This window comes from Prionailurus bengalensis, chromosome C2 (genome assembly GCF_016509475.1).
Source record: "Prionailurus bengalensis isolate Pbe53 chromosome C2, Fcat_Pben_1.1_paternal_pri, whole genome shotgun sequence".
Classification (NCBI taxonomy): Eukaryota; Metazoa; Chordata; class Mammalia; order Carnivora; family Felidae; genus Prionailurus; species Prionailurus bengalensis.
The window spans coordinates 152,675,990-152,745,872 of NC_057350.1; the positions used below are offsets into that span (position 1 = coordinate 152,675,990).

Consider the following 69,883-nt stretch of genomic DNA (forward strand, 5'->3'; position numbering starts at 1 on the left):
TTTAAAGAGTTTTGCCTTTTTTTTTTTTTACTAAAGATTTCTGTGGAGAGGACCACCTATGAGTCTTAAACCAATTTTGGAAAGACTTGTCTTGGCAAGCAATAAAAAAAAAAGAGTTTTGCCTTTTACATGTAAGTCGTTAATTCATTTTGATTTAATTTCTGTGCATGGTGCAAGGTAGAGGGTCTGGCTTCATTCCTTGACATGTGGCTATCCAGTTGTCCCAATACCGTACCGTTTCTGGAAAAGACTATTCCTTCCTCGTTGAATGATCTTGGCATCCTTAATCAATGAACCTTTGATTCATGGATTTATTTCTGAACTCCCACTTCTCTTCTATATAGATCCTTCTGTCAGTCCCACATTGTCTTGATTAATGTTCCTTTGTCATTAGTTTTGAAATGGGAAAGTGAGGGGCGCCTGGGTGGCGCAGTCGGTTAAGCGTCCGACTTCAGCCAGGTCACGATCTCGCGATCCGTGAGTTCGAGCCCCGCGTCAGGCTCTGGACTGATGGCTCGGAGCCTGGAGCCTGTTTCTGATTCTGTGTCTCCCTCTCTCTCTGCCCCTCCCCCGTTCATGCTCTGTCTCTCTCTGTCCCAAAAATAAATTAAAAAAAAAATTGAAAAAAAAAAAAAAAGAAATGGGAAAGTGAGAGTCCTCCAACTTTTTCTTTTTCAAGATTGTTTTAGTTATTCTAGGTCTCTTGAATTTGCACATGAACTTTAGGATCAATTGTCAATTTACGCAAAGAAGCCAGTTGGGATTTTGACAGGGGTTGCACTAAATCTATAGATGAATTTGGAGCATATTATGATCTCAATAATATTCAGTCTTCTGAGTTATGAACATGGGATGTTTTCCACTTATGTTGATCTTCTGTATTTCTTTCAACTATGTTTTGTAGTTTTTCAGATTATAAATTTTGCATTTCCTCTGTTAAATTTATTCCTAAGTGTTTACTTCTTGTTCATGCTACTATAACTGAAATTATTTTCTTAATTTCATCCTTGGATTGTTCACTACAAGTGCATAGAAATGCAATTGATTTTTTTTTTAATTTTTTTTTTCAACGTTTATTTATTTTTGGGACAGAGAGAGACAGAGCATGAATGGGGGAGGGGCAGAGAGAGAGGGAGACACAGAATCGGAAACTGGCTCCAGGCTCTGAGCCATCAACCCAGAGCCTGACGCGGGGCTCGAACTCCCGGACTGCGAGATCATGACCTGGCTGAAGTCGGACGCTTAACCGACTGCGCCACCCAGGCGCCCCAGAAATGCAATTGATTTTATAGCTGATCTAATTTTGGTGAACTCATTAATTAGTTCTCATAGTTTTTTAGTGGATTTCTCAGGATTTTCTAAATATAAGATCATGTCATTTGCAAATAGAGATTGTTTCATTTCCTTTTCGATCTGAATGCCTTGTATTTCATCTCCTTGTCTGATTTATATTTTAACAAATCACTCCAGCTGCCCTGTTGGGAATACGCCACTTTAGGATGAGAGAAGAGAGAAGTCCAGGCGGGAAAAGATTGTGCGTGGGACCAGGTGGGAGCAGAAGGGTCACAAAGTGGTTCGGGGCATTTCTCTTTTGTTCCTCTCTCTCTTATTTCTTCCTTGTCTTACGGACCATCTTGGTGATTTTTTTTGTCTCAACCAACAACAAAGCCAGCACTAACTTTCTTAAAATCCTCCAGTGGTAAGACCCTTAGTAAGCAGTTCTGCATGAAGGAAGCAGACACCAGACAGGAGACAAGAGAAACCATAACTCAACAGGTTCCATTTTTGCAAGAACAGAGTCTACAAGACTGGTTGGACTGAAAGCCTATTTTTATGAAAGAGGGAACAGAGAAGCATCCATCACCAGGTCTCAGAAATACTGCAACCCTCAGCAACCTGCTAAAGATAGCCCAGGCCAGGAACTCTGTACCCAGATCTGGGGGGCCCTCCATACTCTGAGTACAGAGGATAATTCAGGCTTCTTCAGTGAGCGGCCATCCAAACGATCAGATTCTTCATGTTGGGGAAACCAGTTTGACCTGTCTTCCTCAGGAACTTCTCCTTGGAGGTAGCAATGCAGGAAAAGTCTCCATAAGTCCCCCTCACTGAAACCCTTCAAACCAGATATGCTTGATCTGTCCCTCCTGGTAAGCAGGACCCTAAGAGTATTAATCAGGGCTAGGCCTAGGGTGAGGCCAGGAGGCACCTGGGGCCCTGGCATGACTCTGAGAGTGAGGACCTCCTTAAATTGCACATCCTGGGTGTTTTGCTTGCCCTACTCCAGTGCCAACCCTGGTTCACTGACAGGCCACGTGGACCAGGACAAATCCCTTGACCTCTCTGGGCCTCAGTTTACTCATCTAAGGAGCTGAAATGCTGAACTGAAATCAGTGTTTCTCAAAAATGATCCACGAACCCAAATTGATCCTTAATTTTCAGATTCACAAGACCTTTACCAAATGTCCTCACTTCTTAAAATCTGTAAATTGATTTTAAAACACACACACACAAGCCTTCCTTATGAGAACTTAATGTATGACTACGCTCAGGGTCCTCCATATGACTAATCCTTCTTAAAGAAACTGCTTCATATTATCTACAGCCCTGTAGGGGTGTCCCCGGGAAACTAGTCTAACAATATGAGCATTGTAGAGACCCTATAGTCAATAATGGTGTGCAGTCCAGTGGCCAATTCAGACAGATTGAGGCTGGTGGCCATAGGGCACATGTACTAGAAGAAGAAGCTGCTTATAAGGAGGAGGAGACAGAGAGAAGCAATGATGAGTAAGTCCTGTGGCCCGTGAAAGATGACAAACTACTTGGCTCTTGAAAGATAGAGAGGCTCCTCAGTTCCTGACTTTCCAGTTCTGGTGCCAACATGATTCATGAGCTGTCCTTGAATTCTCGAGTCAGGTCCTTACACAAACCGCAGCCAGAGGAATTGTGATTAAAGCAGAGGAAAGGACACACTCTTCAACAATGTGATTGATTGCTCTGTTTTGGAAAAGATTCCTGCCTCATACCGTAAAGAAAAAATTCCAGAAGAATTAAAAAATAATGTTAAAAAAGAGAATTTTAAAAAAGCATGTTCTCAAACAAGCCCATCTATATGCTGCGTACAAGAGATTCATTTTAGCCCCAAAGGCACAGGCAGAGTTGAAAGTAAGGGGGAGAAATACTTATACAAATGGATGTCAAAAAAAAAAAAAAAAAAGCCAGAGTGGGGGCACGTGGGGGGCTCAGTTGGTTAAGCGTCCGACTTCGGCTCAGGTCATGACCTCACAGCTCGTGAGTTCAAGTCCCATGTCGGGCTCTGTGCTGACAGCTCAGAGCCTGGAGCCTGCTTCGGATTCTGTGTCTCCCTCTCTCTGCCCCTCCCCTGCTCACATTCTGTCTCTCTCTTTGTCTGTCTCTATCTCTCAAAAATAAACAGTAAAAAAAAATTTTTTTTTTACAAAGCCAGAGTAACAATACTTGTGTCAGACAAACTTGACTTTAAACCAAAGACTGTAACATGAGAAGAAGGGCACTATATCATAATAATGAGCACAATCCAATAAGATCTACCAACTGTAAATATTTATGCATGCCTCCCCCAAAAGTTGATGTACCCAACATGAAAGCATCCAAATATATAAAACAATTAATAACAAACATAAAGGAACTCATTATTAATAATATAAAAATAGTAGGGGACTTTAACACCCCACTCACAACAATGGACAAATCATCTAACAGAAAATCAACAAGGAAACAATGGCTTTGAATGACACACTGGACCAGATGGACTTAACAGATATATTCAGAATATCCTAAAGCAGCAAAATTCGCATTCTTTTCAGACACACATGAACATTCTCCAAAATAGATCATGTACTGGGTCACAAATCAAGCCTCAACAAATACAAAAAGGGTGAGATCATACCCTGCATGTTTTCTGGCCACAACGCTATGAAACTAGAAGTCAACCACAAAAACAAAATTTGGAAAGGCCACAAATGCATGGATGCTAAACAACATGCTACTAAAAAATAAATGGCTCAATCAGGTAATCAAAAAAATTAAAAAATACATAGAAACAAATGAAAATGAAAACCCAGTGGTCCAAAACCTTTGGGATGTAGCAAAAGCAGTTTAAGAGGGAAGTTTGTAGCAATATAGGTCTACCTCAAGAAGCAAGAAAAATTGCAAATAAACAGCTTAGCTTTACATGGAAAGGAGTTAGAAAAAGAAAAACAATTGGAGCCTGAAGCCAGAAGAAGGAAGGAAATAATGAAGATTAGAGCAGAAATAAATGATATAGAAACTAAAAAATCAGTAGAACACATCAATGAAACCAGGAGCTGGTTCTTTAAAAAAATTAATAAAATTGACAACCCCCTAGCCAGACTTATCAAAAAGAAAAAAGAAAGGACCCAAATAAATAGAATGACAAATGAGAGAGGAGAAAGAACAACCAACCCTACAGAAATGCAAACAACCTGGAAGAAATGGATGAATTCCTAGAAACATATAAACTACCAAAACCGAAAAAGGAAAATAGAAAACTTGAACAGACTGATACCCAGCAAAGAAATTGAATCAGTAATCAAAAATCTCCTAAGAGAGGCATCTGTGTGCCTCAGTCAGTTGAGTGTCTGACTCTTGACTTTGGCTCAGGCAGGTCATGATCCCAGGATCATGGGATCAAGCGCTGAGCCCACACACAAGGCATAACCTGCTTAAGATTCTCTCGCTCTCTCTCCCTCTCTCTCCCCTGCCTCTCTCCCCAACTCATGCTCTCTCTCACTCTCTCTAAAATAAAATTTTTTAAAAATCTCCCAAAAAACGAAAATTCACAGGTGAATTCTACCAAACATTTAAAGAAGAGCAAATACCTATTCTTCTCAAACTTTCAAAAAATAGAAATGGGAAGAAAACTCCCAAATTCATTCTCTGAGGCCAGCATTACCTTGATAACAAAACTAGACAAAGACTCCAATAAAAAAGGGAACTATAGGCCAATATCCCGGATAAACATGGATGCAAGAATTGTCAATAAAATACTAGCAAATCAAACCCAGCAGGATATCAAAAGAATCACCCACCAAAGTCAAGTGGGATTTATTCCCGGGTTGCCAGGGTGGTTCAATATTTGCAAATCAATCAACACAATACACCACATTAGTAAAAGAAAGGATAAGAACCATATGATCCTTTCAATAGATGCAGAAAAAGCTTTTGACAAAGTACAACATCCAATCGTGATGAAAACCCTCAGCCAAGTAAGGTTAGAGGGAACATACCTCAACATCATAAAAAAGGCCATTTATGAAAAAACCCGCAGCTAATATCATCTTCAGTGGGGAAATGATGAGGAGCAAAACAGGGGATGGCCACCCTCACCACGGTTATTTAGCACAGAATTGGAAGTCCTAGCCTCAGCAGACAACAAAAAGAAATAAAAGGCATCCAAGTTGGCAAGAAAGAAGTCAAACTTTCATTATTTTTGGACGACACAATACCCTATGTAGAAAACTTGAAAGGCCCCACCAAAAAATTGCTAGAATTGAGACACGGAGTTGCAGGGTACGAAATCAATGTACAGAACTCTGTTGCATTTCTATACACCAATAATGAAGCAGCAGAAAGAGAAATCAAGAAATCGATCCCATTTACAATGACACCGAAACCCATAAGATACCTAGGAATAAACCTAACCGAAGAGGTAAAAGGTCTGTACTCTGAAAACTTTAAAACATCGATGAAAGAAATTGAAGATGATGCAAAGAAATGGAAAACCATTCCATGCTCATGGATTGGGGGAACATATACTGTCGAATTGTCCATACTCCCCAAAGCAATCTACACATTTAATGCAATCCCTATCGAAACACCGCCAACATTTTTCACAGAGCTAGAACAAACAATCCTAAAAATGTATATTCCTTCCTTTCCTCCTTTCTATATAATTTAGTCTTCTCTTCCCTTCCCTTCCTTCTCCTTCTGTTGAGGTGATATTGGCCACAGAGGTAGCAGCAGAGGGGCTTGGGAGCCAAGGAGGTGACCAACGTGGTAGAGATATTACTTACAAAGAGACTAAGTATATAAATAACCACATTGAAGAAAGTGAGAGACAGCTTCCTTGCTGATAGAGAAAAGATTTACAGATAAGGAAAGGAGAAAGGCTAAAAATGATCTTGAGGTATTAGATTAGAATTGGAGATACCAGTGCAAACTCATGGGCCTTTAAGATGATAGATAGATAGATAGATAGATGTAGAAATACTTATAGTGGTGTGTAAGGTACACACACAGGTATGTGTATATGCCTATATGTTCCCACTCTGTACACTGAGAAGGCCTATAATTGACGATCTCCTAGAATCATAAGCATCCAAGTATCCGGATTTCAGTTTCCAAATACTCTTCACTCCAGGACTTCTTGGAGAAACAGTGGATTCCAAGTCTTAGGTGGGGAATTCATAAGATGAGCTTGGAAAACTTGCTTGTGAGAAAGCAAAGAGTAACTAAAAAAAAAAAAATTATGGATACATATCCAAAGGACATAGAAGCTGATTCTGACGAGGCTCCCTTGCCGTCCAAATCTGGAATGATTTGATATAAAAATAATGATACTGATGAACTAAATCCATTGAATAAAATAAGAATCCACGATCCTACACTGATATAAATAAGCGAAGGAAAAGGGAAATCTCTTCCTTATAGTAGAATTGACAACTGATAAATGCAGTAGAAATGATGGTAACAGAAAATGGCCACTTGACAACCACCGACCACATGGGTGATTAATTCAGGCAAGAACCATCAATGGGTATCAATCAAATGAATGGAGGTTTAGTGAGATGAGGATATTGGCATAGTTTGAGAGTATCTTTTCACAAAGTACTTCTCAATCACAAAGAGGGAAACGATGATGCAATGTGGAGAAACCTAGCAGACACCAAACTGACCAGGGGATCAAGATTAATGTCGCCAGCGGTAGAACAGGTCAATGTCAGGAGCCTCCTGATGTGATGCAGCGGGAAGGGAACGGCATCACTTCTGTATATTCCTCCCAAGAATGCATGTCTGAGTCCTGTCCTGAGGAGACCAGGTCGACCTACATTTAAAAAAAAAAAAAAAAAAGAAGAAGAAAAAGAAGAAGAAGAAGTTAATGAAGAGTGTAGATAAGAGTTCAAGGACTTAGCCCTGCAGATTCCAATATTAAGAGAGGATAAACCAGCAACAGAGAGAGAGGAGGTTCTGCCAGTGAGGTCGGAGGTCAACTGGGAGAATGTGGAGTGCTGGAAGCCAAGTGAAGACAGTGTTCAAAGGAGTGATTGCCTGAGCCCAACGTCAGATGGGACCTGAAGATCAACCAATGGATTTAGCTATAAGGACGCCATTGTTGGGGCACCTGGGTGGCTCAGTTGGTTAAACATCTGACTCTTGGTTTCAGCTCAGGACATGATCTTGCAGTTTGTGAGTTGGAGCCCCGCGTCAAGCTTCCAGCTGACAGTGCAGAGCCTGCTTGGGATTCTCTCTCTCTCTGTCTCTCTCCCTCTCTCTCTCTGCCCTTCCCCTTCTCATGTCCCCCCCCCCCCCTTCTCAAAATAAGTAAATAAACTTTAAAAATAAGTGTAAGGACACCATTGTTGATCTCAACAAGATTTATTTTGGTAGAATGATGGGGGCAAAATCTTTGATTAAAGAGAGAATGGGAGATAAGGAATCAGAGGCAACTAGTTTAGACAAGTTTTTCGAGTTTCCCTGCAAAGGGAGGATGAAAGAAAGGCAGTAGCTGGACGGGGATGTGGAGGATCGTTTGTTGTGTTTTAATATGTGGAAACACCCGCATGTTTGCATGCTGATGGGAATGATACTGTAGAGAGAGAGAAACGAGGAGGCAGGAGAGAGGGAGACAGTGGTGAATCTACGTCCCTACAATGGAGAGAAGGGATGGGATCTAGGGCATGGGGAAGCAGCTGGGCTCAACTGAGAGCAGGGCAATTACTCCATAGTAAGAGAAAGACAGAGGGCAGGCACTGGACCAGGTATTTGGGTAGATGCGGTGTTGGGAGTTCATGGGAATTCTCTCCTGACTCTTCTAATTCTTAGGGAAATCAAGGTAATCATTTGCGGATGAGGATTTGGGAGGCCACACTGGAGGTCTGAAAAGAGAGGTAAAGTTATAAAATCATTGTCTAGAGGAAGAAAGTGAATAGAATAAGGAAAAGGACAGTTACTGAATCGCACACTGGGCCACTTGAGCTTTGGGTAGTCATGAACTTAGGGAGCAGACAGCAGTTTAAAATTTCTGGTTCCCCGAATTATATCTGTTTTTTTGTTTTTGTTTTTGTTTTTCTGTTTTGTTCGTCTTGGTCCTTCCTCAGTTTGTTGATTTTACACAGATGTCTGGCAGCTGGTGGTTACCCACTCATGGCTGGAATGAAGGGCTAGGTTCATTCCTGTAGGTAGCTGGAGATACAGTCTTCATCAGCTGGAAAGACCCTCCAAGTGCTGAATGGAAGACCCACAACCAGACACAAATGGTCAGGTTTCAGAACTAGGAATGCAGACGCAATCTAAAAAGCTTCTGGAATGAAACTATATATTGTAACAGCAGTAAATGTCACCTGCAAAGGAGTATCAGACTCATCAGTAACCTTGGGGCCTAGAAGCCAAACCCCAAGCCTTCAAAATTCTAGAATTCTAGACCCAGCTCAACTACCAACACAACGTGAGGGTAGCATAAACACACCCGTCATAGTACTTGGGATGTATGCCAACAAAATAAGGGAATAAACGAAGGAAGAAAAGGGCAAGAAATAATGAGTCCATCTCAGGAGAGAGATGAAAGGAAATTCTAGGAGAGAGGTTTACTTTTTTTTTTTTTTTAATTTTTTTTTCAACGTTTTATTTTATTTTTGGGACAGAGAGAGACAGAGCATGAACGGGGGAGGGGCAGAGAGAGAGGGAGACACAGAATCGGAAACAGGCTCCAGGCTCCGAGCCATCGGCCCAGAGCCTGACGCGGGGCTCGAACTCACGGACCGCGAGATCGTGACCTGGTTGAAGTCGGACACTTAACCGACTGCGCCACCCAGGCGCCCCAGAGGTTTACTTTCAATTACCCCTGGTTGAATTCTTTACCTTAGATTTGAACATCTGCCTTGTACATTGATCATTCTTACAACTGTTAAAAAGCAGAAGAAATAATAGACCCAAAGGTAGAGTTATTTGCCCTCAGGACAACAAACCAAGACTTAATTGTAGTTTCAACCTCTCCCAGCAGTGGAATTTTAAACCAATCAGTCTGGCATTTCCTGGTTAGCATTAGTGAGGTCATCTGCCCGGTAAGACCTCTGCCTTCCCCTAAGGGAGGGTAACCCTGCCTGAAATAATCCCTTTTTTCTTTTTCTTTCGCTAATAACCTCCTTGTCTTGCCCTCCTTCCTATAAAAGCCTTGCACTTTGTACAGCTCCTCGGAGAGCTTATTTATCAGGTGGGATACTGCTGTATTCATGGACTGTTGGATAAAGCTGATGAGGTCTCAGGGTTACTCAGTTGAATTTTTTTTTTTTCAGGGGAGAAAGTGATTTAATACCCACCAAACCCCCACCCTCAAGTAATCACATTCTGTGCTTTCACTGTTCCTTCTGATTCTGAATCCTTCGGGTTTTTTTCCTCTTATGAGAGGAATGTTAAAGTGGACTTCAGGTCATTAAACATGAAAAACAAAAAAAAAAAAGTTGGCCAAGGGCTCATTACTTGTTTGCCTTACTTTTTTATGTGTTTTATTTTGAGAGAGAGAGAGAACATTGAGCGTGAGCTCAAGGCAGAGCTCGAACCCATGATCCGTGAGATCACGATCTGAGCCAAAGTCAGACACATAACCGACTGAGCCCCCCAGGCGCTGTGTTACATTTTCTACTGCCACAAAACTGTCCATATTTCCATACGCCCCTTAAAACATATACTCAAAAAAATAAATAAATAAATAAAACATATACTCACTGCCACTTAGAAAGTGAAGGATATAAACACCTGATGCAGTGAACAGATTCTGTGAAGTGCCTTCTGTTTTCCGGCTTGAAGTTTATCACATTTGGACCTCTGACATTCCCCTCTCCTAGATTATAGCAAAGGTCTGCTTATGTAGTTTATTTTTAAATTGTGCCATTGCCTGTACATTCACAAGACTTTTAAAAACAAAACCGTAGAAAACATTTAATGCATCGGGGCCTCTGGGGGACACGGGATGTACCACTGGCGTATTCCAACTGAACCATTAATTGCCTCATCAGCCTGAACTGGTTTGTGTTCGTGACCAGCATGAACTGGTTTGTGTTTGTGAGGAATCAGCTGTTGAGAAATGAGTTCCTTTCGTGTATCTACAAAAGCTTTCTTCGCTCCCTTAACTTTTTCATCGTTCACAGTGTTTATCTTCTCAAGATGTCTGGTAACTGGCTTGGCTTTGCTTTTAGTCTTAAAGGGTTTTTCGTCTGCCTCTATGAAACGCATCCTTCACTTCTGCCCTCTTGGCTTGTTCTCGGCCATTGTCTTCCATACCCTCAAGCAGCAATTCAAGCTCCGGGTGACCCTGAATTTTTGTTCTTTGACAGATCTGATAACAGTGACAAGATCTGAGGGGGACTGCCGGCAGAGTTTGGGGGTCACTGAGAAACGCAGACATGGGCCCCCTCGAGGCCTTTGAGTTCGCCATCTTTCTCGCCATTTCTGAGGGTCGTGGTGGGTAAGCTCCTCTCAGTTCTGAGCTCTGCCATCTACGTCAAGGTCCCGATGGAACTGGCTTTCCCTTGTGGGGCACATTGAGCTGGCAGAGGGTTCTTCCCGGTGCCAAGGGAGTGGGCACACAGCTCCGCCCAGAACCAAGCTCCTAGCCTTTCAGATCTCAATCCCCAGGTTTCTGAGTGGAAAATTCCAGCGCTCGCCAATTAAGAATGGTTTGAGGTTCTGGTGGGAGTTAGTCTGGGTCCAACTGAAGAGCTGGACTGGGTCCAGCAGGAGACCTCAGGTGAATAAAACTTGTTTAAGCGGGGTTCCTTATATCTGAAGACTTAAGCGTGCGTGCCACCCTCTGACACTTGGGCTTACTTTGTGTTCGGGAACTACAGTCCCGGAAGCTGCAGTTATCTGGCAAAATGGCAAAATTTTACTGAAAGTGATGTAGTGTTGCGGCGGCCATGATGGGCTACATTCCAGTTAAACACGATCGCTCATTGAAGAAACGCACAAGGTGATCCCACGTTGAATAAACCCAATGGGATAGCTACTTTAACTGGTCGGCAGAAACTTGGCTTGAAGATCCCAAAATAGCTTCACTAAAAGACTCATTACAGAAGGCTAATGGAAAGTTGCAAGAGGTATCTAAAACGCAAGGTGCTGGGACTGGCCTGGTTCCTACTGCCCCCCAGGCCCTCCCTGAGTGCTCACATATTGTACTAATTCTCTGTCTGAACCGCCTTCCTCCGCCCCTCCCGTTACCTTTTCAAGAGATTAGACCGTTACCTTTTCAAGTAGAATTGCCCAACATCGCTGACAAACCCGCCCAGGTATCATCATCCTTCTTTGGTCAAAGACTGAACTCCAGGGCCAAGGTTACAGAATTTGCTCTACCTACAGAGGAAACTCAAAAGATTTTGCTCCCGGGGCGCCTGGGTGGCTCAGTCGGTTAAGCGACCGACTCTCGATTTCCGCTCAGGTCGCGATCTCACAGTTCATGGGTTCAAGCCCCTCATCGGGGTCTGTGCTAACAGTGTGGAGCCTGCTTGGGATTCTCTCTCCCTCTCTCTCTCTCTCTCTGTCCCTCCCTTGCTTTTGCTCCCCCCCCCAAATAAATAAGTAAATATTTTTTTTAAAAAAGTTTTTTGAAAAGTTTAGAGTCGTTACCCAGTCCTGTGGCCCCAGGCGGCCAGATCTTTGTCAGCTTGTACACTTGGTGGCAGGAGCTGGGGAAGCCCAGATGGGTCCAGGAAGCAGATGGCAAAACCCCAGGAGTGATTAATGAGAGATCCTCAACCGGAAAGGGCCGGCCAAATAGAAACTGGAGTTTTACAAGCCATTCCTAGAGGCTTTCCTGCTCACCCCGATTGGTCTATTACACAAACATGCAGACAAAATAAAGATAACTCTGTGGCAGATTTTAAAGCACGTTCGGAAGGCCTTTTTCTACGGCGTTTGGGGCTCCGTGCAATCAATAAACTCACCCGGCCTGCCCTAGCCGCTCTTCCCGTAAATGGATTATCTCCTGAAATCAGTGCTTGCAAATAAGGTGGGAAACCACTGCCTGACTGAGTTCATGACCACCACAGCTGAGCGTTTTGAAAGGACCCTGGGCAAGATCACAAGCAAAAATCCACCAGTAGCTACAACGGCATCAAGGCCAAAATCTCAAAATAATACCCGGGGCCTCCCCTGTTGCCTCTACCCCACCCCCCACCCCACCCTGCTCCCCTGCCAGCCAGGGGTCCATCATCAGAAAAAAATGCTGGTCCAAAGAATAATGCCTGTTACAAAACAATGACTGTGATTCTGGAAAAGAGACTGTCCTCGAAGGTCCTCTGTAAATTCTTCTCAAATGTCCTCACGTCTACCTTCAAAGGAAGGACCCCGTATGTGCTTCACCCACAGGTGACCGGCTCTGAGGGGATCCCCGGGAAACTATTACCAATGACTCCCCTAAACAGCCGCAGGGAAACTAAAATTAAAATTAATGGGCTGCCTTGTCAAATTCTTTTTTTTTTTTTTAACGTTTATTTATTTTTGAGACAGAGAGACAGAGCATGAACGGGGGAGGGGCAGAGAGAGGCAGACACAGAATCTGAAACAGGCTCCAGGCTCTGAGCCGTCAGCACAGAGCCCGACTCGGGGCTCGAACTCACGGACCGCGAGATCACGACCTGAGCCGAGGTCGGCCGCTTAAGCGACTGAGCCACCCAGGCGCCCCTGCCTTGTCAAATTCTACTGAGCTATGCTTTCTAATTTAAACCCCACCCTTATAAAACAACAAATCCCTCAGAGTGAAAAGGAAGTTTCCATGGTGGGAGTATCTCACAAAGTTCAGAGAGATTTTGTATCACAACCAGTACAAATGGCTCTGGGACCCTTCACTCCACTGCAGTGCAGTCCTGGTCCCCAGGCAGAGATCTTCTGTCTAAATTAAAAGGGCTAATATGTTTTGCCTCCAATGGAGACCTCGCCTTATAATTCCTGACCAATTTGAACCCGATCTTTTATGTTGCTCACGGTCTGTCCTTGACACAGAAGAGGAAGAATTCCAACAAAACTCCCCTAGTTTAATTGAGGTGCCCAAAAATCTGTGACCTATCTCTTCTTCTTCTTTTTTTTTTGTTGTTGTTGTTTACATGTTTATTTATTTTTGAGAGACAGAGAGAGAGAGACAGAGTGTAAGCAGGGGAGGGGCAGACAGAGAGGGAGACACAGAATCCGAAGCAGGCTCCAGGCTCTGAGCGGTTAGCACAGAGCCCAACGCGGGCCTCGAACCCACAGACCGTGAGATCATGGCCTGAGCCAGAGTCGGACGCTTAACCGACTGAGCCACCCAGGCGCCCCCCAGAATTACATTTTCATGAGACAGATGAACAAGAGAAAAAAAGCCCAGAGTTTTATCATACGCCCATGGAGGCCCAGTAATGAATTTGAGACCCAAAGAAATAACTAAGGCAGACAGTTTTCACACATTTTAGACAAAGAGACAATAAACTTGTGAGGAATTGACAGGATAAAGAAAACAGGTGTTTGGCTGTTAGTTAGTAGGGAATTCCAAGCAGAAGTTAGGCTGAGGTTAAGGAAAAAAAGTAACAAGATTTGTTTCTACAGTTTTCTTAGCTTTCAAGCTCCCGTCTCTGAGGATAAGGATGCCTTTTTACTTCTTAGCACAGGGAGGGTAATTTTTACATAAGAGACTTGTTTCCTGCTTTTCAGAGGACAGAGGAGGGTCTGAGTGTTCTTGCACTGGCTGTTTCTTAAGTAACTTTTATTTTAAATAATCCATATGCCAGGGGCGCCTGGGCGGCTCAGTCGGTTGAGCGTCTGACTTCGGCTCAGGTCATGATCTCACACTTCGTGGGTTCAAGACCTGCATTGGGCTCTCTGCTGTCAGCACAGAGCCCCCTTTGGATCCTCTGTCCCCCTCTCTCTCTCTCTGCCCCTCCACTACTGGCTCTCTCTCTCTCTCTCTCTCTTTCTCAAAACAAATAATACAGAAACTTTAAAAAAGAAATTAAAATTATCCATGTGCCAAAGTGGCACATTTTAGGACAGCCTGCTCTAGACCCCTACAAGTTCAAGATTTAAGTACTCCTGTTCCTGGGAGAGCCACCCTTTCACAATATGTGGACACTCCCTCTCGCTGTGGTCAGTTACCAAAGAGGCATCCATAAAAGATTCCATGTATTTGCTGCAACCGTTAGTTGAAAAAGGACTTAACGTCTCTAGGGAAAAATTACAATTATTTCTAGACATGGCTCGTTACCTGGGTCATAGTCTAAGCCAGCTGTCTTTAAAAAGTATCAAAGTAATCCAGGAATTTTCTAGACCGACCACAAAGTCAGAGCTTTGTAGATTCCTAGGCCTGGCTGGATACTGTAGACTGTGGGGTTCTGTTTTTTCTATCAACTGCTGTACTCTATGAACTTACTAAAACTTCCATCCCTGAACCCCTTCCTTGTGAAGATAAACATGAGCAGGCTTTAAAAAAAATTTTTTTTAATCTTTATTTATTTTTGAGAGAGAGAGAGACAGAGTACAAGCAGGGGAGAAACACACAGAGAGAGAGACACAGAATTCAAAGCAGGTTCCAGGCTCCGAGCTGTCAGCACAGAGCCCGACGCGGGGCTCGAACTCATGAAACTGTGAGCAGAAATTGGACACTTAACCGACTGAGCCACCCAGGTGCCCCCATGAGCAGGCTTTTAAAAGGCTAAAACAAGCAGTGTCTGGGTGGTGTAGTCGGTTGAGTGTCCAGCTCTGGATCTCAGCCCGGGTCGTGATCTCAGAGTTCGTGAGTTCGAGCCCCGCATCAGGTTCTGTACTGATGGTGTGGAGCCTGTGTGGGATTCTGTTTCTCCTTCTCTCTGCCCCTCCCCAACTTGTGCGGGTGCGTGCTCCCTCTCAATAAATAAATAAACTTTTTAAAAAGCAAATAAAATAAAATAAAATAAAATAAAATAAAATAAAATGAAAGCACCACCTGCTTTCGAGCTACCGGAGGGTTCAAAACCTTTTCCGTTCCTTTTGTGCACGAAAGGGACAGTCACGCCCTGAACCTTAGCCAACGACATGTATTTGCAAACTTCACACACGGTCTGAAGTCTTCAGAGTTAAGAAGGGGGCCACAAGGACACCATCTTCTCGCTCCTGTTCTCTGACGTTCTGAAGCTGCTGTCCTCACAATTGAGGCTCATCTAGGAGGACGAAACCTGAGCACCGGGAAAACCCCCCGGGCTGACTTCTCTGCAAAAGCACGAGCTGCACACTCTGTAATGCTTGTGGCACAGGTGCAGGAAGTCCATTCTGCCTCCGCAGAAACACGCCCCCTCTTTCCCAGACTCTTGCCACCCCGATGTCCTTGTAACACGGCAACAGTCCTCTCCGGAACCAGAAAAGGTAAGTTAGGGAAACAGCAGCCGCACGTTAGATGAACGGTCGGGGCTTCGGGAGACCCAAGGTGGCTGCGTGGTTCTTCCCGGCTCCCTGGGAAGACCCCATTTTTTGGTTTTTGCATTTATTCGCCCCCTGTAGTGCATTTAAGATGACTCAACTTAGGCGCAGGCATCGGTGGGGACACTTCTACGCAATGGCAGCCATGGTCTATCGGCAATGTCTGGCCTGTCAGGTCCATGATTCCGGAAAAACGGTTTTTTGTCTCCAGGGGCCACAGACCTTTTCCCACTGAACCCCTGCAGCCAGACCCCACTCACTCGCCACTCAGAGTGGGTTATCGATACGTTCTCGTTACTGTCTGTGGTTTTCCCGACGGCTTGAAGACTTCCCCTGCCCTCACGCTGGCAGAAAAGCCGTTGGAGGATGAGGTTCCCGCTTGGGGTGTACCTTTGCCAACCTGACAGCAAAGAGCCACCGTCAGAGGCAAATGAGTGCTTCTTTGGGATCAAAGAACTGAAGTTCAAGAAGCACAGATTCCGGCAAATATCAGAAAAGTGTGCCATCTGCGGGATAAAAGCAACCGGTCAGCAAGGGTCTGACTCTTGCTTTCGGCCCGGGTGGTGATCTTACGGTTCATGCGTGAGTCCGAGCTTTTCATCGGGCTCCTCACTGACAGCGTGGAGCCTGCTTGGGATTCTCTCTCCCTCTTTCTCTCTGCCCCTCCCCCGCCCACTCATGTACTCTCTCTCTCTCATTCTCTCTCTCAAGAATAAGTAAATAAACTTAAAAAAAAAAAGAGAGAGAGAGAGAGAGCCAGCTGCAGCGAATTCTTATTCAACATGTCTCTGAAAGCAAGGGAAATAAAAGCAAAAATGAACTATTGGGACCTCATCAAGATAAAAAGCTTCTGCACCGCCAAGGAAACAATCAGCAGAACTAAAAGGCAACCGACGGAATGGGAAAAGATACTCACAAACGACATCTCAGATAAAGAGTTAGTATCCCAAATCTATAAAGAACTTTCCAAACTCAACACCTGAAAAGCAAATAATCCAGTGAAGAAATGGGCAGAAGACATGGATAGAAACTTCCAGAGACATCCAGATGGCCAACAGACACATGAAAAGATGCTCAACATGGCTCATCATCAGGGAAATACAAATCCAAACCACAATGAGATACCACCTCACACCGGCCAGAATGGCTAAAATTAACGACTCAGATGACAGCAGATGCTGGAGGATGTGGAGACACGGGAACCCTCTTGCACTGTTGGTGGGAATGCAAACTGGTGCAGCCGCTCTGGAAAACAGTGTAGAGGTTCTTCAAAAAGTTAAAAATAGAATTACTCTACGACCCAGCAATAGCACTGCTAGGAATTTACTCAAGAGATACAGGAGTGCTGAGGCATAGGGACACATGTCCCCTATGTTTATAGCAGCACTTTCAACAACAGCCAAATGATGGAAAGAGCCTAAATGTCCATCAACCGACGAATGGATAAAGAAGATATGGCTTATATATACAATGGAATACTACTTGGCAATGAGAAAGAACGGAATCCTGCCATTTGCAACAACCTGGATGGAACTGGAGGGTACTATGCTAAGTGAAATAAATCAGTCAGAGAAAGACAGAGATCGTATGTTTTCACTCATATGTGGAATTTGAGAAACTTAACAGAAGACCATGGGGGAAGGGAAGAGGAAAAATGCAGTTTCAAACACAGAGGGAGGCAAACCACAAGAGATTCTTAAGTACAGAGAACAAACTGAGGGTTGATTGGGGGGTGGGGGTGGAGAGGGGAAAGTGGGTGATGGGCATTGAGGAGGGCACCTGTGGGGATGAGCACTGGGTGTTGTATGGAAGCGATGAACCATGGGAATCTACTCCTGAAGCCAAGAGCACACTGTATCCACTGTATGTTAGCCAACTTGACAATAAGCAATTAAAACAATTAAAAAGTAAAGATATTATTTTAGCTTTAAAAAAATAAAATAAGATAAAATAAAATAACATAACATGACATAACATGAAATAGAGAGAAAATGCAATTGTCAGTTGGTACTAACACATCGATGGGCTGTTAATTAGTACTTGTTAATCAGTATTAACAAATGAAAACATTCTCAGCCTGCATTAGCTAGTGAGTCTGCGCTCAGAAAGTCCAAACCCAGGTTTCATGATCGGGATGCCCCTTGCCCTGTTGACTTCTCAAACAATTGCTTGTAGAAGAGTTGCCGCTCTGCCCTGTCCAAAGATTTTGGCCCAGTTTAAACAGACAGGAAAGGCGGTCTCTCCGTAATGGTCCGTCTGGCTCTGTTCTAAAATGGTTCTGGTCACGCCCATTTTTCACACCTTCCACCATCTCCAGTAACCAAGACGCCCATTCACAAGGCAAATCACACGAGCCTTAAGCACAGCTTTGCAAACGTCTTGGAATTATCACCGTCCCTGTCACCCTCAGTCATCAGGCCACGTCAAGGGAACTAATAGGGTCCTTGCACTCAAAATTTCTAAACTCACCGAAGCTGCTGAATGCCTCTGGCCTAAGATACTGCCTTTGTGCTTGCTGATCATTTCAGGCACGTTTACTTGTGATAGGAATCAATGCCCGCAAGAGACCACTTCACTTCCGTAAGTCCAAATGTCTGTCTAAAACCCCCCTCAGGTTTGATAATTTGCTAGAAGAATTCACTGAACGGTGTTATGGTTATGGTTTATTACAGGGAAAGTCAGCCTAGAGAAGGGATGCACGGGGCAGAGGCCACGCATGAAGCTTCTGGTTGTCCTCTCCTGTGGAGCCACAGGCAATGGCCTTCTCTCTTACCAGCCACAGACCGTGACAATAGGCATAGGCTAATGCCATCCAGGGAAGTCACCCTAGCCTTTGGTGTCCAGAGTACTTATTGGAGCTTGGTCCCACACCACACAGGTTGCTGGCCTTCCGTCCCCAGCCCTTTCCAGATGTCAGCTAATACTGTAGACTCCAGTTCCTCTGGAGGTCGGAGCTGACAGCATGGCCCAAAGCCACCACCATAAGTCATATTGTCAGAATGTTCCTTGTCCAAAGCTCCCTGGCAAACAAAGACATTTCTACAGCCAAGACATCCTGGGGGACTGGAGATCCCTCCTAGGAGCTGAGGCAAAGGCCAGACCTCTCTTTGGGTGAGGTTACTGCTTCACTACACACCTTACAGAGACCAGTGAGTGACTTTTCAGTGTGACCTTCCCTGTGACAACGTCTGCCCCAACACCCACACCATCAGGCGTAAACTCTATTTTATCTGTTATGTTCATCTGCTGATTTTATCTGGTTGCTTATGGTTTCTACTCTCCATTAGGAATGTGAGCCTAATTCTCTCTGCTTTATTCACCCCTGTGTCATCTGCACCATCCAACACCAGAAGCACCAGAATAGTGGCTCGCCCACAGTGAGCCGTGCAATGAACATGAAATACACACTGAATTTTCAAGTCTTCATATTACAAAGAATGTAACATACCTCACTGGTAATTTGTCATATTGGTTATATGTTGAAATGGTATTTGGGACATATCGGGTTGTATAAAATGTATCATTGCGGGGCGCCTGGGTGGCTCAGTTGGTTAAGCGTCCGACTTCGGCTCAGGTCATGATCTCACCGTCCGTGGGTTCAGGCCCCGCATCGGGCTCTGTGCCGACTGCTCGGAGCCTGGAGCCTGCTTCCGATTCTGTGTCTCCCTCTCTCTCTGCCCCTCCCCTGCTCATGCTCTGTCTCTCTCTGTCTCAAAAATAAATAAACGTTTAAAAAAATTTTTTTTAAATGTATCATTGAAATTTATTTTGCCTGTTCCTTTTTTACAAACTCATTTAATGTGGCTACTAGAAAATTTAACATTACATATGTGGCTCAAATTTGAGGCTTGCAATGTATATCAGCACTGAACTCGAAGAGATGTGAGCAAACTTTTTCTGTAAACGATCAAATAGTAGTTTAGGCTTTGTGGACCAGATGGTCTCTGTTCACCCCTGCTGTTGTAGCATGAAAGCAGCCATAGACAATACTGAAACAAATAGGTATGGCTGTGTTCCAATAAAACTTTATTTATAAAAACAAACAGCGTCACAATCTGGCCTACGGGCACAGTTTGTGAACCCCTGACCTAGAGCACTGTTTAGTCCAGAGTAAATGTTCAGTAAATATTGAGCAAATGAATAGAAAGGAGGCTAATATGACAGAGCCTCGTGAGCCAAAGGGAGCCTGGTAAGCTCATGAGGAAGGTAATTAGTGGCCAGAGAATGTAGGGCCTGCTGCACATGAATTTCATTGTATGTCACTGGAGGGTTTTAAAAAGGATAGTGATAAAATCTGATAGGTCACTGAGGGGCACCTGGGGGCTCAGTCAGTTAAGCGTCCGACTTCGGCTCAGGTCATTGTCTCACGGATCTCGGGTTCGAGCCCCACATCAGGCTCTGTGCTAACTTTGTGTAGCCTGCTCAGGATACTCTCTTTCCCTCTCTCTCTGCCCCTCCCTCACTTGCACACATGCTATCTCTCTCTCTCAAAATAAATAAATACACTTAAAATAATAACAATAAAAGGTCACTGGGATAGACGGCATCCGGACCTGCCCCTTCACCCCTGCCAGAACTCATTCACCCAGCTGCTGAGAAGGTTGACCTGAGCTGAGCTGAAAGCCCTCAGAGGACTCTCTCTTTCCAAGGATTGCCTGGGGCTGGGAAAAACTACCTTGCCCAAGGCTGCACCCCCTTCCTGGAGCCAAAGTACAGGCAACACCACCGATGAAAGAACGTGAAAAGCTGGGCCCCTGCGCAGACAACACGGAAGGGCTACCCCAGCTTCACACCTCTGCAGGATTGACAGCTGTGAGCCTTGTGCTGGCTGCATTGCAATTCGGCGGTCTCCCCCCACTCCCCAAGGAGTCTATCTCTTCCCATCCTTTCCCCACACCTCTTGGGCTCGGGGCGCTCTCCAGAAGGCTTCCTGTATGCAAATCTGCATCTCAGAGTCTGATTCCCGGGGGGAACCTGACCTGCAACAGATCATGCTGGGAGCAGCCTGAGAAAGCAAACCTGAAATGGGACTTTGGCACTGATTACCTTGCTGGTTGTAGGTACAGATGGCCCCTGAGGAGCTGTGGTAGTGCAATTGTCTGAACGTTCCCGGGGGCTGAGCTGGTGGATGGTGGATGGAGGGAGGGGATCTCCTGATGGGTGTGGAGTGTTAGGCCTTTAGAGGTCCGGAGTAGTAACTCTAGCAACTGTAATGCGATGGAAATTGATCCTGGCGGGAGCCTCTAAAGCATGCCAAGGGTGAAAGCCAGAAGGTCTCCTTGGCAGACCTTGGTCCCTCATCTCCCGCATCCAGAGGGCAGAAAAGGCTCTAGAACAGTTTCCTATTGCTGGCTTAGAACAACGCAAATTTACTCTTCTCCAGTTCTGAAGCTCAGAAGTCTGAAGAGAGTCTTTGGGGCTAGAATCAAGGTACCGTTGGGGCTGGTTCCTTCCACAGGCTCCGGAGGGGAGAATCCATTCCCTTGCCTTGTCTGCTTCTCAAGGTCACTGTGTGTTCTTTGGCTTATGGCCCCACCCCTCCCGCCTTCAGAGCCCATCAGTCCAGCTTCTGCTTCTGTGCCCACATCTCCTTTTTCTGACTTGCAGCCTCTTGCCTTTCTTGTGATTAGATCGGGCCCATTGAAGTAATCCAGGATAGGGACGCCTGGGTGGCTCAGTCGGTTAAGCGTCTGACTTGGGTTCAGGTAATGGTCTTGCGGTTGATGAGTTCAAGTCCTGCATCGGACTCTCTGCTGTGAGCACAGAGCCCGCTCAGGATCCTTTGTCTCCCTCTCTCTCTTCTTCTCCCCCGCTTGCATTCTCTCTCTCTCTCTCTCTCTCTCTCAAAAGTAAAGAAGCTTTTAAATAAATAAATAATCCAGGATAATCTCCCCATCTCAGAATCCTTAATATACTCACATCTACAATGTCCCCCTTGCCACATAAGGTAACACATTCACAGGTTCCAGAGATTAGGAGGTGGGCCATTATTCAGCCCACCACAAGGTTGGACGAGGGGGTACAAGCAAAGAAAGGGTCAAGAATGATCTCAAGGTTTTGGAGTCTGAGCAACTGGAAGGATGGGTGGCTATGACCAGAGACGGAGAAGACAAGGAGCTGAGAGATTCAGCCAGACCTTCTCTGGAAGTGGAATCTTGCCACTTCTCCCGAAGGCTTCCCTGTGTTCAAAGATAATTTCGCGGGGGAGGGCGCCCGGGTGGCTCAGTCGGTTAAGTGTCCAACTTCAGTTCGGGTCATGGTCTCACAGTTTGTGAGTTCGGGCCCCACATCGGGCTTTGTCCGAGCCCTTAGATCCTCTGTCCCCTCCCCCCCCCCCCCCCCCCACTCGTGCACGCACTCTCTCAAAAATAAATAAGCATTTTTATAAAAAGATAATTTTCAGGACACGGTTAGGTCTCATGACTCATGCAGCTGTAACAAATGAACACGTGTTGAAGGATGTGTTTTATTCGTATCAAGTGACGGAACCAAGCAGACGGTATGACTGATTCAAAGGAAAACTCCAAAGGGCACAAATTTACCGGGAGTGAAGGAACTCCGACATGAATTACAAAAGGAACGAAAGGCGGGGAGGAAGTCGATTAAAATCACTACCAGCCAGGGCAGCAGTTATGTATCAGTAACTCACCTGTTAGGAAGGGTTTCAAGGTCACTCCAACACAATGAACAGGGCTAGAATCTAGTGGCCCAGAAAGGCGTGTGGTTGGTGGTGCATAATTGTCTGTGAGATACATTCCCCCCTCCACATCTGATCCCTCTCTCAGAACTCAACAGGCAATTCCCAGGGAGGGCCGGTTAAGGTTCCGGCAGGAGGGGAATGGAGAGGTAGGCTTGAGGTCAGCGGGCAAAGATCTAACAAAGAAGGGAGCAAAGAAACACAACAGTGACACATTGTAACACAAACCTTTTGTGCTGTATTTCTTACGAACTTCTTAACTGGCTGCTCTTTGTTTATAGAGAAACTTCAGGGACTGAATATCTGCGTCCCCGCCCCAAATTCCTATGCGAAAGCCCCACCCTCCCAGCCTGATGGTGTTTGGAGAGTAATTAGGGTTGGATGAGGTCATGAGAGTGGGGCCCCCCCGTTGACAGGATTAGTGTCCTTTTAAGAAGAGGAAGAGGGGCGCCTGGGTGGCGCCATCGGTTAAGCGTCCGACTTCAGCCAGGTCACGATCTCGCGGTCCGTGAGTTCGAGCCCCGCGTCAGGCTCTGGGCTGATGGCTCAGAGCCTGGAGCCTGTTTCCGATTCTGTGTCTCCCTCTCTCTCTGCCTCTCCCCCCTTCATGCTCTGTCTCTCTCTGTCCCAAAAATAAATAAACGTTGAAAAAAAAAATTTTTAAAAAAAAAAAAAAAGAAGAGGAAGAGAGATTAGGACTCTCCTTACACCGCCCCCCCCTCCACTGCCATGTGGGGACCCAGCAAGCTAGTAAGAGGTCCTCACCAAAGAACCAAATCTGCAGGCACCTTGATTTTGGACGTCTCAGCCTCCAGAACTGTGAGGAAAAAAAAAAACAGTCCTGTCCTCTAAGCCATCCATCCAGCCCATGGCATTTTGTCATGCCTGACTAATATAGAAGCTATTGCTTTTTTTTTTTTTTTTGGTCCAGTCACTTTGTAATCAGCCACCTGGTAACATTCTACATTCCACACAAGTGCAATTAGACCAGACTGAACAAAAACAAACTTAATGCATCCACTCTCCTGGCCATGATCGCTTTGGAACCAAGGGCGCATTCCTTTTTCGCAGCTGCTCCCGGGCAGCCCGACAGCCCTTCCTTGGCTGTGGCTAAAGTGGAGGGAGGTACCATGGTTTCTATAAATAAGTACTAAATTTACCAGAATAATCTCTCATATGCTCTCTTTTCCTTCGTCTCTTCTTCTAAGCCAGTTACCACGCATGATCGGGAGACAATGAGTGAACTCTGCTGTGCAGGAACTTCGGCAGAACAGAAGATACAACCCAGCACCGGACAGAAAATCTTAGACGCCCATCCCTACATTTGCTGTCAAGAGTAGAATGTATCGGGACAAAAACAATTTTCTTCTGCTGGCCGAGGGTCAGTGCTGGGGCCTGTGCATTAACTAACAACAAGCAGATTAAGAGGAGAGAAGACATGGGGGCGTCTGGATGGCTCAGAAGGTTCAACGTCTGACTTCGGCTCAGGTCACGGTCTCGCGGTTCGTGAGTTCGAGCCCCGCGTCGGGCTCTGTGCTGACAGCTCGGAGCCTGGAGCCTGCTTCGGATTCCGTGTCTCCCTCTCTCTCTCTGCCCCTCTCCCACAAGTACTCTGTCTCTCTGTCTCTCAAAAATAAATAAATGTTTAAAAAAAAGTTTTTTAAATCATCTTGATGCCATGGAGGTGCATTTTGAATGCCTCCAGATGCAAAACCGTTCATGGAACAAGACTTTTTCAAAGGGCATTTCCTAGCTCAGAGATTTTAGTCAGAGCTCCATAGGTAAGAAAAACGCAGCCAAGACCCCCCTCCCTCCCCCATCCCCAGTCTGGAATGAAGTCTGAGACTTACAGAAAGTTGGCGACCAAATTGGCTTTTCACCTTTAGCCCAACACGTGCCACCAGCCAGAAGCTTGGGACTGGAAGTTAAACTGGAAAGAGGGTTTCTTGAAGCAAGACTTGTCCCTCCTCCTACCCTGGGTCCGATAGGGGGCCTTCAAGAGGGCGGCCGGGAGAGCCCGGTCCCTGGGCTGCGTGCAAGCCCACTCAGGAGGACGTGCGTGCAGACGCGAAGAAGGGGTAAGCACTTGTCTTGAGGTCACGTCGCCCTGTTGAGGGAATGACCCACCCATGGGTGGTGTCTCCAGTGCACCCACAGGGCAGTCCGCAAGAGGAAGGGCCAGCATTTGGGCATCCGACGCTCCCAGGGGGAGCTTTTCTTCTTCTCCCTCCGTCTCCTTCCCGCACCGGGAGCCTGGAGTGACAGTGGTTGGCTAAAGGGCAAAGACGACTGAGTCCGGAGAAGAAAGAGAAATAACTCGCTACCGATCCCTCCCTGACTTCCCCACCTGAGTTTCTAAGCGGAGTCGGGACAGCCTTCCATGGTGCCGCCTTGCTCACCTCCCTGCCGCCCCCCACATCTGCCCAGTTTGCCCTTGGTGTTCTGACCCCTCCAGAGGCCAAGTTCAAGGGAAAAGGGCAGGAGAGAGATTGCTGTTCTGGTACTTTCCTAAAGCATTGATTCCTGAGCTTGGCAGATGTTCAAGGCCGGCTCTTTCTATCACGGGGTGTTTTGAAGGTTCTTTGGGGACTCCCCGAAACTCCATACCTCCTGCAGTTACTGACACGTGGATGTACTTCTCAGCTTGCTCCAGATAATTCCCATTTAGCCACTGGACCTAGAAGTTTACCCCACAAATATTCTCTCTTTGGGGTTCCCACTGGGCTCCTGGCAGCCCCCTTGGGTCAGCCATTCAAAGAGGTCTTTCTCCATCTCAAGGTACCCGGGACCCTGCTATTCTCAATCATCCCAGCCTCTTTTCTAGGTCCATCCGCCTGAGAGCAGACTTTTCTGCCGGGGCTCATATGGCGAGGCCTGGGGAGTGGCCGTGGAGAGGGGAGTTTATGGAGGCCATGTGGGCCTGCAGTCTGGGGTGTCCTCACACAGCCACAGTCCCCTCGTGGTGCAGGACAGAACAGGGACAGGAGGCGAAGAAGGGTGAGGCCAGGGTCCGTTTATCTTGCTCCTGAGGCAAATGTTAGGGGAGGCGAAGGAGTGGAGGAGGCAGCAGGCAGAACCGTCAGGCCCTACCAGCCGGAATGGGAGAGAGCTTTGTGCGTCCTGAGGGCAGGCAAGGGAGGGAGGGAGAGAGCGCTGTGGGGCGGGGCTGGGGACACCGGTGGGGCTGCTTCACTCAGAGCCTTGGGAGGCTGGCCGGCTTCCGTCTCATCCCAGACGCAGAGGGAAGCCTTGCGGCGGTCTGAACACGGGGCAGACCCCTCTCTTGCCGCTCTGTGACTGGGGGTGAGGGCACCGGAAGCAGGCACTCGAGGGAGAGTCGAGAGGCTAGTGTGGGAACGAACGGTGGGAAGTGGTGGCCTGGGCTGGAGCGAGGTCACCCCGGGACCGCCCTGGACCTGCCCCAGCTTCCTGCTTGTTCTCAACAGCCACTCTGTCCCCGGAGAGTTGCAATAACTCTGAGGAAAGGGAGGTTAGCCCTACACATTCTATACTTGGAGATGAGGTCAAAAGGTGCGGTGCCTGGAGCCAGATAACCTCGTCCTGCCTTCAAGTTTTTAGCCAGTGGATTCTAGAGCTTTGATGTGGTCTATTTGCCTGGCTGGACAGGAACTGTCACCACAGCACAGATCACTCCTGTCCTGTTCACCCTATGTCCCCCACCCCGCCCCTTCCCTCCGCTCACACTTCTCCTCTCTCTCTCCTCTCTCTCTCAAAAATGAATAAACATTTTGGCAAAAGGAAAGAAAACTCATAGAGTGTCCTTCCGCTAGCCTGGATGCAAGAGGATGGCGTGTAACTCCTTTCTAGTAGTCGGAGAAGAGTCAAAGTCTGATAAGGGAGATGTGGTGGGGCTGGGAGATATTAGAGTAGCCGTCTTTGGAAAATGTGCTCAATGTGTCCCACGCACAAGCAAGGGACTTTTGGTACCTTTTGTTCAAGGAGGAAGGGATATACGTCACACTCTAGAAAGGTTACCCTGTAACTTGGAGAAGATAAAGCTTTGAAGTTTTTTGAGGGTTGAGATAAGGCTTTGAAGTTAGAAGGTGAATTGACAGTTACGATGATAAATCACTTGTGTGTTTTATCTGCCTCATGTAGGCTCCATGAGGGGAGAGAGAGATAAAATCTCCATTGCTTGGCCAAGAGCTCAGCACCTAGCAGCAGGGCAAAGCATTCTTGCAGAATAAATCAATGAGATGATAAAAATGCAGTCTTCCGAGAGAGACGATGTGTCACTTGATGAGGTGCTGCCACCCTCTGGGCACTGGAGGCATTGCCGGCCATTTCCAAAGCTCCGGTTGTCCACCTGCCTTTGGAACTCTGCGCCTCTCTTGCCAGAGGTGTTTTCCTGACTCCGATTTGGTTTTTAACGACAGCCCTGACTCCTATATTGGCCCCTACTTGACCAGCGAGAATTGTGAGGACCAGAGGACTTAGGGACCAGAAGCGTTTCTCCCGGGTGCTTCCACGTGGCTTGGCTCGCGGCGGCTTCCGGCCAACGTCCTCAAGGGCATCCTTGGCGAATCCGGCAGCCCCTTCCGGCTCCTTTCCTTACTCCTGGGAGCACCGAACACCGTTGCTCTCTTCCTTCCTTGAAATGCGTTTCTCCCTCAGCATCTTCCAAGACCAACTCCTCTCCTGGTTCCTGTCCTGCCTCCCTGGCTGCTGCCTCACTCTGCAGCATCTCCCAGGTCTGTCCCCGAGCCTGCTGCTCTTCGCAGAGCCCTGGGGGGGTACTCCTGCATCCCCTCTGCACACAAATGGCTGCCAGGTCTCCTGTCACCAGCCCAGAGGTCCGGATCCCACTACCTGGCCCCTGAAGACCGGCTCTGCCCTCATCTTGTCCGAAGTCAGCCGGTCCCCTCCGTCTCCCTTTCACCCTGGCCTCCCCCTGATTCCCATCGCCTCCCCGCTGCCCCAGGCGGGACAGCTGTTGACCGCCCCTGAGGACCCTTCTCCTCACGGCCAAGTACACCGAACGGTTGTCACTTTGCCTAGACAGCACACCTTTTAGCACACTCAGGCACCTTTTAGCTCATTCGCATTTCGTCTGTTTTACTTCCTGAGCACCACGCTGACGCAGCCCCTTTGTCCCCTCTTCTCTGCCACCAGCAAAATCTCCGTCACTTGGAACTTGGGCTGCTGGGACCAGCTCTCATCACCCGCCTCCTGTGATCCAAATTGTCCCTGACATAGACCCTTCGCAATGGGGCCCAACCTCCTTGGCTGACACTCACCCCTTGGCCCCCGCCCACCCCCCAAGACCACTCTCCATTCCGCCATCCACCCTGCCCTCAACTCACACGGCACATGTCACGCCCATCCACACCTGTGTCTGTGCCCACTCTCTTCCCTCTGCCCGGAAGCCCTTCCCTCACCAGCCCATCCCCACTGTACAGACAGGAAAACTGAGGCTCAGAGAGCTGATATGACCTGTCCAAGGCTCTAGAGCTGGCAAGTGTGGAGCTGGGGTTCCAGAGGTGGGCTTTCTGAACCCACTCCTTCACTGCTCCGCGGACCCCCGGCTCTCCCGCAAGCCTCCAGCTCCCCACGTGTGATTTGGGGGGTGATGAAAGACTGGGCTCTTCCTGCTGTGACTTCCCCTAACCGGGATTTCTGGAGGCTGAGATGCTCTGAGGCTCCCTGCTGACCTGGGCCATACTGAGCACAGCTTCCTAGGACGCCCCCCCCCCCCCCCCCCCCCCCAGCCAGCCACACAGTGGAGAATGCTTAAGCCAGCCTCTGGGCGGACCGGTGCCTCTTCCAAGTAGGCAGGCGTGGCCTCCCGCCCTCCCTCAAGTACTCCAGTTTGCCCTCGATTACTTTTCTATTCCTGTGAGGCCAAATATCGCAAACTTTGTAGGATAAGTGACACCCTTTATTAGCTCACAGTTCTGTAGCCAATACAGAAGTCCGGCACGGCAGAGTTGAGCTCTCTGCTCGGGGAATCGCAAGGCTGGAAGGAGGCTGAGCCTCGCCTGGACACTGAAGAAAACTCCTCTTCCAAGTTCATTCAAGATGGTGACAGAATTCGGCTCCCATAATTACTGGACTGAGGTCCCCATTTCCTTGCTGTCAGCTAGGAGGCTGTCTCAGTTCTTTAAGGCACCACATCCCTTCTCAGATGGTCCCTCCATTTGCAAGTCGGGGAAGGTGTGTCAAATGTCCCCTTGCCTGCAGCCAGCTGAAGAAAACTTTCCGCAAAGAAGAGCCTTCCCTGATTAGGTCAGGCCCACCCAGATGATCTCTTTATCATGATCTTAAGATCAACTGACTTGGGACTTTAATCACACATGCAAAATCCTTCACAGCAGTGCTTAGAGTAGTGTGTAATGAATCACCAGGGGACAGGAATCTTGGGGGGCCATATTTATTATTTAATGTTTATTTTTGACACACAGAGAGAGCATGCATGAGTGGGGAGAGGGGTAGGGGCAAAGAAAGAGGGGAAGAGAGGATCTGAAGTGGGCTCCACGCTGACAGCAGAGAGCCCCATGCAGGGCTCGAACCCACGAAGTGTGAGATCATGACCTGAGCCGAAGTCAGATGCTTCACCGACTGAGCCACCCAGGCTCACCATTCCATCTTTAGAATTCTGCGAACTAAGGGACGCCTGGGTGGCTCAGTCGGTGAAGCATCTGACTTCGGCTCAGGTCACGATCTCACAGCTCATGAGTTCGAGCCCCGCGTCCGGCTCTGTGCTGACAGCTCAGAGCCTGGAGCCTGCTTCGGATTCCGTGTCTCTGTCTCTCTGTCCCTCCCCCACCTCTCATTCTGTCTCTCTCTGTCTCTCAGAAATAAATAAATGTTAAAGAATTCTGCCAACTATATCCTATAAGACCTGCTCAAATTAATCTGTACTCAGCAGAGCTAGAAGGTACACAAATGGGTTATACTTGACCCCATGATTTCGGGGACTCCATTAACAACACCCCTCTCTCCACCCTGGGCTCAGATTTTCCCAGCTCCGTGACTACACTTAGGCCATATCTTGTCCAAAGTCAGCCTGTCCGCGCCCCCCCCACCCTGTCCCCCATTCACCCTGGCCTCCCCCCGACTCCCATCGCCTACCCGCTGCCCCAAGCCGGACAGCTGTTGACCGCCCCTGAGGACCCTTCTCCTCACGGCCAAGTACACTGTGCTGTTCCCCACTAACTTAGTCAGCTCAGGCCGCCAGAACAAAATACCACAGACTGCGTGGCTTACAGAACAGAAATTAATTTTCTCACAGTTCTGGAGGCTGGGCATCCAAGGGCCAGGCAATGGCCAGTTTGGTTTCTCCTGAGGCCTCTCTCCATGGCTTGCTTGCAGATGGCCATTTTCTCACTGTGTGCCCTCCCCAGGCCTTTCCTCTGTGCTCATGCATTTCTGGTGTCTCTTTCTCTTCTTACAGGGGACACTTGTCCTACTGGACCAGGACCTTCATTGGCCTTATTTCACCTCAGTTACTTCTCTAAAGGTCCTGTCTCCAAATACGGTCACATTCTGAGGTCTGGGGGTTAAGGCTTCAATAAGGAATCTGAGGGGGACATAATTCAGCTTCTAATACCCCCCATCTCTTCCCGTCAAGTGCCTCCTTATTTGGGGGAGTCGGTTCACAGGCCGCCCTCCTCCATGAAGCCACCCGGGTACTCCCACTTGGAGTTTGCTTCTCCCTCCCTGGGCCCCTCAACGCCAAGCTGCTACCTCTGCCCTCACCGGGTCCATTTCCCACCGAACTGTGGGTCCCATGACAGGTTCCACGGCCAACGAGCTGCGGCGTCCTGGGAATGGTCCGGAACGAAGATCCCGAACTAAGACGCTAGGGTGCAGAGAACCGAGAGACCGTTCAGAGGTCACATAAATAGGAAGCGACAAGCTGGCGATTTGATCCCAGCTGTGTGACACCAGATCCCACGCTCCCCAGACCACGCTCCGCTGCCTCTCACGCGGTAGCCGCATTCCTAGGGTAGGGGGGTGGCCACTCGCCCCTCAAGTCGGCCCTCCCTTGGGGCTGACCCCAGAGCAGAAAACCCCCATTCTGGGTTCTGACGGTTTTATCAAGAGGCTGAGCGGACCTGTCTCCTGAAGGTCTGGAACAGCCAGCCTGGGCTGCTCGGAGCCGTCCCTCGCACCTCTGCGTGCTTCCCAGCTAGAGGGAGGCCACGGCCGCCAGCCGGTGCCTGGAAGGGCACTTGTCTTCAGACAGGGAGGACACACTGGGATCTGAGATGCGGAGAAGATGGGGTGACAGAGATCCAGGGGGAAGCTTAATGAGCTTACTCATTTACTGAGTTTCTAGTGTGCCAGGCACTGCTCTAAATGCACTGTGTGTGTGTGTGTGTGTGCGTGAGAGAGAGAAATGTGTATATTCTTTACAGCAACGCTTCGAGGCCTGCACGATGATTATCCCCACCTTGTAAATGACGACGCTGAGGAACAGAAGGAGCAAGTAACTCGCCAAGGTCACACAGCTGGTGGGTGTCACGGGCAGGATTCAAACTCAGGCAGTCTGCCTTGTAATCATTCCTGGACGCCGCCCCTCCTGAAACTTGCCCCAAGTCTGCCACCAGCCGCTCATCTGAGCTCTGCCACCGCGTGCCAGCTCTGCAGGGAGACCATGAACTTCCGGCCAATCCCGCTTGGAGGGAGGGGCTGACGGAGGAGCAGCGGGGGGGGGGGGGGGGGTGGCCGGAAGGAGGGACTGGCCCCTGAAAACAACAGCCTGCCCTCTCCACCCTCCCCGCGAGGCCCCTCCCCCTTGTGACGAAGATCAATTAATCAACACAGACATTCAACCTCCGTGTATTTATTTATTTCCAGCCTCATTCCCAGGATGGTTTCAGGAAGCCGTGCAGTGTGGCCACCAAAGATGCTCTGATAAAACGTGCCTTGATGGCCTTGTAACTGACACCTTGATGATGTGGCGCTGTGGGATCATTACACATAGGGTGACCAGCTTGTGATGGTGTTCTAGGAGGCTCCCAGCTTTAAAACTGAAAGTTCTTGGGGAGCCTGGGTGGCTCAGTCGGGTAAGCGTCTGCCTTCAACTCAGCTCATGATCTTGTGGTTCGTGAAGTTGAGCCCTGCATCGGGCTGTCTGCTGTCAGCACAGAGCCTGCTTCAGATCCTCTGTCCCCCCTCTCTCTGCCCTTCCCCCCTTGTGTGCACACTCTCTCTCTCTCTCAAAAATACAGAAACATTTTTTTAAAAAGTAAATAAAATAAAACTGAAAGTCCTTTATCCTGGGAACCTCTCAGAGACAGACCCTCATTACGCAGGACGCAGCGCACAAAGTCTCCTTGCTAGACTATGGATGTAGCTCGGAGCTTCCTCACAGCCAAGGCAAAGAGGGAAACACGCCCTGTTATGAGATTTTCAGTGTCAGTAGCAGTGCAAAAGAACTTTCCACAAGGATGTGTCCAGTGTGTTTCTACGGAGCACTCAAAATGTGGCTCGTGTGATGGAGTAACTGGATTTTGAAGTTTACTTCATTTCCCTCCATTTAAACGTAAGTAAGAATCCCCTATGGCCAGTGGTGACTACATTGAAAAGCACGGCGTATTAGATAAGAACAAACCAGAGGCTCAGGAAAAGCCTGGGGGGCAGGCAGAGGGGTAGAAAAGGACAGGGGAAGCCAAAAGAGGGAGTGAATGTAAGAGAAGGGGTCCCCAGATGCCCCCCTCTCCGCCCCCAGGTTAGTGCAGCATGACTCACGCTGACTCAGTGGAAAAAGTGAGCAGTGCCTGGATCGCTCCCTGGCACCAGAGGGCATCCAGGATGTCAGAAGGAAGACCTCTTCTGCCAGGTAACAGAATGCACCTGCACGGCCTTAGACCCAGAGCCTGGGCAAAAGGCTTCCTTCATGTGTGCTCTGGATGGTCCCCCTGACACCCCTCACCTTCCTGGTCTCAATGTCAGGATCTCCGGAGCCTGCTAAGCACCTTGGGTTCTGGAAGGCCAAGAAGAGGGAGGCATGACACCCGCCCCCCCATCCCACCCCCTCACCCCGCTCCAGTCTGTCTGTGACTGGGAAGCTGATGACTCCAGGGTCAGAAATAACCCCACAGTCAGCTCGCCGCGTGCCACCCCTCCCTTTCCCCTCCGTTCCCAGAAAGTCTGGGCCCTGAGTCAGAGGGAAGAGCCCAAAAGTAAACAAGGACCCAGATAATCTGCTATGAAAACCACAGAACCATCCCGCGGAATTCTTTGATAATTCAGGGACCTAGGGAAGAGTCGAAGCCTGGAAATTCAGATGTCTTTCCCCCAATCCAGCTGCACTCCGGACTGTGTAGACGGGTGCTGTGGGGCAGGAAGAGGAAGGAGAAGAGAGAGGAGATCCTTGGCACCGAGGGAATGGGGGAGAAGGAGAGCTGGGCTGACCCTTAGAAGTGTCCAGGCCAGGAGCAGAGGAGGAGAGGGCACAGGCCTGCCCGCAGGAGGCCTCCAGTCCCCTACACAGTGGACACACACGCATCAGCAATGGTCAGAGGCCAGTGTGGAGCAGGGGTGGGGGGGGCAGCACATGGGATTAGGGGCCGTCCAGGTGTCAGATGCCCCTCTTTATTCATTCCCTCAAAATAGCCTGGGACACCTGCACCCCACCCCAGAGCTGAGTCACTGACCCCAGGCCTCAGATGCAATTTGAATGAATGAAGCTGTCCCTACTCTTCTTCCCCTCCCAGCAGAAAGGACATGTAACTGATTCCCTGGGATGGAAGGGGAACTTCCACAAGCCCTAAAAATAACTAAGCCACTTCATACTCTGAACTTAGCCTCTCCCCCCCCCGCCCCCGCCCCCACCTGGCCCACCCCATCGCCAGCAAGATAAAGGCAGCGGCTAGGGCTGGCAGAGGACAGAGACCCGAGCCAGGGCAGTGAGACGGCATCGAACGAGGCCAGCAGAACAGGACCGGCCGTGAACAAGAAGCCGGACGGGAAAGACAGACCCCCAAGCACCCCCTCAGCCAAGTGGGATCTTCAGGTGAGTCTTTTCCCTGTCTTTCCATGGCAGGCTGGTCCCCTCTGGGATGGCTCTCAGGGTAATGTATATCAGGGGTAGCTCTGGGCAGAGGAAGGAGGTCGTAGGTGAATTGGGGGGGGGGGGTTTCCTGATATAAAGATTCCATGAGGAAATTAAAGGAGAATTAGCATGAGCCCCATGGCCCGTCTCAGAGTGGCTGCCACAGGCCTGAGTCCCACAGAAGAGACAGGTTCTTACCAGTCTGGCATAATCCAGAAAGGCTTTCAGGAGGAGGTGGCCTGGAGTTGCGATTTTTAAAACACAGGTATGGAGCTCCTCAGGCTTCAGGGTTTCCTCTCAGGGGAGCCCCAGGCAGGCCCAAAGTCTGGAGGAAGGAGGGACCCAAGAGAGGTGAGAGGACACGGGGGCTGGAGGGTAGGAAGTGGGCCCAATTCCGCCCAGTGAGGACGAACCCCATGCCCAGCTGTTGTGGACGAAAGTCTTGGCATATCTGGCACCAGAATATCTTCCCAGGGCTGGCCTGAGCCCAGCTCCCCACATATCATGGCCTAAAGCCTGGGGTGGGAGGCCGACTTTGCCCCAGGCCATGGTCTTGCCCAGTAGGAAAGCCCTTGGGGCAGATCTGGGGACACAAGGGGGGGAGACCAAATCTGAGTCTTCCCAGATATTGAGGCCTGTGGAGGCAGCCGAGTCAAGGACAAGTAGACCTGAGAGAAAAGGTGGGGTCACCCTGAGAGGCTGGCCCAGCCCTAGGAGGCCAGGCTCTGGGGTTCAGGTCTGACCCTAAGTCTGATAGTCCGGTTCTGATTCCATCCACACCCCATGCCTGTCCCTGCCCTTTAGAAACTTAAGCCCCACGAGTTTCAGTCCAGGCAGGGGCAGGGGTGAAAGGGCCAGGGGTCAGAAAACCTGCTTCAGAGCTTGCCTTATGGAGCCCCTTGGAACAGCTCCTTCCTGTCTTTGGGCCTCAGTTTCCCCACCTAAACAATGAGGGGGTTAGGTTCCTTGACCTCTGAGTGTCCTTACTTCTGACATCCCTGGACTGATGATTCTAACAATTTGTAACCATAGCAGAGATTCTGCAGATTCCTGGGGTCGGCGGTGGGGCGGAATTGGTGACCTATACGTGCCATCTGCTCAGGCCGCACTGGTAGTGACAGGACAGGGAAGCATGGGTGGCCTTTTTTCCCATCAGAACTCAGAAACAAAAGGAACCACCCGGAGCGTGCCCTGAGACTCAGGCTACAGGTTTTGTTCGACGTGTCCCTCCTCGGGGCTCTGATGTCTGGCGGGCATGCCGGATGGCTACCTCAGAAGGAGGGTGACAGGCAGGTCTCAGGCCACCACGTCTTCTGAGGCAGCCACGAAGAGGATGTCCTGCCCCCCACCCGCTGCCTGTGTCCTTGCCCCTCCCCCCACCCCCAGGCCCCAGCCCTGGTCATCCTGCAGGCCAGGGGCCTGATATCAGCTCAGGAGGAGGGGGCAGGATCAGGGAGCCCCGGGCAGAGAAGATGAGGTGGGTGACGGAGCCCAGGGGCCCAGGGGCGAGCCTGAGCCTCCCGCCAGAGCCCAGGGCCGCGCCGAGGCCAGGACCTCCGCTATATTTAGCACGAGCACGGAGCTGAGCCGTGGGTCAGGGGCAGCGGGAGGGGGGACGTGCTTCTCATTCTTTCCCTACTGGCCTCTGAGGACTGTCAGTACACCTGTCACGAGACAGATAAGACACACAGAGGACAGAGACCAGAGAAGGGCTGGAGGGGTGGGAGGCCGTCGGGGGGGGGGGGGGGGCGCTAGGGGGAGCAGTGCCGGGGGGAAGCTGACTGATGTGAAAGGAGGAGAAAGAGAAGTTCAGGGGTTTGGGGCCGGCTGTGTGCAGCTGGGGAAGAGTCTGCGTGAGCAAGGGCAGGCTGTCTCTGCAGTGAGCCCTCAGTCCGCTGCCCTCCCTCCCTGTGGGTGTCACCCCCATGCTCTCCTAGGGGTGCCTGTGGGGGAACAGAGGGACCACAGCCAGGAAGACAGCTTCGCGCCCCCTCCCCTCCTATTTCTTGGGAGCTAGGCCCCCAAAAGGGTCTAGGAGCACCGAACTCATTAGCAAAGCTCTGACTGTCTCTATGCCTCAGTTTCCTCGTCTTTAATTGTGAGTGGCTGGGCTAGAAGACCCTCGAGATTGAGGTCCCCCTAAGCTCAGACCTTCTGAGTCTCGGGGTATGGCACACAAAGCCCTTACCTGGGATTCAGGATCTGGCCCTGCGGAACCGTGAGGTATCTGGTGAACACCTGCGCCTCACAGAGGCCCCCCCCGGCCGCTTCTGCTGTAGCACAGGCCCCAGGCCCCAGGTGGGGCCTGGAAGGGCCGGAGAGTGAATGGAGAGCCAAGAGGTTAAAGGCGGGGCAGGGCTCCCGTGAGAGTGGCGACTGCGCCCTCTGGTGTTGTGAAAGGGAATTTCTTCTCCCTGGAAAGGAGTCCCCAGTTTAGGGACCTGCCTGCCTCTCCCGGACTGGGACCCTGTAGGTCAGGATTCACCGGGCAGCTCACGCGGGAAAACCGGACTAGGGTAAAGGAAGGCGAGGAGGGGGCGTGTCCAGTTTGCATCCCTTACAGGGCTACAGGACAAGAGTTTCATGGCCACTAGGGCCCCGCCTGCTTCCTAGCAACCCCGGGTAATTCTGGGAAAGCAGAAGCTTTGCCCGAAGTTCAAGCCTTGTCACACACCAGCCGTGCAGGGGGTGGGGCGATACCCCGGTGAGGTCTGGAGAGGAGGGGGGGGGGGTCCCTAAACACGGGTCGACGCAGGACTGCTCTGCCCCTTGGCCCCGCCCACTGTGACTTCTCCCAGCTCCCGGCCCTTTCCTCATCTCTGCCCCTTCTCCTCCGAAGGATGGTCAAAGCCCAGACGCAGGCAGCCCCCACGCCGGCCACTCCGACGGCAGCTGCAGAAGACCTGCCCCTCCCCGCACCCCCAGGCCTGGAGGGTCTGCCGCCACCGCCCCCCAAGGAGTCCTCCAAGTTCCACCAGCAGAGGCAAGCCAGCGAGCTCCGCCGCCTGTACAGGCACATCCACCCCGAGCTCCGCAAGAATCTGGCCGAGGCTGTGGCCGAGGACCTGGCCGAGGTCCTGGACTCTGAGGAGCCCACCGAGGGCGATGTCCAGTGTATGCGCTGGATCTTCGAGAACTGGCGGCTGGATGCCATCGGGGACCGCGAGAGGCCGCCGGCCAGGGAGCCCGTGTCGGGCGGGGACGTCCAGGGTACCTCCCGCAAATTTGAGGAAGGCTCCTTTGCCAACAGCACAGACCAGGAGCCTGCAGGACCCCCGCCATCCGGAGGGGACGTTCGTGCAGCCCGCCGGCTGTTTGAGACAAAGCCGCTGGATGAGCTGACCGGCCAGGCCGAGGCGCTGGAGGCCCCGGTGAGGGAGCCGGAAGCCAGCGGGGATGTCCGGGGTACCAGGATGCTCTTTGAGACGCGGCCGCTGGACCGCCTGGGCTCCCGCCCCTCCATCCAGGAGCAGAGCCCCCTGGAGCTGCGCTCAGAGATCCAGGAGCTGAAGGGCGATGTGAAAAAGACAGTGAAGCTGTTCCAGACAGAGCCACTGTGTGCCATCCAGGACGCAGAGGGTGCCATCCACGAGGTCAAGGCTGCGTGCCGGGAGGAGATCCAAAGCAACGCGGTGAGGTCTGCCCGCTGGCTCTTCGAAACGCAGCCTCTGGACGCCATCAACAGGGACCCCAGCCAGGTGCGGGTAATCCGGGGGATCTCCCTAGAGGAGGGGGCCCGGCCTGACGTCAGCGCAACCCGCTGGATCTTTGAGACACAACCCCTGGACGCCATTCGGGAGATCTTGGTGGACGAGAAAGACTTCCAGGCATCCCCAGACCTCATGCCTCCTGGTCCAGACGTCCAGCAACAGAAGCATTTGTTTGAGACCCGAGCATTAGACACTCTCAAGGGGGACGAGGAGTCTGGGGCACGGCCCCCACCCAAAGAGGAAGTAGTCCCTGGCGATGTCCGCTCTACCCTGTGGCTATTTGAGATGAAGCCCCTGGACACTCCTAGAGACAAGGTCCAAGTGGGTCACCTGCAGCGCGTGGGTTCCCGGGAGCAGGAGGGGCTCACGTCTGAGCATCTATGCAGTGATGGCTCCTCAGCTCTGTCCCTCTCTCAGAGTGCTCCCCAGAGGGATGGGGTGAAGGGGGACGTGAAGGCCTTCAAGAACCTTTTTGAGACCCTTCCCCTGGACAGCATTGGGCAAGGTGAGCCTTCGGCCCATAGGGATGTGAGCAGAGCCGAAGGAATGGATTCTGCTGGGCAGTCCCAGGACATAGGGTCCCCGGTGTACGCCATGCAGGATGGCAAAGGCCACCTCCATGCCCTGACCTCTGTCAGCAGAGAGCAGATAGTTGGAGGCGACGTGCAGGGCTACAGGTGGATGTTTGAGACACAGCCCCTGGACCAGCTGGGCAGAAGCCCCAGTACCGTGGACGTGGTGCGGGGTATCACCCGGCAGGAAGTGGTGGCCGGAGATGTAGGCACGGCCCGGTGGCTCTTTGAGACCCAGCCCCTGGAGGTCATCCACCAGCGGGAACGGGAAGAACGCCAGGAAGAAGGAGGAAAGAGTCAGGCAGGTCCCCAGCCTGAGGCACTCCCAAAAGGTGATGTGCGGACCATCCGGTGGTTGTTTGAGACCTGCCCGATGAGTGAGTTGGCAGAGAAGCAGGGGTCAGAGGTCACAGACCCCACAACGGAGGCCGAGGCTCGGTCCTGCACCTGGATGTTTGCACCCCAACCCCTGGACAGGCCAGAAGGCTCCAGGGAGCGGCACCTGCAGGTCAGCCAGATGCAGGCTGGGGCCGGACAGACAGACGGGCATGTCTTTGAAACGGAGCCTCTGCGGGCCTCGGGCCGTCCCTGTGGAAGAGGGCCTGTGCGCTACTGCAGCCGCGTGGAGATCCCTTCGGGGCAAGTGTCTCGGCAGAAGGAGGTCTTCCAGGCCCTGGAGGCAGGCAAGGGGGAAGACCAGGGGCCCAGAGTACTCCCCGAGCCCATCCCTGTGGGCTCTGTGCACAAGTTCACCTGGCTCTTTGAGAACTGTCCCATGGGCTCCCTGGCGGCCGAGAGCGTCCGAGGGGGCAACCTCCAGGAGGAGCAGCCCACGGGCCCCTCAGGCAACAAGGCGCTGGAGAGGCAGGAGACTGCGGCTGAGGGCACCCTGAAGGCTTTGCACACTGTGCCTGGCATCCTGCACCATGGAGGCATCCTCATGGAGGCCCGGGGGCCAGGGGAGCTCTGCCTGGCCAGGTACGTGCTCCCAGGCCCAGGGCAGGGGGCACCCCACGTCCGGAAGGAGGAGCTGGTGTCTGGCGAGCTTCCCAGGATTGTGCGCCAGGTGCTGCGCCGGCCAGATGTGGACCAGCGGGGGCTGCTCGTTCAGGAGGACCCGGCGGGCCGGCTCCATCTGAAGCCACTGAGGCTGCCAGCTCCGGGCGGCAGCGGGGATGTCGAAGACGTGGATCCCGAGTTCCAGCAGCTGCTGGCTTGTGGCCTGGGGGCCTCAGTCACGAGGACCGGGCTGGTGATGCAGGAGACTGAGCAGGGGCTGGTCTCGCTGACCGCCTACTCCCTGCAGCCCCGGCTGACCGGCAGGGCCCCTGAGAGGGGCAGCGTGCAGCTGCTGGCCAGCTGCATCGACAAAGGAGACCTAAGCGGCCTGCACAGTCTGCGGTGGGAACCACCAGCTGATCCAGGTTCCGTGCCCACCAGCGAGGGGGCCCAGAAGCTGCCCCCAGCTGAGAACATCATCCATGTGCCCCCTCTGGACCCCAGCATGGCAATGGGGCATCTGAGAGGCCCGGGGAAGGCGGTGCCTCTGGCTGGGGAAGGGAAGCGGGAAGATAGCCACACCGGACACAAAGGGATAGCAGCTGCGGGAGAGTCGGAAGGAACCACAGCTAGGCCCCTGGGGCCTGGGGCCCCGGACCTCCGGGCCGCCATGCAAAATCTGCGGGTGGCCACCGCCGAGGCCCAAAGCCTGCACCAGCACGTCCTGAGCAAGCACAAGCAAGCCTCCACCCCTGGAGCCACCTCCGCACCCTGTCAGGATGGTCAGCGGCAGGCATCGGCTGCGGCCACCGTGGCTGCCCAGAGCAACGCTGGGCCTATGGCTGGAGGTGACCCCAGGATCCCAGCAGCCCCCAGAAAGGTCAGTGGGGAACAGGAAGCACTGCCCGGAGGGCTGCCGGGGGGGTGGGTGACTATTCAGGATGGCGTCTACACTGCTCACCCCGTGAGGACCTTTGACCCATCAAGGGGTGTCCAGCCTTCCGAAAGAGAGCTCCCACAGAGGGGCGGGGACGCTGCCCCCTCGGCCCAGGCTCCAAGCCCACTCCAGGAAGGGCCAAGGCTGAGTCGGGGGCCTGGGTGGGAGGAGCCTGGGGGCTGCACACAGACGGCCTGGGGATCTCCAGAGAAGGCGATGGCAAGAGTCGGCCCAGGAGGCCTCCAAGCTGCAAAGGTTGCCTCTTCAGCCCACCACACTCTGGCCTCTGGGCCTCGGCCTGCAGGTGCCAGCCTGCACTCCCATAATGCCTCTGTTCCTCCTCCTCCTCTTCTCTCAGCTGCTGTGACAGGACCCGACTTTGCAGCCCAAGCCCGCCGCGATGAGGACTGTATCCAGCAGGACTCCGAGGCCCTGAGGGCCCCCCTTCTCCACTCCCACAGCAGCCCTGCCAGCCAGAGAAGCCCTGGGGACGCACAGACAAAGACCCCAAACCCGGAGCCCAAAATGCCCCCGAGGAAGAAACCTCAGCTGCCTCCCAAACCCGCACACCTAAGCCAGATCCCCCCTCCCCAGTGGCTGCCCAAGCCCTCAGCTCTGTCTCCCGGCTCCTCCAGAGAAGCCAGGCAAGGAGACTACAAGCCAGGTGAGAGAGACGCAGCCACCGGCGGGCCAGCCCACGTCCCCACCACTGCCAGCCAGGCATGCACGCCTCCGGCTGGATGCTCCAGAGAACAGAGCCGGCCCAGCCCCCAACATGGCCCCGGCGCCACGGCTTCCAGATCCACCAAGAGCCAGGCTGCAGGCAGCAACGCCCAGAGCGCTGAGCCCCACAAGCTCTCAGCTCTCCACGGTCACCCCACCTCACCACTGCAAGGTCCCAGCCCCCCAGGAGAGAGGCCCGAGGCAGATTCCCAGCAAGGGGCCTCTGAGAACGCGGGGCTTCTGCCGGGAAGCCAGCAAGAGCTCCAGGGTCTCCTGAGCCAGGTGCAAGCCCTGGAGAAGGAGGCGGCAAGCAGTGTGGATGTGCGGGCACTGAGGAGGCTCTTTGACACTATGCCCCAGCTGGGAGTGGCTCCTCAGGCTCGTGCTGCCCCCCAAAAGCCGGAGGCCTCAGTGGTGCAGGCCTTTGGGGAACTGACAAAGGTCGGCACAGAGGTGGCCCGGCTGAGGGAACAGACCCTGGCCAGGCTGCTGGACATTGAGGAGGCTATACACAAGGCCCTGAGCTCCATGACTGGCCTCCAGCCTGAGACAAACACCAAGGGCCAGTCCCAAGGACCCCTGAAGGACCACGGTGCCCGCAAGATCGGTAACACGGACAGGAGGAAAGACGGACCTAACTGCTCAGGCCGGGAGGTCAGAGGGCAGACTGCAGTCAAGAACCAAACCCAGGATGCATGCCCAAACCCTGATGCTCTGGACTCTGAGGTCCAGAGTCAGGCCAAGGTCAGAAATCACGCAGAGGCCGGGGGTCAATCAGCCCCAATGGTTCCTTCCACCAGGAGGCCAGAGACATTGAGAGAAGGCTCGGGCCTCCCTGGGGTCTTTCCTTCCAGCCCTTCCAGCCAAGATTCATCTTGCTCCCCGACCTTCATCTCCATTGAGTCAGCAGCCACAAGGAAGCTTCCAGAGGCTCCCAGCCCCAGGGGCACTCACCTGGCACAGGATGTGGGCCAGGCCCAGCTCCACCAGAAGGGTTTCCAAGACAAGGCTGGAAAGAAGGAGGTCACCCCGTGCTCTGGGCAGCCGGAGCCCGCCCCTGCCTCCTTAGGAAGAAGCCCCCTGCCCGCTGGGCAGAGAAGCATTCTGGAGCTGCAGACTGGACCGGGCGGCCCCCAGTGCTATGGAGCCACAAGAACGACTACCCAGCAGTACGAAGGGGTGGACCAGTGCAGGACCCCAGCCCTCCAGCCCTCCACCGGGGTCACGGAGGAGGCAGAGCTGCCCAGGGCCCCAGGACCCCACCTCGAGCTCCACGCTTCCCCCTTGCTCCGGCAGTTTCTGCACAGCCCAGCCAGGCTCAGCGGGGGCCTGGCAGAGGCTGGCAGGGTGCGTGCTCCGTGCGGCCACTCCCAGGCCGAAGCCCAGTGAGCCCCTGAGCCGCCACCATAGCCTCCGACCCGCACTGGGGGGCTTCCCTCCGGGGCCCCAGGACCGAGGCGGGTGCCAACCTCCTTGCATACCTGAGGCAGGACCGAGAAGAAAGGGCATCTTCGGAGACCTGTGGGAGGTTCCCGTTTCCTCAGCTCCATCAGTAGGCCCAATTCTTGCAAAGGGAAGAAAGGTTGGGAAGAGGCCCGCCAAGTGGCACGGACATGGGAGTGGCACGGGGGCCGGTCGCTGCTTCTGGAGGACGGAACGTGGACAGACGCACCTGTTTCTCCCACAGGCCCGCCCGTCCGCATGAGTCCGCAGGCCTGACGCTGAGCCCCTGAGTGATCCTCCCCCCTCGGCCGTTCTTTCTTTTATTATGAGCCAAAATGTTCTCAGCCCTCTGCTCCTTGATTCTTGGAGAAGACAGGGCCAGCTGGGCAACAGGACCGGTTGCTGTTCAGGATTGGCCTGAGGGCTCCAGAAGGGCCCTGTCGCAGCCCTCTCGTCACTATCTCCCTCATTCAGCGGCTCATCCCGGCCGCCCAAAGATCACACACAAGAGGCTCAGCAGTCAGCCGCGTCCGTAAAACCAAATGTACTGCCTCTCTGCCCCCACCACCCTTCACTCTGTACCCCAGATGGAAACGATACAGTCGGAATAAACACAAGTTTTATTCTGTCGCCTGCGTGCGTCCATCTGACGGTTTGCGCGTCTGCTCCGGAGTCTGGGTTCCCGCCATGGGGGGGGGGGGGGGGAACAGCCACGACCTCCGCATGCCCCATTTGCCTGGCAATAGCAGGGTTGGAAGGCTCTGAAAAGCCACCCCTTCTTCCACCATCTTGGCTGGGAAACAGAGGCCCCGCACACTGGCTCCCCTCCCCCCTTCCCCAGCCCATACATACACTGCTTCCCCTCTACCTCTGGTCTTTCTCGGACATCATCCTCGAGTGGAATCTGACCAGAATCCTGCTCCAGAGTGGGAAAGCAGCCCGGTCAGGCCTGGGAAGGAGGGAGGGTCTTACCGCAGGAGAACTCTAGCGGCCAAGATGACTGGGCCCTCTCCCCTGCTCAGACCAGGTGCTGTGTGCAGAGCAGGGGCTCCTGGGAAGGGGAGTGCCTGGAGATTGGCCATTGAAAACCAGAATGACTTAGTGCAGGGCCCTTTGCACTGTTTCAAAAAGTACCGGGCACCTGTTGCACTCAGGTGAGGTCTCATGGGGTCATGCTCGTAGGGAACTGACCCTGTAGAATGGGAAGACAGAGAGACCATGAATAGACAGGAAAAACCCGATCAGGAGTAAGGGCAATGCACCTGACTAGGCCACTCTCCCACTCTAGGGGAGGAGTCTTAAAATATGGTGATGTGACAATAACAGGTGATTGCCTTAGAGGACGTGGCCAAGGTAAACCTCTCTAAGGGGGAAAAACTCACCTGGGATCTAAATAACAAAGAGTCACATATGTGAAAATCCAGGGAAGGTGCACGCTAGGCAGAGGGAAGAGCACACACAAAAATCCAGAGATGGGGATCAGTTTAGCTCCTGAATTTCCTGGATGCCCCTCCATCCACCTGCCTCCCCCTACATCCTGCCCCCCACAAGGTTATGTGGGAACTTGTCCACACGTTGCTTCAGTTGAGCAGGTAGGCTCCTAGCCTCCCGCCAGCCCTGGATTCAGCCCTCTACACCCGTCACAGCTCCGGTATTACCTGCTCTTCTCATATGGTGAGTTCCCCTGGGGCAGCAGAGCTCTGAACCGGAAAGAGCCAGTCCCGTGGAAGACAGTGGTGTGTGGGAGCAATTAAGATAGCAGATCTACCCACTTGGGACTAAAAGCTACATCCCTCTGCGTTCCTGGCCACATGTCCCTCTCCTCTGCCCTCTGTGCAATCTCACTTGATTACAGCAGCTTACGGCAGGACCGTTCTCATTTTTCTCATCTGAAAAGTGGGTGTGATTACGGTACCTCGTCTTGTGAAGATGAAGCAAATTATTATGTGTACAGGGCTTGGAGCTCTGCCTAGCATCTTGGAACTCAAAGATGTCCATTTGTAGTGTTATTGGGAACTATTAGTTTTAATGTATCTTTCTCAGCTCCGGGTGGAGGTCTGTCTTGTTCATCTCAGTATCACTGCTGCTTATCAAAAGTGCATAGAAGGCACGCTGTAGATGTCAAACAAGTGATGCAAAGATGAAATGATGAAGTGAAGTCAGTGATTCGCCCAGCTAACATTTATTGAGCCCCTACTTCGTGCCAGGTTCCATTCAGGATGCTGAGAATAGAGATGAACAGGGCAGAATTTCTCCCTGACTTCATGGAACTTGGGCTTAAAGAGGGAAGACAATATATTAGAAGGAGATAATATCAGAAGAAGATAATGTCAGATATTGTGAAGGAAATAAAAACAAGGTCAGTCCACGAGAAGAGGAATGGTTGTTACTTTAGCTTGGGTGGTCAAGGGCAAGCGTCTCTACGGAGATAACCTTAATGACTTTGGAGCCGGGCCCAAAGACTGGAGGTGGCAGCCTAAGGGACGGGCGGGTGGGCGGTGAGCACGCCTGCGGCAGCGGACACCCAGGAGAGTAGCGGCCTCTCGGCGAGGCCTCGCCCGCCCGGAGCCCTGCACACCTGCCGCCACACCCGCCGCGGAGCCCGAGGCTCCGCCTCTCCTCCTGGCCGGAGTGGGCGGGGCTAGAGATGGGGCGGGACCGGAGGCCGAACGCGCGCAACCCAGAGCCCGCCCCCGGAGCGGGGCGGGGCAGGCGGAGGGAGGGGGGGGCGTCTTCCCACCCGCCGTCGCCAAGGTGATGATGACGTCACCCAGGCCGCCGGGTTCGGGACGTTCAGGCGGCCGCCGCCGTTGCCCGGAAACGCCGGGCAGGCGCGCAGCCAGAGGCCGGCTCCTCGCGGCAGACGCTGGACGCCAGGACGCGCCGTCCCGGGCGGCCCTCGCTCGGAGCCTCCCTCCGGGATTCCTGGCGGGTGCGGGTTCCGGTCCTCACCCAAGTCGCGGCCCCACCCGGGGCCGACCTGCGGGGCAGGGCGCCTCCTCCCTTCTCGTCACTGCCCTTCGCTGCCAGCACCCTGCCTTGGGCCACCTCATTCCCCCCCCCTTTCCCGAGCCACTGCCGTAGTCTGCCAAGTGGTCTTCCTTGCTTCCCCCTGTCTGTCCTAACAATCTGTCATCCACCCGGCAGCCAAAACTCTTGAGAGTTTACCAGATAGAGTCGCTTTCCTGTAAATAGCCTCCAGTGGCTTCCCAGCTCATTCAGTCTTAAATCTAAGTCTTCTCTGCCTTTAGGACCAAAATGACTGCCTCTCTGTCTTCCTGTCCCAACTCCGTTACCCCCACTCTCCTCTTTACCCACAGCTCCCTAGTTACATGGGCCTTCTGGACCTTCACAGAATCCTTACAAAACTGATTCCTGCCTCAGGGCCTTTGCACTTGCTGCACCCTCTGCCTTGAAGTCTCTTTCAGCTCGTTAGTGGCTGGGCTCCTTCTCACTCAGATCGCATTCAGATGTTTCTCCAGAAAGGCCTTCTTGATCTATCCCTCTCCTGCCCATTGCCCCTGCCCCGCCATCTAAAGAGGTCTTCCAAAAAGTTATCATGCTATTTTATGAAGACCTGTCGATAGGAAATTATCTTGCTCACGCATTTGCTTACTGTCAGTGTTCTCAATACTATTTCTGCATAGCAAATCACCTCAACCTTAGTGGTTTAAACAACCATTTTGTAATACTCATGAATCGGACAGAACACAGTGCAGATGGCTTGTGTCTGTACCGTGACGTATGGGGCCTCAGTTGAGAAGACTCGAAGGCTGGGGTAATTTAATAGCGAGTGCCTGGAAACATCTGAAAACTCATCCACTCGTGTCTGGCCGTTGACGCTGGCCATCGGCTGGGATGTCAGCCGGAACACATATGCGTGGCCTCTCCATGTGGCCTGGGCTTCCTCCTGGCATGGCAGTCTCGGGGTAATTGGACTTTCTACATTTCATCTCAAGGCTCCAGAGGCATGCTTCCCAACTTAACAAGGCAGAAGCTGCATCACCTTGTGTGACCCAGCTTTGCAAATCACACGAAATCAACTCTGCTACGTTTTTTGGTTACAAATGAGTCACAAGTCTACTTAGACTGAATGCAAGGGGTATTAGATACCGCCTTTTAATGAGGAAGAGGCAAAGTTCTAGAAGAACTTGTGGCCATTTTTGGAAGGTGCTATTTCCACATGGAGTTTTCCCCCACTGGAATATCATCTCCATGACAAACCACTTCTCATTTATTGTTGCAACCCCTGTGCCTGCCAGAATTGTACAAAAAAAAAAAAAAAAGCACTTCGTAGCTCCCCGATCCATGTTCCAGAGTGAATAAATGAAGGTTTATCTTTCAAGGAGTCACTGGAGCCCAGATCCTCTTCCTGAAAGTGTATTTCCTGACCCAGTCCTTCATTTTGGCCTGGTCTGCTGTGGAGGAAGCCCACAACAGTTTGCACTGGAAGATGGGAGTCAAGTACAGTTGTTTGTTTCTTTGTGTGTGTGGTGGGGGGGGGGGGTGTTATTGGAGATTGAGGAAGCCGCATGAAGTTCTAGAAATGTTCTCCTGGAGAAGGTGTTGAAACCTCAATCTGATTTTTCTCACTGTAAACTCTGGAAATGCCCAGGTGAGGACTGCAGTTTGTCCTCCGGGCCACAGGGAGCAGGAAACTGACCCAGTGGAACTAGAGCTCTGGAGAGGTGCCTGGGGCAACAGAGAGGGGGCTGGAACACCTCCTAGGAGCGACTGCAGAGATCTGGGCCAGAGGTGACACTGAAGCCACCCACCAGCCTCTGATGGTGTGCACATTTTCCCTGCTTTGTTATTGGTGAAGGACTTTCCTTCTGATCTTCCTGCAGTCCAGAGGCACGAACGGTTTCTCCTCTTTGTTTCTTCTTTTACATGAGAATCAGCCCAGGCTGCTCCCTGCCCCACCCCCAAACAGCAATCTGCTGGCTTCCCGAATCTCTCTTCTCCCGCCCCGCCATCTCCACTGTGGCTAAGACTTGGATGTCCTACTGCGGGAATAGCCAGCCCGGTGTCCTACCCAACTCCACTGCCACCTCCAAACCCGAGTCCTCGAGTCCAGCCCTGCCGTCCTGATCAGGGCTGATCAGCCGTCCGCGGAGGAGCGGACTCCTCACCAGATCTCCCATGAAATTCACATTCCTTAAGGTCGTTCAAGGCTCTTCGTGTACAGCTGCTACCTGCGTTTATACCCTTTCTCCATCCACTCCCCCACTGATATTCCATCCAGGCTGTGTCACACAGCCCTGGTTTGGCCAGAGGCAGCTTACCCAGTGGACACAGCAGGCAGGGGGTCTGGGCCCACAATAACTTTTAGGGACCCGTGAAAATGTTTTCACTTCTAAAATCAGATGGGAAACAAAGGACCGTTTTTTTTTTGTTCTCTTTTGTTTATTTTTATTTTATTTTCTAATGTTCTAATGTTCTTATTTTTGAGAGAGACAGACTGCGAGTGGGTTAGGGGCAGAGAGAGGGAGACACAGAATCCTTAGCAGGCTCCAGGCTCTGAGCTGCCAGCACAGAGCCCGATGGGGGGGGGGGGGGGTGGTGGCGGTTGGCTGGAACCCACAAACGGTGACATATGACCTGAGCCCAAGTCGGATGCTTAACCGACTGAGCCACCGAGGCGCCCCAGGGTAAAAAGGAATTTTTAAGTGGAAGAAATGATCTCAATACTTAACATCACCGGATTCGTCTTTATGCCACCACGGTTGTAAAATCTATTTTTAAATACTTATTTTATGGAGGAGGACTCAGCTCTGAGGCCACCTCTTCAAGGAAGGAAAAGCCATCAAGAGTGTCCCTCTTTGACCTCTCAACCTTATGCAGTTTTGTAGTTTGGAAAACCCGAGTGTAGCCTTTTGGTTTAGTGCATCTGTCTTCCGTTGGCACCTGCAAGTCAATCGCCACCCCACCCCCATCCTCCCCTCCTTGGTACCTGCTCCCCGCCTGTAGCGGACCTGACTCAGAGGCTCAGACTGGGAGCCCCCGGGAGTGGCGATCGGGGCTGGGGTCCGCGTCCGGGGGAGGGCGCGCGCGGGTGCCGGGCTGCCGGCCTGCCGGCCGCGGGGACGGGGGCGGGGACTCGGCCACACGCCCCTGCCAGCCCCGCCCGTCCCTGATCGGAAGAAGGAAGCTGCCTCCGCGGTTCCCTCTCTTCTTCCCCCAAAGCTCGGCGCTCCTCCTTCCGTCGCGCCCCCTTCCTCCCGCCCTCGCGCCTCCCCCGTTAGATTTCGTACGAAAAAGTGCTGCGGAGAATTCCCAGAAGGTCCCGGATGTGAAGTCACCGGCGTGAGGTCACCGAGCCCGGTTCCAGGAATCAGAAGCTTGGGGGCTGGGGCGGGAAGGAAGCGCAGAAAACCCGGGAGCGAGCGGAGCCGGGGCGCCGTGGGCGGGGCGCCTGGCTCGGCGGGTCCCACGCCGGCCTGCAGCCGACCCCCGGGGAGGTGCCCCGGGAAAGAGTGCTTCGCTGCTCCCACGGGCGTAGGAATGCCGGCTAGACAGCAGTATCCCGGGGTGGCAAGCAAGAGCAGAAAGGCTGATCCTGCCTGAGATCAGAGCGGGTGGGGGAACAGGAGCGATACCCGCTGTTGGAGGAGGGGGCGGGGGGTGGGGGGGTGGGGTGTAGGTGGGGGGCGGGGCGCACGGGCACCGGCTGGGCCTTCCAGGTTGGGGAGCAACTCGACTAGATGAGCCGAACTTTATTTATTTTTTAATTTTTGTTTTTTTTCAACATATGAAATGTATTGTCAAATGGGTCTCCAATGAGCAGAATTTTAAAGGGAGCAACCTTTAACGTAAGAATGGCACACGCAGGGACTGACTTGTCCTGAGGACTTGCAGGCAGAGATAACTTCTGAAGGCGGCTTTGGCTGCACGGCTTGCTGAGAGACCAGACGCGCCTGGGAGAGTCAGGCGTACCCGCAACCTACAAGCTTGAAGTTCCCATTTGGCAGGGCGGGGGAGCCTGGGAGGAGCCAGGCTTTCGGTGAGCCCGGGGAGGGATCAATAAATAGCCTGAGCTGCTCGTGTGGGTCAGGAGTTCAGGGATGATAGAACTCCCAGAAGTTACTTGGAATCTGTAGCAGAGATGTTTCCAGAGGGAAACAGCTGGAGCCCTTGGAGGGAGAGATCTGAGGAGGGTTTAACAAAAGGGCCCTTTACAGGAGGGTAGCAGAGTGAGGGGAAGCCGCCGGGACAAAGTACGACCCCTGGACGGGTACAATGGGGACTTGACCATCCGTAGGTATGAGGGAGAAATGGGGAGGGTTGCCGGTACCTGGAGACAGAGTTCAATGGAGGGGACAGTATCCAGGCGTATGTGATTTCCTCCAAGGAAGGGGATTTATTTTGGGGATACTCGTTTGGAGGCTGCACCCTGCCAGGAGTGGAGAACTTCGGCGGAGGAGCGTAGGTAGTCCCTGGCAACGCTACACGGAAAACATACATCCTGACCTCACTCTCCTCCCTCTGAGCTCGTGTCTGCGTTGGCCAGTGGTCAAACCCCACGGAAAGCCAGACAGTTCATTCCCCGGGCGCAGAGCTGGGAGGAGAAGGGTGGAGAGAGGGTCTGGGGCAGCAAATGGGAAGCACAGAACCCGGCCCTGGGGTCCGTGGTGAGCACCGCTGGGCAAGGCCATGGCTGGAGAAGGGGCTGCTTAGGGACAAAGGTTGCTGCCCCTGAACCTTCTGATATGTGGAGATTGAGAGAGAAAATAGAACAGGAAAGGACCCTCCAAAGCTACATTGATTGAGACAGGGGAACCAAGAAGGCCATGCTCCCGGCCAAGTGACACCAGTGTGTCACCAGAAAGAGGAAGGGAGAGAGTCCAGGAGCTGGGACATGCTCCCCATGGGTCAAGAAGAATGAGGGTGTGTGTGTGTGTGTGTGTGTGTGTGAATAATGTACACGGACTGCTTCTAGAAAAAGACAAAAAGAAAAAGCCCTGTTAATAGTGCCTCTAGTAGAGACCCAAGGTAGGCAAGAGACACTGAGGCCCAGCTTTTTATTTTCTTCCATTTTGGGTATTTTTAACAAAGTACATGTATGGCTTCTACCAAAGGGAAGAAAATACAATTTTATTTTATGTTTTTAAAGAATCCCTCATGGCAGGAGAGAGATAATTTTACAGAAAGAGCAGATCCACAGTTTTCCAATAAACTGGAAGATAGTCTTGGGGTAGCCTTGGGATTTGAAGAGAACTGACCTGGTGTCTGGGAGGGTGTTATTGGAAGGATCCCCTCCCTGTCAGTCCAGCCACCACCTTTGGGAGCAGTGACCTCGGAAATGTGTTTGAACTGTGTTCTGTTTGTGCTGTCGTCCCCTCAGTTACTTGCCCTAACCCCGCTCTGCACAATCCAAGACTTCAGGAGAACTTAATCCTTCCCGTTCTAGTGTCTTTTTAATAATTGTACATGTCATGCTTTAAGTATTTTCAATCTTGTATGTTAAAAAAAAACGAATAAATAAATAAATCCCCTGCCTTGGAAGGAACCACACGAGCTTGGATGTTGTCATCTTGGAACTGAGTGATGCCTCATCATTCTCTCTCTGCTGAAGCTGGGCTTGGAGAAGGTAGTTCTTCCCGGCACAGCACAGAATCCTTGGGATTAGAAGCATCCCCTGCCGCCCCCCCCCCCCCCAGCCCCAGTTCAGAATCAGCTCCGAGTGGATATTACTTCAGGATTGGGCACTGATTCTGAATCCCATCACAGATCCTGAGGACAGGGACCCAGTTAAGGGTCCCAGTGGAACCAGCCCTGAAGAGCCTCAGGCCAACTTCAGGAAGCTTCTCCTAGCACTTGGGGGGGTGTCTATGGGAGGGGTGACTAGAATAGTGCCTGGCACATAGTTTGGTAAACAGCATGCATGACTGCCCAAATGGACTTTTCCACAGCTCTACCTACAAGAAGACTCCCCTGCCCATCGCTCACTACAATCTCTGTTATCTCAGAACATGGTTCCCGGTGTCGGCAGCCTCCAGTCAAGGTTGCTGCCCGGCGTGTGCCCATCTCTTCCCAGCTTCGTGCGCAGTGCCAGTAGCTTGAAATCAGCCGTGGTGGGAGAATTTACACCATGAACGTTGGCAAACACTGCAAATCATGGTTCCTCCCCACCCCCAACTGATTGTCAAACATTAACCAGCACACTACTGCCTCCGGTCTCGTCTCTGCCACTTACCAGCTCTATGACTCAGACAAGTCACATAATCACTCTGAGCTTCAGTTTGCCACAGTGTGGAGATCCCACGGTATCTACCTAAGGAATCGTCTGGAGGATTAAATGCGATTATAATTCTGTAACGCGTTTAGCGCAATATTTGGCTTCTAGTAAAATACGCAGTACGCTTTAGTATAGTTCCAGTGTTCTATTGCTGCATAACAAACCACCCGCAACATGTAGCGGCTTCATACACATTTATTTTGCTCATGAATCTGTAATATGGCCAGAACTTAGTAAAGATCACCCCTAACTGGAGAAGCGTAAAGGCTGGGATCATCGGAAGCCATGTTCACTCAGACACCTGCCATGTAAGCCGGCTGCCAGGGCCCTTAGCTGTGACTCTTGATCAGAACACCCACCAATGACTTCTCCACGTAATCCAGGCTTCCTCACGGACCAGACGGTGGCTGGGTTTCGAGGGTGAATGTCCCAGGAAACAGCCAGGGAGCAGCCCTATCACTTTTTCTAACTTAACCTTGGAAATCACCCAGTATCACTTCTTCCACATTGTATTCATGAGAAGCAAGTCACTAAGGCTGGCCCATATTTAAGGGGAGAGGAATGAGATTCCTCCTTTTGATAAGAAGAGCGTGAAAGAATTTATGGGCATGTTTTTAAACCATCGCGACTGTTATTATTGTGGCCCTTAGGATACTCTAGTTTCTTGTAAGTGAATTATCCCACTTCTTAGCCTATGAGCTCTCTGCAGGAGGACAGGGATCCTTTGGATTCATTAAGATCCCTCTCCCTCACTGCTCCCCAAGTGAACCTAGGGCCCTGTTTGCTGCAGAGGTCAGTAAATGTTCTAGAAGTGAATTTCTTCTTACAGGTGCTGGCCCTGGACATTTGTACTTCACTGGATGACACCCTGTTGGTCCCATAGAAAACGAGGTGAGGGACTGGGCAGGGCACAGCCAGGAGGCCAGGACCACGACCCCAACAGCCTCTACTCATCCTGGGGGCTGTGGGTGACCATGAGGGTAAGTTCATGGCCTAAACAAACTCCCTTACAAGCCTGCTCTGAAGATGGGTTGGCAAATCACTGTCTGGGTTGGGCATTTGGAATAGATGATCATATTATTTATAACGTTGGGCTAGAATCCAATTTCTTCTTCTGGAAATGGTTGACAAGGTTGCAAGCCTCTCTAAGGAAAAAAAAAAAAAAAAGCCGAGAGAAATCTCTTCCCTTGTGCTAGGGACATGAATCCCATCTCATAGTGTCTTTGAAATCCACAAAGCTGGGATCCCAGAGAGAAGTAAGTGTGTGTGTGTGTGTGTGTGTGTGTGTGTGATATTTGGGGAGGACTTTTTCAGGAAAGACCCAGGAAAGAGAGACTCAGACGAACCTCCATTTCAACGGTGGGGGCAGACAACAAGCTGGGAGGGGACGTGGAGGTGCAGACCGGCCAGCCCCAGCCCCTCAGCTGCCCTTTCCCTTATCCCTCCAGGTCCCTGTGTGCCACATCTGGGTCAGGAGTTCTGGTCAGACCTTCCAAGACAACCCCTAAGGACATCGGGGCCTCTTACTGGGACTGCCTCCAACACAGGGAATTGGGCTGCCTGTGACCATAGAATGACCGACCCGAGGCTCATCAGGTGCCCCAGCTCAGTCCCTTGTAAAAGCAGCAGAATCGTCTGGAGAAGACTTTCCTGAAGTGGGGTTCATGAATCTCATAGCCAGCAGGGATGATATTTCAGAGGAAAAAAAAAAAAAAACTGCCTTGGGCCCATTTCCCCCAGAAGCAGGCCCTGAGACAAAGATTTGAGTAGAAGTTTTTCACTTGGGAATGATCCCAGTGATCCTAGTGGAGAGGTGGAGAGAAGGGGAGGTGGGGTGGGGGAAGGAAACCGACACGGGGTGTGTTGATGAGTGTTTGCCCCGGCGGGCAAGTGTGGCTCAGTCCCCCTGGGGCCTCTGGGATGTTGTGTGCAAAAACACGCCCCAGAGAGCCTCACCGTGGCCCGCTCTGCTTAAGGGCTGCGTCTGGGGCACTGGCTCCCTGGCACCACCAGCCTGCCCTGTGTGCCAGCTGAGCGTGGTCCTGCGGCCGGAGAAACGCCCCAGGTTGAGCATCAGGACACAAGCGGGGCATGGCAGGATCTGCCAGACACAGAAGCAATTCCGTTTATGTACATTTCATAAGGCACATAACGATTTCCATAGAAATCCATTACCTTGTGATCATGATCATGGTTTTGTAGGTACACTTGTGCCTCCAGAGCTTAGTTGGCCAGTTCAGCTCAGCTCGTGTGTGGCAGAGAGAGGGGGCCATTAACTGTAGTTCAACTTGCTAAGATATTTTCAGCTGCTCTCGTGTTATTGTTTCCATCTCCCCTATTTCCATTTTATTGTCACTGTCGTGGGGCGGTGTGGCCCCCAGTCATAAAAACGGATCCATAGTTCAAAAGAGGTTCATTAAAGCAAAGTTGTGGTACTGAAAATGGTTTCAAACATGCTACAATATAAAATGTGAGCATATATACCAGGGTAGGTGAGTGTGTAGAAGCAGATGATTTTACACAAGTAGAAAAAAAAAAAAAAGAGTGAATCAGAAAGACCGACGTGGGAATGGAGATCTGAAAATAGAATTTTGTTAGCTGATAATGCATTTCCTCCGGTCCCGGAGGCATCGTCTATTATGAAACTTTGTCAAATACTGGCCTGAGGCCCACTGAGACTTTTGCATCATCTTCACATCAGGCCCTGTAAGCTAGTTAGAAAACCAATCAAGCCTTTCCAGAATATGGGTAGAATAATCATGTGTGCGTGATAATTATGCATTTTGTCACCGAGGACAGAGAAAAGATCAAAACCAGAGAAGCGGGGCGCCTGGGTGGCGCAGTCGGTGAAGCGTCTGACTTCAGCTCAGGTCACGATCTCGCGGTCCGTGAGTTTGAGCCCCACGTCGGGCTCTGGGCTGATGGCTCAGAGCCTGGAGCCTGTTTCCGATTCTGTGTCTCCCTCTCTCTCTCTGCCCCTCCCCCGTTCATGCTCTGTCTCTCTGTCCCCAAAAATAAATAAACGTTGAAAAAAAAAATTAAAAAAAAAAAAACAGAGAAGCACCGTTAAAGTTGTGTAATTTGCAGTGAAAACCAACACAATTCAAACCACGGCTTGCAAATGGAGTCATAGGCTACTGGGGAAAAGCAGAGCAAGCTCTTGGCAAAATTACTTGATCAAACAACACTTCCGGATGTCACATAAAATTATCAATAGCGCATAGTGTGAGAGAGCAATTTCTGTCCTGAGTGAGTGCTAGCAGACAATGGGCTTTATTGTTGACTGAAACCACTTGTGGTAAGGCTTGTTCATTGTTGATCCAGAATGTATTCCACCCCTACTTTCTTGATAGCAGATTCCTGACTTTGGTCCACGCACCAACGTCTCCAATCTCCGGCAATTAATTACAAGTAGTCTCACTCACTCACGGGCAGCCCATTTCCCACTTTCCCAGTCTCCCCAGCTGCTATAGGGGACCATGAAACACTGTCCTGGCCAGTGAAATATAATGGAAAGTGTGGTGAGGCTACATCTATGAAAGTTTTGTTTTGTTTGTTTGTTTGTTTTGAGGGTGGAGGGGCATAGAGAGAAGGAGAAAGAATCCCAAGCAGGCTCCATGCTGTTAACACAGAGCCCAACTCAGGACTCAGTCTCAGGAACCGTGAGATCATGACCTGAGCCAAAATCAACAGTAGGATGCTTAACCGACTGAGCCACCCTGGGGGCTGCAAGGTTGTGTTGTTTTGTTTTGTTTTGTTTTGTTTTGTTTTTTAATAAAATGGGCATACGTGCTGGTATCCCTCTTCTCCCTCTTCCCAACTTTTTTATTTATGTTTATTTATTCATTTTTGAGAGAGAGAGAGAGAGAGAATGAGCAGGGGAGGGGCAGAAAGAGAATACCAAGCAGGCTCTGTGCTGTCTGTGCAGAGCCAGATGTGGGGCTCAATCTCATGGTTGGGTTCATGAGATCATGACCTGAGCCGAGATTCAGAGTCGAAATCCAGAGTGCCAGGTTTAGCCTCCCAGGGGCCGTCCCCCCTTCCCAACTTAACCATGGTCATGATGCCTGATGCTGGGGCAGCCATCTTGCACATATGAAGCACCCAGCACAAGGTAAAGGCTGAGAGAATTCTAGAGACATCAGCACTGACATTATTGAACGTCAGTGACTGCCTCCTTCCAGCCTTCTTGTAAACTCCTCTATGTTCAAAGCCATTGTGGCTTGGATTCTCTAGTCCTGGCCATGGAAGGCATTTCCGGTGGGTGTACCACTGAGGTGTGAGCTCTCCACAGAGTTTCAGAAAACACGTGAGGGAAACGTGTACCTGATGACTTTTTGCGCGATTTACCACAAAATCCCTTCGCCAGGTGAGCTGAATGCGCTTCTGGTTTCCAGGTGGGCTCAGCTTCCCCAGCAGGAAAAGGAGAGGCTAGAGAATGAGATCAAGGCATTGGGTCCCCGGGTTCCCTGCCTGCCTGTGAGTCTCCGGGCCTTAGATGTGCTCTTAGCGTGGGGGTGGGCCAGTTCTCTCTACTCAGTTCTCTCCTTCCTGGTGACCAACCCCCTTTCCCTTCGGGCTCCTGGGTGGTAACAGCTGCTCCCACCTGATTGCAACATCCCCTGAGGTGCTCCTACACCTACCTGTTGGTAAACAGTCCTTGTAAACAAGCTTTCCTAAAATCATCCTACTCCAAGCGTGCCTTTATCTGTCGCTAGGCCGGCTGATCTACCGGCATCAATCCACAGATTTGAAAGAAAACACACGCACACGCGCGCACGCACACACGCACACAACTTGCATCAGATCACCGGCCACAGACCACCGCATTCACAAAGGCCAGCTGTCGGGCAACAGGCTGGCTCCTGACCTCGGTATGTGTGAAAACAAGTAGCCGGAAGAGTCCAGGCACTCAATTCATGGCCTCTCTGACTGTGTCTCTTAAAATACTGCGCAGACAAATGGGCGGCAAGTAAAAGACAGCGTCGGACAAAGTGTGCCGGCTTGTTGGGGAAAGATAGCCACTTGAGGTTCTGAAATAGGAGGGGACATACAGCATCGCTTTGTGGCACGGGCGGTTCCTGGCTGTCCGTGGCTAGCTCACACAGCGACTCAGCCGCCTGTTCAGTATCTTGATTACCCTGAACCTTTGGCTTCAGGGCGAGATTACAACCATTTTTCATGTTGAGGATAAGATATCAAGAATTTGAAGACAGGACTGTGGTGCCAAGGCTCAGCCTTTGAGAATATGACCCTTTCCCTACATTTGAAGATTTTCCTTCTCTTGGCAGAGAAATAAATCAATAGAAAGGCAACCACTAGACAAATTAGAAACAGACTATAAACTTTCAAATCATCAGACAAAAATACAAACACATGGGCGCACACACATGCATATCAAAGAAAACAAAAAAGCACACATAGTAAAACAAAAAACAGAGGAAGCATTAAAGTAGAAAACATAGCAGCGATAAGATGATAGAATCAAGACTAATATGTCAGTTACATCAACAGATGTAAATAGGATAAACTCATCCTTATAATAGGAAAAAGATTCTCACATCGAATCATAGAACAATCTCCCAATGTATGTTGTATAGAAGAGAGGCGTCTGTACCAAAGTAACTTAGAAAACTTAAAAATGTAATATAAATTAAGTTATACAGGAAAATACTGAGCTGAGGCTTCAATGACCATCAGTCAGGGTTAAATTAAAAATGAAAACGTTAGGGGCGCCTGGGTGGCGCAGTCGGTTGAGCGTCCGACTTCAGCCAGGTCATGATCTCGCGGTCCGTGAGTTCGAGCCCCACGTCGGGCTCTGGGCTGATGGCTCAGAGCCTGGAGCTTGTTTCCGATTCTGTGTCTCCCTCTCTCTCTGCCCCTCCCCCGTTCATGCTCTGTCTCTCTTTGTCCGAAAAATAAATAAACGTTGAAAAAAAAATTAAAAAAAAAATAAAAATGAAAACGTTAAATGAGACAAAAGGAGAGAGAGCAGTATCCAACATTAAGAGTCTAGTTTTTAGAATTCCCCATGTACTGAATAGCATAGCGTCAAAATCAAGAATGAGACATGACAGTTAAGACTAACAATACACAGATAATGCAGGTATAAACTGAATGAAGCACAAGAAGACATTTTAATCGACCCCATCAGCTCATGACCTATCAAGAAAACAAATGGTGAGAAGGAATGTGGAGAATCTGAATAGTAATTAAACATGATTGAATTTGAGAGGCAAAAAACCCTTAAAATCCTTGCAAATACAAATCAGCTATATCTCATATGAATCATTCATCATATCCAAGTAAGTTGATCCTAGTAATGCAAATAGTTCAATAATATTAGGGAATCTGTAATAAAATAGACCATATTAATAGATCACAGGAGAACTATATAATAATTCAATAGATGCCAAAAAGACATTTGACAGATATTCCACATCTATCCTTGCTTAAAACAAACAAAACCATAACTGACCAGTAAAATTACGTATAAACGGCATGATTGAAAATCACAGGGGCACCTGGGTGGCTCAGTCCGTTAAGCGTCAGACTTTGACTCAGGTAGTGATCTCACCGTTGGTGAGTTCAAGCCCCCCGTCGGGGTCTGTGCTGACAGCTCGGAGCCTGGAGCCTGCTTCGGATTCTGTGTCTCCCTCTCTCTCTGCCCCTTCCAGGCTCTCACACTGTCTCTGTCTCTCAAAAATAAATAAACGTTAAAACATTTTTAAAAATAAATAGATAAATTCCAAATGGATAAAGGATTTATATCTTTAAGCTGGACCATAAAACTCTAGAGGAAAGAACAGGTGAATTTATAATATTAGGACAGGAAACGCAATAGGATCCCTAATGTAAGTACTTAAGAAATTTGACTTTATAAAAATGTTACACTTCTCTATGGTAAAACATACTATAATCCAAGGTAGAAAACAAAGCAGGACTGAGTACATCATGAGTGACAGGCAAAAGGGCTCATCCCCTTAATCCTCAAAGACTTAACCGTATACGAAATACGTGATGAATATAAACCAGCAGTTTGGAGAGAAACACAAGTGGCTTATAAAAGTCCCAACTTCACTCATAACTAGAGAAATGCTAATTAAAACAGTAAGGCATCTTCTTTGTTTTCCCTATCACACTGGCAGAGATCACTAAGTTTGATTACGCCCAGTGCCAGAGAGAGTGTTGGGAAACACGCTCACTCGGATACCCTTGGGAGCGAAATTGGGGCAACTTTGGGGGAGGGTGATTTGGTAACATCTGTCAAAATCCTTTGCCCCAGAATTCAGCCGCTCAGATTTTTTTTTTTTCAAAATGTCTTTCATATTTATTTATTTATTTTGAGGAGAGAGAGAGCATGAGCAGGGGAGGGGCAGAGAGAGGGCGAGAGAGAGAATCCCACGCGGGCTCTTGCGTGGAGCCCTACGTAGGGCTCGATCCCACCAACCCAACTGACTGAGCCACCCGGGTGCCCCTCAACTGCTCAGGTTTTCAATCGGCAGATTTCCATTCAGAAACCTTCCAGTTCGGACAAACAAGTGCTCAAGACCTTACTTGCAAACCTTTCCTGGGTTTGCTTCCCAAGGCCTTAGCACAGTGGGTCCCAAATCCACTTTGTGCATCAGAATCCACTGGAGGGCTTGTGGGAGACAGGTTGCTGGGCCCCACCGCTATAGTTCCTGACCTAGCGGGTCTGGGGAGAACCCAAGAATCTGCATTTCTAACAAGTTTTGGGTGATGCTGATGCTGCCGGTCTGGGGGCCACCACGCCTTTAGCTTGTTGTGGGGACTCGGGTGGGTAGAGGGATGGGGACCTGGGGGGGGGGGTGAGTTCCTTTGAGGGAAGGAGGATGAAGCAAGGTGGAGAAGAACAGGACTCCCCAACCCAGGACTGCGTAGAGGAGGAAGTGATGGAGTGAGCTGCCCAGAGAGGGACGTTTGAGCCACCTAAGCAGATAGGACTTTAGTCCTTGTTCCCTGCCTCACAAAGACTTCTCCCATACCCTGCCCCAACTCACCTATTCTCCATAAATCCATAGGGTAAGGAGCATGTTAGCTGTGAGCAGACAACAAGGATTGCGAATCAGAGAGCCAGGCCGCCCTGGACAGGGAAAGGCACCCCCATTCCTCACACAAGCCTTGGAGGTGGTGACGCTGGGGTGGCACACTGGAGGGTATCCCAGCCGAGGGAGGGAGGTAGAAAGTGCTCCTGGGGACTCAGCTGCTTTGATTTGATTTTGAAAAATAACATCTTTTCAAAATATGGTGCTGGGAAAACTGGATATTCACATGCAAAAGGGTGACGTTAGACTCGGACCTCACACCACATAGAAAAACTAACTCTAAGCGGATCGAAGCCCTAAACACAAGACCGAATACTATAAAACTCTTAGAAGCCAAACGACACGAAGCTCCTTGCACCTGAGAATCAAGGTAGAGGAAAATTCTTACCCGTCTAAGAAATCTAAACAGCTGAACCTGACCTGGGAGCCCCAGGTATCCCTCACTGGTCAGGAGGCAGACTGACTTCCTGGTGGAAGGCTGAGAACAAGGGCATCTTTTTCACAATCGTTGCACCCCACACCCTGCTTTTATCAAGATAAAACAGTGAAGTGAACAAATCTGAAGAAGTTGAGTTTTTACATATGTATGTACCTGTCCAACCAGGGCCCAGATCAGGATACAGAACGTCTCCAGCATCCTAGATGCCTCTCTCTTTTTTTTCAAAGTTTATTTATTTTAAAGAGAGAGAGAGAGAGAGAGAGAGAGAGTGAGTGCAAGTGGGGGAGGGGCAGAGAGCGAGAGACACGGAGAGACAGAATCCCAAGCAGGCTCTGCACTGTCAGCATGGAGCCCGACGTGGGGCTTGAACCCATGAACTGTGAGATCATGACCTGAGCCAAAGTCGACACTTAACCAACCGACTGAGCCACCCAGGCGCCCGCGCAGAAGCCTCCCTTATGGCCCTTCCCCATCAATACCCTCTAAGGTAATGTTCTCTATCCCTGTTTAGTTCTACTGCTTAAACGTCATAGAAATAAATGGAATTATAGTTTTTTGCTCTTTTGTGCTTGGCTTCTTTCAGTCAATACAATATGTGAAAGACTCACCCTGTCATCTCATGGGGCGAGTGGTTGTTCTTTTTCATTGCTGTGTAACATTCCATTGCAAGATAAATCACAGTTTGTTTCCATTCATCCATTGGACATCTGGGTTTGTTTCCAGTTCTAGGTTGTTGGGGATAAAGTTGCTATACAATTTTTGTAAGCGTCTTTTGGTGGACATAAGCACTTTGTTTCCCTCCTGGGTATACACTGAGAAGTGGAGTTGGAGGATTGTAGACCTTACCTATGCTCAGCCGATGTTCCTGCCACACGATTTTCCAAAGTGATTGCATAAATTCACCCTCCCACCCCAAATGCATGATAGGTCTGCCTCATTCATGACAGATCTTGGCATTATTCTTTTTTTAATTTTTCTGATGGGGCCATTCCTTTATAACTTTGAAAAATATGTATTTAAAACTAGTAACATTTTTTTTTTTATTTACCTAAAATGGGTGGTCCAGGGATGCTGAATGTTTGAGAAAATTTTTGGACTCAATTGTTAAGTATTCAGAAATTCCCCGAGGATGTGTGGGTGTGTTTCTGCCTATGTATGTGCCACAGTCACAGACGATTTGCTCCAGACCCCACCCTCCTTGCCTTGGAACAGACCCTGCACTTCCCCGTGAACAGGAAGAGCTTAGTTGGGATCCCAGAGGGAGATGTTTCCCATCACCAACAACATCTGGGGAACATCTGGAGAGCCCATCCCAGGACAGGGAGACACTTTGCTGGAGAAAACACATCACTTATTGGATTATTTTTGTTTTCCTATATTTTCTCTTATTCTCTTCCTTTCCTGCCCCCCCCCCCCCCCAACACCAAGCCCCATTACCCACTGGGTCCCCTGCTCTAAGTCTCCACTCCAGCCCTTGCCAACTCCCTGCCCTGGCCTCTGTCTCATCTGGTTTCCCCAATACACAGCCCAGCAGGATGCAGACCTGGGCAGCCTGAGAGACCCCCTATTAACTCCAGTGTTCAATCCTGCCCAGTTGATCAGCAGGCCGCATCTTCTAGAAAATTAACTCAAGGAATGTTGAAGCTGGTGCAGTTCTCTGGCCCAATGCCTCCATTTTACAAGTTGGAAGACTGAAGTTAAGCGAGAGAGGGAGAGAAAGAGAGAGAGAGAGAGAGAGAGAGAGAGAGAGAGAGAGGAGAACTGGAACTCCACTCCACTGTAGGTCATCATAGAAACCCCCTTTTCTCCTGGGGACCTGACCAAGGGAAGGGATTAGAGGCAGGAAGGAGGCGGCAGTGGAAAAAAGGATTCTTTGGAACCAAAAAGGTCTGCAACCAGCAGCCACAGGGAGGACAGGGCTGACTGTCTGAGGGGGTGGTGGTGGGTGGGTGGCCACCTGCCATCATACCCTAAGGGCTGAGTCACCTCTAACAACTGACACCCAGCTCTGTAGCCTTTAAACTCCCTCCTGAGCTGTCTCAGCCACACCCATAGCTTCCTTACACCGCTGTATGCTGATGACCCTTCTGTCTCCACTTCCAGCCCAGCACTCCCCTAGAGCGCCAAGTGCACGTTTCCTAGGTAAACTTAATTTATTCAGCTGGTTCTTACCGAGCACCGAGGAGAGTGAGACACAGCCCCTGCCCTCCCACGACTCCTAGAAAACACAAGGAAACCCACAAGTAAAACACAACTGAGTGCAAGGTAAAGGGCAGGCTGGAGAGGAGCATCTTTGGAAGTCTGAATCAGGATGAGGAGGACACAGACCAAAAACTGATCACTGACAACCTGGGCTGGAGTGATTATCGAGAGTGTGGGTGGGAGCGCAGGGATAAGGCTGGGGGAAACTTAACGAGACTTAGAACAGAATACCTCCTGTGTAAATTAAAACTACACGCATCCGTACCAATATCACGTGTAGAATGTACGTAGATGTAAAAGGCCACGTACACAGATTAGAGATGCTGAAATGGAGGAGCAGGGAAGGGAGCGGGGGGTGGGACCATGAAGAGAGAGAGGCCAGGCTGCAAAGGTGGGCACGGGCCAGGTTATCTGGCCTTTGTAGGCCCCACAGAGTTGCGACTTCATCTTGAGGACACTGGGAAGCCACTGGAAGCTTGGTGCCAGCGGTCCAGATACCTAGCGCACACAGGCGCACACTCAATGCATGCAGGAAGGACAAGGGCTGTAGGAAGCTTCCTTCAACCTGCTTTCCTCTCATTTTTCTTCCCTGGAAAGGTACAGGGCAGGTAGACCCCATCTGGCCCGCTCTACATAAGCACCTGTGGCTCAAGAAGGGCCTTCGCCATCATCTCCACCCCAGAGCGTCCAGGCAGGAGAGGTCACCCCCACCCCCCACCTGGAGGAAGGTAGAAAGGAATCCCGAGGGTTGGGCTAGTCAGAGACAGCATTCATCTAGGACAGTCGGAGAAAAACCCAGAATGCAGCGGGAGCGGGACTGGAAAGGGGGAGGGTCAAGCTCCCACGAAGGCTCCCTGGAGGAGGCAGTGCAAGCCGAGACCTTAAAGGCGATGAGATTCTGGTAAGCGGCGGCGAGAAGGCAGAAAGGCATTCCAGGCGGGAGGAACGCCCTGTAGCAAAGGTGTGAAGGTAGAAACGCTCAAGGGACACGGGTGGTGGGTAAGGTTTGAACTGAGGTTGGGAAGAAGGGCAGAGGATGGTCTCCCGGCCAGGACTCGCTGCGGGGGCATGCACACACTTTTCCCTGTGCAGTGATACAGGGAGAGTTGGCCCCTAGTCAGGGAAGGCCTTGGCGGGAGCAGAGAAGGCAGTGGGCCATGTTAAGTGGCTAGGGTCTGGCTCAGAAGAAATCCTTCTTCTTCTTATTTATTTATTTATTTTTTTAGGGAGGGATGGGATTGCGGGGCGCGGGGTGGGGGGCGAGGGAAGTTGTATCCAGGACCCCCCCCCCGCTCCCCCCCCCCCCCCCCCCCCCGTCTCAGTACTTCTGCAGGGTCTCTGGCCCCGGGGCCGAGGTGAAGGTCACGCCCACCGATTACCTCCTCCCCTCCCCCTCCCGGCCCAGGTTGGTCTCCAGTCACAGTTTACTTTTCCGGCGCATCTGGGGGGGGGGGGGGTGGTAAGGAGGGGGCAGAGGAAGGGCGTTTAGATTGGACGATAGCAACTGGCTCAGGCAGGGTTGGGGTCAAGGCCTGGAAGGAGGCCTCGGCTCCGCCGCCGTCGCCGGGCGGCCTCCCGGACGCTCCGCGCCGCTCTGGGCCTCAGTCTACCCATCCGTGAACGGGGGCCGCGTGGCGAGGTGGGGATCCTCGCGACCCGGCTCCGCCGGCCGGGCGCGTCGGCGACTTCGGGGAAACCGCGGGAGGGGGACGGGCGAGGGCGCCGGAGGGCCGAGGGCGCGGGGCGGTCGCGGCGGCCGCGCGGGGTCAGAGTCCGCAGGGAGGCCCCGCGGCCGCCGCGCCGGGCTCCGGGCGGGGGGGGGGGGGAGGGAGGCGGCGCCTCCGGGGCGGGGCTGCCGGGCGGCCTGGCGGGAGGCCGGGCGTGCGTCAGCGCTGCGAGCCCCGGAGTTTTCCACTGACGAGGAGGGCGGAGCGGCGGGCGGGGCCGGGCGCAGCCAGTCTCCCGCCGCCGCCGCCGCCGCCGGACGCTCAGAGAGAGGGGCGGCTGGGCCGACTGCGGCTCGGCGGAGCGCGCTCGGGGTCGCGGCACCGGGGGCGTCCCCGGCCGGGACGCGGGTCGCATCGGTGCCCTTGGCGAGCGTCCGGATCGCAGGTGAGCACCGAGCAGCTGCGGGCCCGGCTGTCCGGGACGTCGGGGAGGGGGCGTCCCGCGCGGGGCGGGGGTGGGGTGGGGTGTCTGCGCCCCTCCGGTCCCTGCCACTTGTCCCCCCACCTCCCCGAGCGGGGCACCGGGGCGGGGGGACGGCCCGGCCCGGCCCCTGACTGCGCGCCCGGCCGGCGTCCGGGGCGAGGAGGCGGGGAGGCGAGAGTGGCAGGTTTTCCGCTCCCCTCCCCCGCGCCACCGAGGGTACCCCGAGAAGTCGCGGCGCCCCGAGCTCAGTGCGGGTGACGGCCGAGCCCAGGTTGGCGCGGGCGGCTGGGTGACGGGGTGCGCGCGTCCACGGGAGAGTTTCCTTTTGACCCAGTTGCCTGAGAACTTTTCAGAAGTTCCTCGCGTGGCCGGAGCAGGTGACATTTGTCGCCTTCCTCCTCGGGCTCCCCCCGGGGGCGGGCGCCAGGGCTGCGGCGCGTGCCGTGCCCGGCGCCCCCGGCCAGCAGGGGTCAGGGAGGGAGTGGAGGGAAGAGCCAGAAGGAGTGAGGCTCCGTGAGTCACGGACCCCGGAGGGTGGGAGGGCGGAGGGAGGGAGGGAGGGAGGGAGGAGGGATTGTGTCGTGCGCTCACCTGTTTGTCAGTCACCGTCACACGCGGAGGCCACCGCTGTGAGTCACGGGCGCAGCCCCGCCGGACACCCGCGGGCACACGTAGGCTCTCTCCCACGCACTTCTCGGCTCCCCTGCACGTACTTCCCCCAGGTCCTCAGTTTCCCCTCCCCGGGGGCCCCTCCGCAGGCACGCACCTCTGGATGCCCTCGCCACAGCAGCCGGCACACACTTAGGCACTCCTGCTCCCTGGCACAATCACACTCGTAGCCCCCACTCCTGACACCGGAGGGACCCTCCCCAGCTCCGCGGCTCACCCCACACCTCCACGCCGATGGCTCACAGCCCTCTGGATGGGGCCTCCGCCGCTGGCCCCCATCCTTGACATCACTGTCCTCTTCCACCTCCACATCCAGAGGTTACCGAGTCTATTCCCCTTTCTCCTGTGCCCTCCCTGTCCTGTCATCTCTCACCTAGCCCTGGCACCGGCCCAGCAGGTCACACCCCCTCCAGTCGGCGACTGAGCCATCTTTTTAAAATGCAAATCTGGTATATTGTCAACTCCCTCCTTAAACCCTGCTGAGGCTTCCAGTGCCCTGGGGCTAAAGCCTGTCCCGGCAGCGGCGGCTCCAGAAACCTGTCGCTGGATGCCCCTCCCCCCCCCTCGGCTGTGCCCCCCTTTGGAGCTCTTTCTACTTCCTTTCCTCCCAGAGACTGTTTTTACCCTCAGCTTTGCCCCTCCTGCCCCACATTGCCTCAGACCTGCGTTCCCAGCACTCACCACCATTCTGTAACTACACACTCCTTGCCACTAAATTCAAAAGCTGGGAGAGTGCAGCCAGTGTAGGTCTTGCTGTCCCTGTGTGCCCGAGTGCCTGACACTGCGCCTGGCATCTTATAGGAGCTCAATAAATGTTTGTTGAATGAATGAATGAATGAATGAATGAGAAGGAAGGAGGCCCTGCTCAGGTGTCAGGTACAATTTCCCTTCTGCAGGAGCAGTTGCCTTCTGTAGCCAGCAAACATTTGGCACCTACCCAGTGCCAGGCTCTGGAGGCCAAGGCTGAGGAACCGTGCCCTCCCCCCCGCCCGGATCACTTTCAGAGGGATGGGGGGGAGGGGTGTGCTAAGGCTTCCCTTCTGTCCTCTTTGTGCTGCCCAGGTTGTTTTCCTAGCCAATCCCAGTGAGGGCCAGAGGGACTCAGGGGTGCCCTCCCCTTGTCCCAGGAAGTAGCTCCTGAGAGTCTGGGGTCGTGTGCCCCCAGGTGCTGGCCTGACCAAGGCCTGGGGCTCTGAGGTTAAAGGACATAATTCTTCAGATTCCCAGAGGAGGATAGGGCCAGCCCAAGGTGCCCTCTCCCCAATACCAGCTGTGGTCGGGGGTTGGGGCACTGGGACTAACTAACGAGTGGCACAGAGAAGTTGATGAGACTTCCCAGAGGCCCTGAGATATCCCCCTGACCCCCAACGAGCCTTTGTTTGCCTGGTGCCCAGGCTGAGGTGGCCTTCCCTGGGTTCACATAGTGTGGCCTGAATGTGTAGGTAGTTGTGGGTAGTAGAGTGGGGAAGTGTCACCCCTTCGTCCTGAGCTGTCAACTCCTGTGTGTGGTGACAGGAGGGTGGCCTGATTCTCAGGGCCCAGGCAGATCCCGGAAGAAGCCTGGCTGTCTTTGATTCAGAGCCTGCCTCTGGGGCTCCTGGGGGTGTGGTATTTCTGTCTGAGCCAGCTCCTGGGAATCGCTTCTCCTTCCCCCGGGACCCTAGGATGGGGGCTGTGTTCACCCTGGGAACAGTGCCATGGTTGGGATCTTGATTCCTGGGTAGCTACTGAGGGCCCCTCCCCCCTCCTCTGACTCACTGTCTGACACTTTTCTTGGACTCTTTCACTATCTTTCATTCCTTTCTCTGACTTGGCCTGTCCTTGTCTCTGGCTGTCTTTTTGTCTCATCTCCTGCCTCTGGATTCCCAGGTGGGACAGGGAGGCACTGAGATCCAAGGGCTGTCCCCTCTCCCTCAACCCCTCCACCCCAGGGGAGCATCAGGGACTTTGCGGGTGTGCAGATCCGGGGCGGGGGGAGGGTCACCCCTAGAATGGACCGAGTGGCGGGAGCTTATCTGTGTCCCTGCTTCCCGTCTGCAGCCTTGGAGCCTCTAACCCCCTCACCTTGAGTTCCCATTCTGTAGACAAGCCTGAGGCAGAACCAGGGTGTCAGGCTTAAACCTGCTTCCTTGATATCTATTTGTTTACTTCTGGGGAACAGGGAGCCTCCTGAGATGTCTGTGTTGGCACCTGTCTGCAACCAATGCTTCTTAACTCCCAGAACCACTCCCTTCTGTGGCTCCAACCCTCTGGTGCAGGCTGGGGAGTGGGCATGGCACCCCAGCCCCCCTCCCCGCCCCGACTGACTGTGACAGGACCAGGAGATCACTCTGAGCAGTCACCCCTCAGAGGTCCACCTCTGCTAGAGGTGCCTTCTCTATGCCAGGCTGTTCTAGGCACGGGCACAGTGATGGCCAGGCAGAGAGGCCGTCAGCCTGGTGTGAGGGAGGGGCAGTGAGACCGTGAGAGAAGGGCCCGAATAGGGGAATCCCAGGGCCCGTGGGAGCCCAGAGAGGCATATAGTCAGGAGTGAGGGGTGGAGGTTTCAGGGAGGCCCTCTTGGAAATGACTATTAAAGGAGAGCGAGGCTGGGTTCCAGCTTGTGCAAAGGCCAGGAGGCGGGCAGGTCATGGCAATTAGGGAAACTGCAAGTTCAGCTGGAATATAGTGAGGGGAGGGTGGGGAAGCAGGAGCCAAGCCTGCCTCAGCCTCTCGTGGAATTCTAGGCTTGATCCTAAGGGCCAGCTTTCCTCAGCATGGGGGTGGCAGGGAGCCATGTGGTTTGGGAAGACCACTCTGGCTGCAGGGGGTGACAGGAGCAGAGGCAGGGGACATTGGGCAGTAGCAGTGGGGACAGAGGCATAAGGGTAATAAACTTTTAAAGGTGAAGGAGACATACATAAAATGCATAAAGCCTATGAATCCCACGTGTACAGTTAGGTGAATTTTTAGTTTTAGACATTCATGGGACCCCCAGCTAGGTCAGCACAGAATGTTTCGAGAGGATTCCACCCCCCTCCCCCCCGGTGAGATTTCTGCTATCCCTCGCCCCCCCCCCCCCATTCTGACTTGTATCATCACTGATTGGGTTTGCCTTTCCTTGAACTTCATTCCCGTGTATTCTTGTGTCTGGCTCCTTTCATTCCACATGACATCATTGAGATTCACATGTGTGTATCGAGGAGCTCGTTTTTCTCACAGTTCGGAGCGACATATCCACTAAGCACTTACTGCCGGTCTAAGAACTTGGCATGCATGGATTCACGTAAACCTCCCAACCCTAGGAGGTTTGAAGGCCAAGAACCGGAGAAACGGAGAGCCTAAGGACCTTGACGGGGGTCACGCGATCAAGCGATAGCCAAGCCAGGGTTCAAATGCAGGCAGTCTGGTTCCGGAGCCAAGGTTCTTAACACTCTGCTGATGGCCCCCACAGTGCTGTGTCTGTGCCTAGCCTTGCGTGCGCGAAGTGAGCTCGTGTGCACTTGGAGGACTGGGTGCCTGGATGTGGCCGGAGGGAGCGGGAGGAAGGCGTGAGTGAGGATGGCTGCAGGTTTCTGGCTTGAGTAACTGGGTGGGTGGCAGTGCCGTTACTAAGATAGGGAACACAGGAAGAGGAACAGATGGCATGGGGGGTGGGGAACAGAGACAAGGGGTTCGATTTGGGGCCTATGGAATTCTATGTTTCTAAGGGACAGCCAGGCACAGATAAAAAGCGGGCATTTGGTTTTGGCGGGGGGTGGGCCTGGGGCTTGGGCATGGGATTAGGCATTCGGCGCCCTGTGGACAGCATCTGGGGTTTGGGAAAGGATGGGGGTCTCCCAGCGGGGCCGGTAGGGGCAGGCTGTGTGGGTATGCTCTGTCTGTGTGTGTTTCTGTGTGTGTCTGTGGGCTGCACGTGTATGTACGTGTGTGCCTGGCTCCGGGTTACGAGTTTCCCCATCTCCTGGGAGAGCCTGCAGGTCAGCTGGGAGCTGCGTTGTTTTTGTTTGTGGTTTTGCAGGGGGTGGGGTGGGGGGGGCGCCCGGCCTGAGAAACTCCCCGCTGAGAAGCCCCCGGAAGCACCTGTGCGTTCTCTTCCCCTGGCCCAGTGTGAACGAGAGGTTAGCAAGGAGGGGGGGGTTTCTCTTGCCTGTCTCATGCCTGCAGGGAGAGGCTGTCCCCGGGACGAATTTTATCCGGTAAGTCCGCGGACCGCGGACCCCCTAGGTCTGGGATCCAGACACTTTGTGGTAGGCTCACCAGAAGGGGACAGGGGCCTTTCGAAAGGACACCTGAGTAGGGGAGATCGGCAGCCTTCTGGTTGGTTTTTCCTGTTCTCATTTCCTGTGATGGCAGTGGGGGAGGGGCTCCCCAGCACTGGGGCCTCTGCATCGTTTCCCCTTCCTCCTGGTGACCTCCTGGGGCCCAGGCCTGAGCACTGTAGGACACAGACAAGGTACAAGGTAGCCCAGCCCTCAGGACTGAGTCCTTTTGGGGATTGCCAAGGGTGGCCGAGGCATTTAGGGGAAGGAGCCCCAAGTCCAGTCCCCTTACCCGAGGCCAGCCAGGCTGTGGGAGGCTCTGTGGTTGAGACCCTCCAAAGGGGAAGACACAGTAAGCTCTGTGTCCTGACGTGGCCCATGTCACCAAGCTACAAACAGGAGAGAGTGGAACATCTTGACCGGTCAGTTTCACTAAGAGTTGTGTGTGTGGTTGGTTGGTGGGTTGGCTTGTTTGTTTGTTTTAAGGGGAAACAAACAATCTCCATAGGAAGTTAAGTCAAACAAACGGGGTTAGATATTGGAGGAGAGACACCATGTAGATGGGTTTTTAAAACCCAAACAGGAGTTCGAGAAGCACGAAGCACGGCCAGGCCTGGAGGCAGGGGACTTCGGTGGGGCGGGGGTTTCTGAGGGAAAGTCTGAGCGGCTGTGTCACAGGAGAGGAGGGGCTCTGGAAAGTCCTGTGTCTGGGAATCGGGGCCAGTGTCAAAGCCAGCCTGTTTCCCGGAGTGCCCTGGTCAACCTGGCCCCGGAGAGGGAGAGGGAGAGGGAGTCTGTGTGTGTGTGCAGGGTGGTGTGTCGGTGGGTGTGCTGGGGCAGCCGGTGGTGGTGGAGGAGGAGGAGGAGGAGGAGGAGGAGGAGGAGGAGGAGGAAGCAAAGCCACCATACAGGGCTGTGCGGGCTGTGGCAGACGGCCTCACACACACAAAGGCACACAGATGCGAGCCGTGTGAATCAGCCAGCCAGTGAGTCAGCCCCCAGGATTCCTGTCGGGGAATGAGCGAGGCCGGGCTGAGGTCTGCCGGTCCATCTGTCGGTCTGGTGTATGCATGTGTGTAGGTGGGT

General features: G+C 52.1%; 2 protein-coding genes across 3 annotated transcripts in view; both read left to right on the top strand.

Moving 5' to 3' along the window:
• Positions 1-33,226: 33,226 nt before the first annotated feature.
• On the top strand, positions 33,227-40,159 carry XIRP1 (xin actin binding repeat containing 1). Its single transcript, XM_043595705.1, has 3 exons — positions 33,227-33,368; positions 36,247-39,568; positions 39,984-40,159. The coding sequence occupies exons 2-3, from the start codon at positions 36,248-36,250 to the stop codon at positions 39,990-39,992; spliced, it is 3,330 nt and encodes a 1,109-aa protein (XP_043451640.1). The 5' UTR covers positions 33,227-33,368; position 36,247; the 3' UTR covers positions 39,993-40,159.
• Positions 40,160-63,696: 23,537 nt separating this feature from the next.
• Positions 63,697-69,883, top strand: part of CSRNP1 (cysteine and serine rich nuclear protein 1) — a 12,904-nt gene continuing 6,717 nt past the window's right edge. Inside the window, exon 1 of one of the 2 annotated variants that reach the window (XM_043595710.1) lies at positions 63,697-63,848. Coding sequence is in view for 1 of the 2 variants with exons in the window: in XM_043595709.1 (XP_043451644.1) it covers positions 68,408-69,219 (812 nt within the window). In the remaining variant the exon portion in view is untranslated. Of the gene's footprint in view, positions 63,849-68,333; positions 69,220-69,883 lie in introns of those variants that run through there. The other variant, XM_043595709.1, reaches the window with a different exon arrangement.

Bases quoted from the DNA above. Each gene is read 5' to 3' on its own strand.
- XIRP1 (XM_043595705.1), top strand. From the start codon at position 36,248: ATGGTCAAAGCCCAGACGCAGGCAGCCCCCACGCCGGCCACTCCGACG.